The following is a 72,089-nucleotide window of genomic DNA, read 5'->3' as shown; positions in this document are numbered from 1 at the left end:
GTTACTAAAGACAGAAGACAGCTCTGTGTAAGAGATGGCACTTCGACTACATGTAACGTTGTAAACGATCTCAAAATGATGTCTTCATGTAGGAGGGTATGTTGTTATGTCACTCCATGGAGTGAATTTCATTCACCAGGAAATACATTGTGATGCTTTTTAGAAAGCTTTACCATCCTGCTTTCGACTGAAACAGAATTGTGCCTACCACAAAGGGTGTGGACTGTCGCATCTCAAGAATATTTCACTCATACCTTCCCACGTACGGCCCAAGAGGGCTGAGGAATTGATAGGTTTTATTAAGTCATCGCACATAATGTCTTATAACCATTAACTCATACCTTTGTGGACGGGAAAGACAGAAGATGAACATATTTAGTCTTCTTTTCATCATGTAAAATGGAAGATAAATGAGCTGTAATGCTGAAGTAAAAGCATGCAGGAGATAAATGTATCTAAGAACTATTGAATATGAGCACCGTGTACACGAGCTATATTGCTCTATATAAACATGGAATGTAGAAGCATAAAAATCGGTTATCTGCTATGGCATGATACAGTAATGTTACAAATATCCAGTGAAACAGAAGTTCTCGTCTACCCTTTAGGCTGTTTGGCTCAGACGCAGCCTGTAATATTGGTCAGATCTTCGCACTGCATAGGAAGACATACCGTGCTACATGTAATCTTGTAAATAGTGCAAAGTTTTTTCCACACATGCAGTGCATAGGAGAGAGCGTAAACATCTGGGCTAACGGTAAAGGGTTAACATAAACTTGAAGGTGTTGCATGTATATAGACATGTGTCACAAAGTGATGCTTTCCATGGAAAAATTAATTTGTAGTGTTCTATTTGTAACATGTGGTCTTCAGGTAGCACATTGACAAAATCACTGTCAATGACTTCAGGTTAAATGTAATAACAACACAGCATTTTAGAGTAAGATAAATGATGTTTCATAAATTGCAATTAGCATCACTGCATTTCGTTTACGTAATTCTGCTTAATGCTAGGGGGCGTGTAAATTGCTACTATTGATGTATTTTCATGAACAGTTAGAATAAAACCCTAACTGAGGTAAACTGAGAAGAGGCTGTATGCCACCAGTCAAGTGTGACCATTTGCCAACTATCACACTGTTGTCGCTGCTCTGGTTTTACTTTCTATGCTGTACGTCTTTAATTGTATTAAAACTCACTTGTCTGGTAAATGCATACTTTACATTTAGTTTGTTTGGTCGCTGCTCTTTTATTTCTTAAGTTCCATTCTTAGCGGCACAGTACATGTATACGAGTATTAAAAGCTAGAAACATCTGGAGTTAACATCTGGTCTGTTAATCCATTGCAAGAATCTGCCGAGAACCACACCTTATACGAGCCAGACAACAAAAGTAAACGTGGCACCTTGACACCCTCGTTTTTTCCAGAATGCTTTCACAGGAGTAAATAAACGTAATTAGGGCCAGGTTACGATTCGGTGAATCGAACCAAAGTCTGCATGTTTTACCTGCATAACTCACTCTGCACGTATGACCGTATGTATCCATGCGTCGAAAAAGACACACGAAGGACGTTCCAGTTCAATAATTGGAAGACCAGTTCCTAGAAAGACTTTTAACTTTAACTACCAAAGAACTAAGAAAGTATGTCAAGTACGAAAATGGGACGGAATCATACAAGGAGAAGCAGTCAACGAGTTTCAGTGATGGTGGAAAGACGCAAGGTATGTTCTAGGCAACTGAGTGAGATCAGTATTCGTATCGCGCACAATGCTAGAATATCAGTTGTCGATAATAAAATATGTATCTTAGTTGCGCTTTGATAGCAACTGTTCATATATCCAAAGTGACGATGTAAGTCAACACGATGAATATACAGCCCCTAGCCCCGGGTTAAACGGAATAAGACACAACCATGGAGCACAGTGCCCGAGAATCTGTACGCTCTGTTCATATTTACTCACAAGAGAATAATACTTAACTTGAGAAACATAGGGTAGATCCGTTTGATGGAATAATCTTGACACCCATACTTTTGCAGTAATAAATGGTGACGTTAACTGAAATCGTCACAACACACAGGAGCCGTCGAATGCTACAAGGCGAGATATGTACACGGCATATGCAGGACCCTTCGGTATACTACTAAATATATTTCCGTCATACTGTCAAACGAAAGCTTCCGTTACAATCAGAAACACTTCATGTACTTCAGAACAATAGTATACATCTGTGAGGTTTATAAATTAATAAATATCTGGATTGCAGAAAATGGATTATTTTTAACCCATTAAGCTCGAATAACAGTTCTTAATGTAAACATTGTTTCCATACAAAGGCAACAGATTTGTTCTTATAATATGCATTTGCTTTCTGAAGCAGTTGGCACGGAAAACATGCATACATGATACAGACAGGAAAACATGTATATTGCATGAAGGCTTGCGTACACTGTACAAAAAACGCGTTGTGCCACAAAACGTAAATAGATTATTGGCAGCTGAAAAGCCGGGAGCAGACAAACTCAATTCCGCTGCCGAGGAAATCACTTCCTGTTGATGTGTATTTGATGAATTGTCCCACTAACTGACCCGGGTTGTGCTTGATAACTATATGTTAGGCAGCGCGGTGGCTTTGCACCAATGACACAGACACAGCCTGAGGCGATGCGAGAACACCGAGCTGCCACCTGACCACATCTACAAAGCCTGTAATGCTACAAAACCAAACAAACAAGTCCATGAATTTGGATTCGCTCCATGAAGTAATGTAACGTGAAGGGATCGTTCTCAAAATGCCATGACATTTTAAGAACGATTGTGATCGATCATAATTATTTACGTAATACGGTGACCATTTCAGATATAATGTATTTCAGAAACCACAAGAATGTAACAATAAATCGTAGTTCACCGCAAATTCATGCATATTGCTTGATATGTACAAACCGTGTGGACTGTCCGTCAGTCCACTTGTGCAATGAAATATACATTTTTGTTAATGTTGTCCCTTTTTTTTAACATCAAAAATTTTTTAACTTACAAAACACTCTAGAACGACATCTATAGAGAAAACGTGCCCTGCTATACCCGATAGCTACTTATACAATGGGAACAATATAAATGTATGTAAGCTACCAAGGCTGGATCATGACTGCAGACTCACCGCACGTGTAAGGTTGTGGCATATTTAGGCCCAAAAACATCGGGCCTGCCAATCAGTGTGTGATATCTTGTACCAGGATTTAAGCTGAAGTATCTCGAATCAGTCCCGATTCTGTTTTTCCTGCAGCATTTGGATTCTTAGACATGTTCAACTTATACACAGTAATATGAACCTGATGTTACAATGGAATACTTTATCTCGCGAACTAGCATTTTCGTGTATATATATATATATATATATATATATATATATATATATATATATATATATATATATATATATATATAAAGCTAATGGTATATTCATGGTAATGGTAATGATAAAATACACACCTTAAGTCTGACGTAAAGTAAATTGTGGTCGTATTTTACCAGCAATGTATTACCAGATGCCAATCACTGTCGTCGGTGCTCAAGTATAATTGATTAAACGTTGCAACTGTCTTTGCGGCATTTAAACGATCAGACCTTCACTGGGTGTTCAATAATACATAGACCTCTTGGATTCAGCCCAGCAAAGGATGTATGATACAAGGCTGTTCAATGCTGAATGAAATCGATATACAGATGCCGCTCACACACCAGTTGAACACAAAGGCGTAGAGCTATAGAGCATTTCGTTAGGCATTAGTTTACAACTCCGGAGACTTTATACACATTTTTACGGTTGATGGGGGCATCAGGCGGAAATAATCTGTCTGTAAGAGCCCCTTTTGAAAATAAAAGCTAATTTGCTCTGTGACAGGAAACCTTTGATGTGAAAATTCATGGCCAGCCCATATTTCTTTCAAACAACATTACACATAGCGACTCTTCTCCAAGCGAAAACCCCACCTAGCGAAATAAGCTTTGCTCAGTCGTCTCTCACGGGATTTCGTACTGTGCCACAGTCCTTCACCGATAACTTGGCCCTTGACGTTCAAATGGCACACTAAATCTTGATTTAGAAAGGCTGGTCATCCACATGGGAACTGGTCGTTCTGAAGTTTACATCTCCTGAGACAAAACAGCTGACAACAATACCAGTTTTGACTCCCCTTTACACGACCTAGAAACGTTTTGCGGGCAGTTAATATCGTTCATGTCGCCAGGTTCAATTGTCATTGTATCAATGATGTGTACAGAGCCAACACCACAGTGTTAAGTCAGATGTTTTCATCCATCAACGGCCAGCCGAATGCTTAGGACAGCATATTTGCATTCTGACTACGGATCCTTTAATCAAGTTAGCCTAAAAAAAGACACATACTTTCTTGGGTAGTTTGTGTTATACGTCGTTTTGATCGCCTTGTGATCATTTGTCGGCAACATCCTTATTGATTGACGGTTGGTATATGAATGTCCGGTTCGATGCATAGATTCAGAGAATCCAAGGAAGGTTGTGATGGTGAACTACAGTAATACAGAACATTTTTGCCACAAATCTTTATTGGTCTCCTGTCATCTAGATATTTCTTATCAAATATCAGAAATTTGTTACCTTGTGCCCTGTGCAAGAAGCAGACAATGCTCAGGCTTTTGTTTCTTTGACAACCATCTTAGCCAAAGGACATGCAGTGCTAAGGCCGAAAGTCACCTGCAGAGAAATTGCCACATTACAAAAATTCCAGAAGAATTTTGTAAATTCCAGAATCCAAGTATAAAACTTTACTGAGCAACTTTATTGCCAACAACAGTTTTTTGGCCAAAAAAAGATATGGTTGCCATGGTTTAACAAGGTGCGTGTGTGTTTGAATCGTAGTGGAGCTTCCTTTCTCTTAAAATGAAACATTCTTCTACATGAGTGATGACACAGGCTTACTAGTATTTAATATGGATTGGAATCGATAATTGTTCTGTTGTTCAGCTGTAGAGAATTCATATGTGAATTCTGCTTGACAGCAAATGTTGTCATCTGTCACTATCTTGTCCTGCCATATGTAATATGTAGAGGAAGTACAAATGTAAAAGTTACGTCTGTGTTTTCCTACTCTACTATGTTTAATAGTAATACATAGTCTGTATTTCATTGTGGTCATGTTTCATTTTCATAAGTAATGTGAATAGTGCATGTTTGAGGCTTTTATTAGCACCATTTTCATACAACAGGAATACAGCACATTTGAAAGCTGAAGTGAAAAATTAAGTGGCCCCCCAAGCTGTCAGTCACAGATACTGTATAGTCAGGTATAGTCAGAGATTTACTTGCACTGGGGCTGATTCTATGTTTCATCATATCAGGATCTTTACGGCATATTTTGTGTTGTATTGAGCTCTTACACGCTAGGTTAGTACATGTATGTACGAAATGAACAAGACGTAAATTCCAGCCCACAACACTGTCTTACAAGATAACAGCAATGTATCGGAAGGGTTAAGTGTTGAAACAAAAATATAGTGAAGTCAAGCGCAAAGGACCTGGTATGTTAAGGCGGGGAATCGGCCCCAGTGTGAGAAACTGTGCACCTCCAGAAGCGAACCTAACTAGCTGTGATTAATACTTTCGTCATGCCATTTGTGTTTTCACTGCACAGCAAATGTAACTTCCTGAACATTCATGAGCACGCCGTTAAAAACCATCCAAATACAGAAGTAGACAACCATATATGCCCTCTAGCAAGATTAGCGCATGTGTTTGGTATAGATGCACATTTATCGAATCTTACTCATGATTATCGATTCTTACTCATGATATCATTATTTTATGCAATTTGACCTATACGTGTATCTTTGCTTCGAAAAAAAAAAGAGAACCAATTACCTGTTCTCCACCCACAGTAATTTTGTCAGTTCAGTACTATGCTGGATGCCTTCTAGAATCCGAAAGAAATAAAGGTTTTAAACTTGCCACAATATGACCAAACTGGTAATATTATAAAGTTTATTGTCTACATATATACTATTTATTTATTTGATTAGTGTTTTACACTGTACTCAAGAATATTTCACTTATTTGCGGCGGTCAGTGTTATGGTGGTTGTAAACCGGATGGAGACCTGGGAGAAACCCACGACCATCCCCAGGTTGTTGGCAGATCTTCCCACGTATGGCTGGAGATGAAGCCAGCATGAGTTGGACTTGAACTCACAGCGACTGCAGTGGTGAGAGGCTCCTGGGTCATTGCGCCGCGCTGGAGTGCTAAATATAAGCGTCATGTTCGACATTCATATACCATACGTAGTCCGTAACGGGCGTTCCAAGTCAACACCCGCGGCCAAGGAGGCCTCCTCTACATATGAAGACAACCATAACCAAAATGGAACTTTGACAGCACGCAGAAATACGTACGTGAAAGTTTCACTAAAATATTTTTCTGGATGACGTCGATCTTCATAATCTAAATTTAAACTACACTGCCTTATCGGTACAAGAAATTGGTTTTTTTGATTGAGTGCCCATTTTTTGGTGTGTCATTTCTCAATAACCATCTCTTCTATTGCAATATAGCTATTATGGGCACTTCGATCAAGTTTTATACTTCTCATTCAAAAATTTACATAATTGTGCTGCGATTTTGCTTTTTCTTATCGTATTTCTTTGGGACTTACCGTCAAGGGCCTTTCTTCCGCTCAAAAAGACATAGATGTCCCAAAGCTGTATAGTGCATGTTGATGGTGAACGGTCCGATAAAGTCTGTGTATATTTAGTGTTACATCAATATCTAAACTAATCTAAGAGTCCCTAATCTGTTCAATTACCAGGTGTTGATGTCAGCCACTTTTCTTAATTATGTGCCAAAATAGTGTCACTTTCAGAGAATACATTTTTGCCACACTGCAAACACCTTATTTAATCTCATTTAATGCACATCAATTTCATTTACACGTCGTAAATGTTTTTTTTTTCTCCACAATCCCTTTAGTTTGGTCTCCAAAATATATTGCTATCTAAAACCGGTCTGGATAATGCACTGCACATTTAAGTTAATATATTCTCACAGGTGTCATTAAATGCTGCAAAAAGTATTGATTTAAATTCGTACCTTATGAAGACAGATGCCTGAAGGCTTCCCGTATAAAAGATTGGGTCATCAATAGGTGCTACGTACAGGAGACACATATCTCCAAGTGGATCTACCGATGAAGAGAAATTGTCGTCCCTATATTCATCACTAAGACCTTGGAAATTCCGTTATGTCTTTTCTCTTTCTTTTTAATTTCATTTTGTTATCATTAGCGATTTGGTGTCAGTTTCCACTTTCTTTGATTGTTACTATATGTTTAATTAAACATCATTATCACCAGCTAAATGAAAGAATCAGTGTCTGCCGCTGTGTTCATCAAAATAACATAAATGGTTTGACTACTATTTGGATCTGTTCGTATACACCACACTATTTAATATACCGCGCTGTTGCCAGTATGTAATAACTAAGATTTATGATACATTTAATATGTTAGTTACGTATGTATAGCTTACTTGATTGGTTGCAACCGTCCGAACAAGCGAAGAGACATGAAGGGTGCTTGATGATGACCGATGAAGGGAGGTTAATGTGAAATGAAAAGACGTAAAGGGGCGCCATTATACCAACACACTAACACCATTATTCGTTTAATATAAGACTGGCAGATAATCAACAGTGTATTCCGATAATACATTCTCACAAAGCTAACAACTTTAGGAATCTACATTTGTTAGAGCTTTCGCCTCTTTTTACTCCCCAGTTGACTTCTACTGAAAGAAGAAAATATAACATAGATTAAAGTAAAGCCAATGATCTTGAGTGGATTTTCAGGTTTGATCTGGCCGTCATGATGTTTGCCTTCTTACATGGTTACATATGACGCTATCAGTTTTCTTGCAGACAGTGAGACAACGTCGTTTCCATTTTCGAATAGAGACACAAAGAGAAAAAAAGAAAGAGGAACAAGAAATAATATATTTACGACAAACAGTTTTGAGAGCGTTTTATGCCACGAAGTTTGTTACTTGTAAGTACGTAGACAAGGGTGTTTGTTTCTCCGGTATTATATACTCATGAACATGAAGGTCTGGAACGCTGGGCACAATAATAAAGCTGATATCGTCTTGACTCAAAACAATGAACACAATAATAAAGTTGATGTTCTCGACTCAGAACAATGCCCAAAACAATAAATCTTATCTCGTTACGATTCAGAACAATGAACATAACAATTTAGCTAATATGCTCTGAATACAAAACAGTGAACACAATAATAATGCTGATGTGATCTGAACTCAGAACAAAGAACATAATATTATAGCTGATCTGGACTGATCTCAGGACACTGAATACAATAATAAAGCTGATGTCGTCTCCGGTTGAGAACAATCAGCACAATAATAAAACTGATGAGAACATTGAGCAAAATAACAAAGCTGATCAGGTCTGGAATTATGAAGCTGATATGGTCTGGGCTGTTTGAAGACGTTGAGCTATAAACAAGCATTATTTACATCGCGGATTATTGCGAGATCGTCAGAAAGAGGTGCGCATTCCACTAGACATCATCCACAATAAACGATTTCCCAATTATACCACATTTTGAATAGTGGGTTCTGTGACCGCTACAAGAGTTCGGTCTTTAATAAATATTATTGAATTCTATGTAACCAGAAACTGGACATGCCGTCACTGTTTACAGCATACAGCTGTATTAACTCTCTCCAGGGTATGGTTCTGTAGCTACTATTTCACATTTGTCTGTTAAATGTGTATAACCTATTTGACTGGTTGTTGACTGGATCCGATATCATGGCGAATGGAGTTGATTTAAGGCTGATTAATGGCATGTGTTGAAGTGAGGTTAATGCAAAATGAAAGGTACGGAAACGCCATTATACCAGAACATTAAAGTCATTATTCATGTAGCGTAAGACTGCTAGTTAATCAACAATACATTGCGATAATACATTTAATCAGATCCCTAAGTCACAATGTCAACCACTTTCAGAACTTCCTTTGGTTAAAAGGTTCAGCTTGCGTTAATACCCTACTGGCTTATATCAGAAAATTTTAAATGGAATATACGTTAAGACAAAATAAATGCACTGGAGTGAGATGCTAGGTCTGATGACGCTTTCGCGATCTATTTATTATTCTGCATGGTTTTAAATGACGATGTTAGAACAGATTGGAGACAAGAAGACGCATTAAGAGGGAAATCAGGAAACTAAACAATCTCAGTAAAAATTGTTCTTTACGGCAGGGAGAATTTGGCCTGCTTCTGGAAAAGAAAACACTTCTCTTTTACACGCATCCAACTATATGGTTCTCTATACCTGTGAGGTCGTTTGGTGGAAACCATTCTCCGCTTTTTATAGAGCAGGTTACGTCAGGAAGGTTTGTCACAGATCAAAATCGACTAGTACCTAGACAAGAGTGGTGGTTTTCCTTCCATAAACCTGAAAGATATCGTGCCAGTAAAATATCTTGTATACTTTGTGTGTCCTAAGCCTTTCGGAGACGTAGAGAACGCTTAAACCCGAGAATTAGTCAGTTTGATGTTGTACTGTTACTGCAGGGGATATAAACCGTTATCGGAACCGTTATGGGAACCGTAAAGCTTTATGGTGTTCTGTTTGTGCCATTAAAGATCAGGCCCCAAAACTAAACGGAATCATATCTCTAGTTTATAAACGGGGCGTATACCTGTTAAAATTTGACGTTGAAAGTCGACCTAGAACTTTGAAACTCAACGTCTTGTTTCGGATCGTATAAGCGCTTTTTTCATGGCACAAACAAAACACCATAAGGTATGTCTTTCCTAACGCTCTTATCGTGACAGATGTCTCTATCTAGGTCAAGACACAGATTACACCCAGTAACTAAAGGCTTGGTCAGTCACACTGGTCAGTCACTGTAAGTCAACAATGTTAACACCACCTGTATTTTCCCTGTGCTTGGTTGGAGTAGTATCCGCTCAGGTATTTATGTACCGCTACACTCGTTTTTGTTCTAGGTACCGCTATATTCATGCTTTCCGTGTACCGCTACACTCATGTTTTTTCCATGTATTGCTATTTTCATGTTTTTTCATGTTCCGGCTTATATCCATGGTTTTTCACATACCGCTGTATTCATGTTTTTCATGTACCGCTTATATTCGTGTCCTTTTTATGTACCGCTTAAATTCATGTCTCTCGAGACCAATAATTGTAACCTTACGTTACAGCTCACTTTAGGAAGTACACAAGCATTACAGTTATTTATGGTTGTAGAATTCAAATTGGTTGTCTGCAAAAGTAAATGTACACCGTATGTTACATATATAGCGGATGAATACTAACAACAGCATATAGATGTACGTTAGTCAATGCCTCGAAACAGATTGTCTGCAAAAAGTAAATGTATACCGTATGTTGATGTATACCGGATTCATTTTCTGTATTATTATTCTCGAAGCATTGATCCGTTATCTTTTAATACGGCTCGCCAACACACTTAACCTTTAACATCCAGTCTGCGCAATGCCATACAAGCAGCGCGCCACAAGCAAACCTCTAGCAGGTAACTAACACAAATCTGATCTGTTATTGTCTGCGAATACGACAAACCAGCACACTAACCCTTTTTACATCCAGTTTTATCAGTGCCAAAGACAACTGACACAAAGCTGTTCCGTCATGGTCTGCGCATATGACAAAGCAGCACACTAAACCTTCTACGTCCAGTCAGTTCAATGCCAAACTGGGGGAGCACGACAAGCAATCCTCTAGCAGGCAATTGACACAAAGCTGTTCCGTCATGGTCTGCGCATATGACAAAGCAGCACACTAAACCTTTTACGTCCAATCAGTTCAATGGCAAACAGGAGGCGCGCCACAAGCATTCCCCCAGCAGGTAATTGACACAAAGCTGATCCGTCATGGTCTGCGCATATGACAAAACAGCACACTAAACCCTTTACGTCCAGTCAGTTCAATGCCATAAATGAGACGCGCCACAAGCAATCCTCTAACAGACATATGACAAAGCAGCACACTAATCCGTTTACGTCCAGTCAGTTAAATGCCAAACTGGAGGAGCGCCACAACCATTCACCTAGCATGCAATCGACAAAAAGCTGTTCCGTCATGGTCTGCGCATATGACAAAGGAGCACACTAAACCTTTTACGACCAGTCTGTCCAATGCCAAACTGGGGGAGCACCACAAGTAATCCTCTAGCAGGCAATTGACACAAAGCTGTTCCGTCATGGTCTGCGCATATGACAATGCAGCACACTAAACCTTTTACGTCCAGTGAGTTCAACGCCAAACAGGAGGCGCTGATTCGTCATGGTTTGCACATGTGACAAAGCAGCACACTAAACTTTTTACGTTTAGTCAGTTCAATGCCAAACAGGAAGCGCGCCACAAGCATTCACTTAGCAGGCGATTGACACAAAGCTGATCCGTCATGGTGTGCACATGTGACAAAGCAGCACACTAATCCGTTTACGTCCAGTGAGTTCAATGCCAAACAGCAGGCGCGCCACAAGCATTCACCTAGCAGGCAATTGACACAAAGCTGTTCTGTCATGGTCTGTACGTATGACAAAGCACCACACCAAACCTTTTACGTCCAGTGAGTTCAATGCCAAACCGGGGGAGACCCACAAGCATTCCTCTACCAGGCAATTGACACAAAGCTGATCTGACATGGTCTGCGCATATGACAAAACAGCCCACTAAACCTTTTACGTCCAGTGAGTTCAATGCCAAACAGGACGCGCGCCACAAGCAATCTCCTAGCAGACATATGCCAAAGCAGCACACTAAACCTTTTACGTCCAGTCAGTTCAATGGCAAACAGGAGGCGCGCCACAAGCATTCACCTAGCAGGCAACTGACACAAAGCTGATCCGTCATGGTCTGCGCATATGACAAAACAGCACACTAAACCGTTTACATCCAGTCAGTTCAATGCCAAACAGGAAGCGCGCCACAAGCATTCACCTAACAGGCAATGGACACAAAGCTGTTCCGTCATGGTCTGCGCATATGACGAAGCAGCACACTAAACCTTTTACGTCCAGTCAGTTCAATGCCAAACTGAGGGGGAGCACCACAAGCAATCCTCTAGCAGGCAACTGACACAAAGCTGATTCGTCATGGTCTACGCATATGACAAACAGCACACTAAACCCTTTACTTCCAGTCAGTTAAATGCCAAACAGGAGGCGCGCCACAAGCAATCTCCAAACAGACATATGACAATGGAGTACACTAAACGGTTTATGTCCAGTCAGTTCAATGCCAAACAGGAGGCGGGCCACAAACAATCTCCAAGCAGACATATGACAATGCAGCACACTAAACCGTTTACATCCAGTCAGTTCAATGCCAAACAGGCGACGCGCCAGAAGCAATCCTCTAGCAGGCATTTATAATCTTAACGTGCGTAAGCTCATTGCCTCTGGTGACATCATAATTATCTAAAACAGTGGCATGCTGGATATTGGGCGGAGTTTGATATGTTCTGATGGAGGGCGACATCATTTACCTAAACTGCCATCGACTTTAATCCAAACCCATATTTGACATTATCCGCACGAGGGATTTAGTTTTTAGATGTACCTGATTCCGTTCAAAAACAATAATTTATCTTCTTAATTTTTTTATTTTTCAACAGCTAAAGTAGGGAACAGGTTTTAAGTGGCTTTTTATGTGCCAAAAATAAACAGATGATGATGATCCAGTTATACTGGTTTACAGTATTCACACGATTCATATCTGTCACTATGGCATCTCCATCGCTCTCTGTTTAAATAAGCCGTTCAAGGGAACATTCACACTTGGGGCGAGCCCGGCGCGTTGGGCGACAGTTTTAATCCTGCATTATGCTTATCATACGTTGAAACTTGAGGTATGCCCCATTCAGCGTACTGCGGTGCACCGACCGCGATATTCTCCCCTGGCGAACTCTTCTGCAGTTTTTTTTACCTCGTCGAATCGCTCGCCGTCTGAGGATTTCGGCGGTTGAAATCCCTTGGTGACGTCATTTTGTTTGACCCCATTTGTCTTTTTCCAACAGGTACAAAGATCAGTACTGTACATGAAAATCAATCGTTATAATGAAACATTTTGACATTAAGTGGTTTAGGCAGCCGTGGCATTCATACAGAAAATGCCAAATGACAAGTAGCCGTGGGTTAACTATTTTTTATGTCTTTAATTTTGTCTATATTGTTGCTTAATATCGTACTCAAAGATGTATCATTTATAAGATGAGGGAGATTTCAATCGGTGGAAGAAATTAAACCACTGACATTTGGTAAGATACTGATAAACTTTCCATTTGATCACACCCGGAAATACATACATATTCCCCTGTGGTAGAACACAAATGGCCATTAACAAATGTTAGTTAATAATGTCACCTGGGGCAACGCACGTGATAGCCATGCAGGGAAAGGGCAAAGTCCCTGATCAATATATTTCAAGACGTACAGCATAGAGAGTAAAACCTTAGCAGCAATGACAATGCAGGCTGGCAAATGGTCACACGTAGCCGGTGAAATACGGCCCGTTGTCAATTTACCTTAGTCAAGTTTTTTTTTCTACCTGTTCATGTAAATGCAAAAATAGTAGCAAGTTACACGCTCTACGGCACAATGGCTTAAGCAGAATTATGTACAAAAAATGCAGTAATTGCAATTCATTAGACGTCACTGGTCTAGAATTACACGAGTCTTTGAGCTCACGCCTCATGTTATATCCCAAAACGAACCACGTCATTCGACGGTGCGCCGCCCAAGTTTGAACAGAACATCGTACAAGAAACCGCTTGGCGACACGCCGTAAGTGTGAACATATTCTTAGTGATGAGCCAAAAGTCTTATCCACTGAAACCATCTTCTACGGATAACATATACATGTATAGGATTATTGCTATATATTGCCTGATTAGAACCAACTGACATGTACGTGGGTATGATGGTAAAACGTGTTATAAATACGCAGTTAATGCTAACTGAAGGGACGTGTTATGAATTCTTAGTGATTTAGTACAATAACCGCTCTTTATTGTGTTCAGTTTTCAAAACCAAATGAAGACAATACAATTTGTGTTACGTTGTGATCTTGTAACCGCGAAACAAACTCCTGCCGACACTTCTTGTGATTTCAAGCACAGCTCATGCAGGTTTCGTATCCAGGCGTAGGTGGAAAGATTTGTCGGCAACCTACGGATGACTGTTTGGTAACCCTGGGCTCTCTAGGGTTTTCTCCCACCATAATGAAGACTCAAGCACCAAATATCAATAAATAAATAGACGAATAAATAGGTAAACTGCTGTCCATGCAATTTGTCAAATAATTGCCAGCAATTTTTTGTCGCAAGTCACATGCGCATATGAATTTTTAAAAAAAACTGTGTTCTCCTAAACAAAATAATGAATACACACTAAAGCAACTTGAGTCTGAAACACAGGCACTGTCACTGTACCCTGTACAAAAAGGCGAGAAACGTCTATATTTCCGTTGCTGTGCGCATGTACGCTGTCTGTGAGCAATGTCATTTTTTAATTTACAGGACAAGAGTTCTTAAGCTAAATGAAGGTGTTTTTTATCACAGTGAAATTTGAGCGGATTTTTCACATGCAAAAATATTGGTTGCTTGGAAGAGGAAGAACGTTTTTGTATCTTGACAAATAATCTTCAGCACACACATAAAGAGATGTTTCACATGCGGTTGTAATCCATGTGACCTTCTTAACACCGTGTGGAGTTCCGGTAGTGTAATAAGGCTGTCCATCTCTCTGACTGTCAGCTGTCGGTGGAGTCAGAACATTGTGAGCCACCATAAGACTCTTACATGTCGTCTTTGTCGAAAGTTCCATTCTGAAGGGATTTTTGTTTTTAAATGCGAATATACCACACAAGTCAGGTTATTTTTTTTCCGAGAAGCAAAAATTAAAATAAAGAAAATTGCAAGAATTATACACAGCACTATGTTTGGCAACTCGCTATTTTTGCTCTGTTCTAATCGTCTTTGACAATGAAAGCCATGGCCAACTAATCCTGTTCTTGAAACGCTGGGTTCAGATGACCTCAAACCGGATTCATCCCCCTGCTGGGAAAGTCTGATATCTAAGCTGTATTCACAACACATCTTTGAAATGTCTCTGACAACAGAGCTTTCAAATAAAACCAAAACTAATTTTTACTTAATTCGTCCATCAGCAGTAGCCTTTCGCTAAGTGCTAAATACAACCCAAGCGGTATATAAACAGTGCAACAAAAGTAAGTTCCCCCCCCACCAAAAGCGTTTGATATCTCCCTTGATATGTACCAGATCGCATTGAAATTTTGCACACACCATCCCAGTACTCCGGCGGACGTGGTATATCAAGGATTAAACGAGCAGGTGCAGTTGTGCGCTAATGGGCATACGCAATCTGAAAAATCGGTTGATTTTGAAAATTTCACAAAAGGAGTCAACCAGATTTTTTCACCGCCCAAATTTTGATTTCATCAGAGAGTCGTGTTACCAGTGTTGAAATATTCGTGCGGTGGGCATTAAGGAAATGACACACGCCACAAAAAATTCATGCGGTTAAACATGACCAGCATCAGGTGTGAGACGCCAAGTGCGGTTAGCCATCGTCCGGAGCGCCCGCCTCATCAACACAATGCGAGCGCATTGTCGAAATGTGATACGATCTCGTGGCAGCTACACACGATATTGATAATTACTGGTCATCGAGTGATAAAATAAAGAATTGCCGTTGAAAAATCTGGTTGACTCCTTTTATGAAATTTTCAAAATCGACGATTTTCAGTTTACGCATGCTCGTTAGCGCACAACTGCACCTGCACCTTAATCCTTGATACACCGCGTCCGCCGGATTACTGGGATAGTGTGTGCAGAATTCCATTGCGTTCTGATACACATCAAGGGAGATATCAAACAACGTTTTGGGGGGAACTTACTTTTGTTGCACTGTATACATGCCTGACGTGAATCTAGTGGTTAAGGTGCAAACATATTAACACACACAAGGTGAGTCTCAGCTATTGCGGAAACATGTTTCTTTAGGCAAAAGGACAGTCAAGCGATGTCAAGAAATGTTATAATTATGACATAATACTAATTGATGAAATAATATTACAGATGAAGAATTGAGTGCGTTTTTAAGCTCTTGCATTCTATTAAACCACGAGGCAGCGCCCCCAACTCTTCCACATTTGAATCGTTTACGGGATAATGTATCTACACTATTCTAACCTGTAACCTCTTAATTAATACTTAACCTGTGAAGTAATACTGCCTGTGTCAGTCACATGGACATTGTCTGTATTCTACTCCGTACGAAGACAAGGTACAAGTATATTGAGACTGAAGGCTTGCTTACATAGCTCAATCATATGCGGATCTGATCGTACGGACTCTTAAAGCACAAAACCGTAAAATCGTGAAACAAGAGTATCATCATGACGCCTACATTACAAACTGTCAACGTTCAGACTCACTGTTTTATACTTGAGATTTTTTTTTTGATTGGTGTTTTACGCCGTATTCAAGAATATTTCACTATACATATTTCACCTACACTATGGCAGAGCCCGGGGGACACCCACGACCATCCGCAGGTTGCTGAAGACCTTCCCACGTACGGCTGGAGAGGAAGCCAGCATGAGCTGGTCTTGAACTCACAGCGACCTCATGAGATGTAATGTTTTGTAATATGTCCATACAAAAGGAACTTTGCTAAAAAAGTCATGCTTTATACACGAATCTTTCCACACAGAGGTGAAAACCCCAGAGTAATTCTAAATTATAAATATCTATTTGGCTACCACCCTCTCTCTCCCCATTGTTCACCTACGTTCACCAGTGAACAATGTTTTCAATGACAATGATGGAAAGACACGATGAATGTTCTATACGGATGAATTACATCAGTACCCAAATCGAACCGTGTGCCATGCTAGTTTACAGAGTGCCACGTTAACATCTCGTACTATGTTATAGTATACATGTGACAGAATATGTACATGTACAATGACTTGAAAACTTTCAACCCCGTACCTAATATCCCAGTTGACCACTAAGTGTGACATACTGGATCTATCTTTTCCTGTAATATTAGCCCTATGTGGTACTTTTTTATCTTAGCCTACACTACTGAACATTTAGGTGAAATGCTTACACTGCATTTGGGTGTAGGTCAGCACTACTTTTCGGTGCGGGTATACATTATTTACATTTTTTACATTTTTTTACACCACATCGGTGTATACTACTATACTGTGTGAAGGTCTGTACCATAAGTAGCGAGGACAAACGCTACCTTTTTGACTTTGTAAAAGACAAAAATTACCAAAGCACACATGTCATCTTAAAACGCAATAACACGGAGTGTGAAGAAAAGAGAGCCAATAACAACAAATTGTGGGACAAGATGTTTTCATAAAACCGTAAAGGCTGAACCGGTATGAAATTTCTCGTTACCAAACATTTATTTATGAACTGTTGAAAAAGTATATAACTATGAACTATTTGATGCCTGAATTCTTGGACACAGATGTTTTGTGTTTTGTTCACTGTAGTATTAAAAAAAATATCGTTCTGATAGTAACTTGTCATTATTTTATCTCTAGTGGACTACTATCGGAACTGGCGTACACTACCGAAAGTATGGCCGTGGCTGTGAGTATACGCGTTGATGGTTAAAGGGAGACTACTCCATGAGAACGTTCATTCTCAGTTAATCAGCATGGTTGCCTCCCGGTTGTGAAATGTTTTTAAAGCGTCCCCCCCTCACCCTTAAGCTATTTCTTCTGTTTTTGGTTAGTAAAGTCCCCTTGATGATCAGTGATATATATATATATATGATACTTTAAATTTTAATAAAAACTTTGGCTGAAGGCTTGCTTACATAGCTCAATCATATCTCCCAAAACTAAACAAACTAGCACATTACCCAAGTATAATAATGGAGAACAAAAACAGAACAAAACTAACCGCTACTTGGCTTTGCGTCACACCCCAGGATAATAATTAGTTATGAACATTTCTGATCATGTTCATGAGAATGTTGAAAATACGCAAAGTATTTCTCTTTTTGTTCGTCGCTCTCACTACTTGAGAGGCCTTGGTGACAATACACAATCGACGACGCTCACGTGACCGTTTTGCAGTCAACGTTTGTTGAAAGACGATTTGTCTTCCACCAGTGTTGTGTGCATATCTGTGCGTAGCGTGCGAGGGGCATTTGTCAGTTAATTGCCAAAGGCCGGTGGTTTTCTACGAGCAGTGCGCTTTCCTCCAGTCATAATACTGACCAACATTGTGCAAGTGAAAAGTGCTTGAGTATAGCATTAAGCAATAATCAGTCAATCCAGCAATCAGTTTTTTGGACCACTTTAGTGGCCTAGTGGTTAGAGCGTCCGCCTCAAAGTCAGGAGATCCGGGCTCAAACCTTGGTTGGGTAATACCAAAGACTTTGCAAATGGCACTTGCTGCTGCATCGCTTGACTTTCAGCAATGAAAGGCTAGAGCAAGGAAACAGGACCGGTTTGCTAAGTGTCAGTATCATCTGACTGGGTGGGATATCATGTCGGGTGTCTTCGGCAGGATACTTCAGTGGCAGTAGGACTTTGGCGGGATGAACTCGCTCTGCCACAAGAAGACACAGTATATGTATAATAAGTACCTAATGACACTATGTCGTTATATTTATGCAAAATTCTTAGGTACGACGTAAAACCCAAGCATTCCTTCAATCAGCCTTTCTATTCGTTATCAGCTGACGTCCTGGTTACGTACGCTGGCTGGAGTGTTAGTGATATCCTTTCACAGCACTGGACTGACCGACTCATGCAACAATCATCCCATGTGACGTTACTTAACAAAGTGGGCCACGTGTACGCCGTGAAGGGACCACGTGACGTCTCCTACGCTTCAGCAGAAATATCAAACAGTAAACTCATCAGGTAATCGATATTATCATAGATACAGAGTTGTGTCACGATTTTTTAGTGTGTGAGTACATACGCTGCACATGAAGTATACAGGTATAGATGATATTATCACATAAACGCGGCATAAAGTTATGTCATTTTCTTTTTAATATAAACTATGTGATGTGTACACTGGTAAAAAGTATTACCCTCTAACGAGATTCAACTCCTGCTATGTCGGATTCGATCATGCTGATTACTCTCTAACGAGATCCAACACGTGCTATGCCGGCTTCGGTCATGCTGAATATCACTCTCTAACGAGATCCAACACCTCCTATGTCGGTTTCGATCATGCTGATTACTCTCTAACGAGATCCAACACGTGCTATGCCGGCTTCGGTCATGCTGAATATCACTCTCTAACGAGATCCAACACGTGCTATGCCGGCTTCGGTCATGCTGAATATCACTCTCTAACGAGACCCAACTCCTGCTATACCGGCTTCGGTCATGCTGAATATCACTCTCTAACGAGATCCAACACCTGCTATGCCGGCTTCGGTCATACTGAATATCACTCTCTAACGAGATCCAACACCTGCAATGTCTGTTTCGATCATGCTGAATATCACTCTCTAACGAGATCCAACTCCTGCTATGCCGGCTTCAGTCATGCTGAATATCACTCTCTAACGGGATCCAACTCCTGCTATGTCGGTTTCGATCATGCTGAATATCACTCTCTAACGAGATCCAACTCCTGCTATGTCGGTTTCGATCATGCTGAATATCACTCTCTAACGAGATCCAACACCTCCTATGTCGGTTTCGATCATGCTGATTACTCTCTAACGAGATCCAACACGTGCTATGCCGGCTTCAGTCATGCTGAATATCACTCTCTAACGAGATCCAACACCCGCTATGTCGGTTTCGATCATGCTGAATATTACTCCCTAACGAGATCCAACTCCTGCTATGTCGGTTTCGATCAAGCTAAATATTGCTCTCTAACGAGACCCAACTCCTGCTATGCCGGCTTCGGTCATGCTGAATATCACTCTCTAACGAGATCCAACTCCTGCTATGCCGGCTTCGGTCATGCTGAATATTACTCTTTAACGAGATCCAACTCCTGCTATGTCGGGTTCAATCATGCTGATCACCCTCTAATGAAATCCAACACGTGCTGTGTCGGCTTCGATCATGCTGAATACCACTCTCTAACGAGATCCAACACGTGCTGTGTCGGCTTCGGTCATGCTGAATATCACTCTTTAACGGGATCCAACTCCTGCTATGTCGGCTTCGATTGTGATGAATATGTAGACTGTGATTCAGTGTGCTATTCGTGCACACTACTCTACTCGACTGAGCAGCCATTTAGGTTACCCCTTATGATGCTGTAAATGTTTGGAAGATATTTTAAACTTAAATGCTTATTGTATAAAGGTTACATTTTGCTATATCTTAAATTCAGCTATTTAAGAAGCGTCTGTTTTTTATGTTGTTCACATCATCAATCTGGTTTAGTTCAATGGAGAACAATTCATTTATAATACGTTATTTTCAGGCATGTTGCAAAATACAACAGTCGTAAATCATTAAAATAAGCCACAGACGTTCATTCAACGACGACCCCAGGTCACAAGTGTTTGACGTTTACCTAAGTATCTGTTTTTTATCATAATGTGCTACCTGTGTGTTTCTTGATGGGGAGAGTATATAGGAGTCTTTATGGGCTCCATTTAATTGCATATTCTTTCTGCGACACAGGCACTTACTCGCTTTACCCATATCACAACCAGGTCACGTCCTTGTTGCTGCGCACTCAAGTGGTGCTTACGTAGCCAATGAGTTCTTTGCTCAGTTTCACGGATCAGGCGGAGATACAGCCGGCAAATTTAACAACAGACTGGTATACATAAACCTGGACGGAGGAGGTGAGGCGTTACATTTTTTTTTATTTGACTGATGTTTTACGTAGTGCTAAATAATATTTCACTATTTCGACGGCGCACAGCATTGTGGTGGGAGGAAACCGGGTAGGGCACCCAGTGAAACCCACGACCATCCGCAGGTCGCTTTATTGTCGCTGGCAATAAAGGCAAAACTAGAGACACGAAAACATGAAGTACAACTAAAGCTAGCAACTTGTATCCAAGCATGAACAATGATGGCAGCAGTAACAAGAAACCTGAACAAAACTCTGAACTCTATGTCAGTGAACAGCCACATCTATTCACTGAAGTACCCCCTCCCGCTGCTGAAGTCATTGTTATGATTGCATGTAGATATCTAGCCTTACTTGTTTTTCATGTTTTAAGCATCTTGTTTTTGCTTTTATTGTTAACACAGTTCACTTGTCTGTAAGACTGCTTCGTTTCAAGTCAGGATAATCGTTTCGAATTAAACCGAAATGTCGATATAAATGGCATCATTATTCGGTTTTTTACAGGTATAGGGTGAATCTAAATAATGTAAGTAAAAATAATAATGTATGTCTACCAAATATGTTTGAAGCCGACCTAGAGATTCCACGAAATCAACAGAAACCGGAAGTTGCTTTATTGTCAAAGCATCGCTTCCCTACAACGTTGTATTTTGTTGGCTGTCAAACTTCCCTCTGTGTATTTTGCTTCTTTTTCAGCTTTATGTAACTAACAGCTCTAAGTCCCCTCACCCCATTTATTACCATGACAACTACAGTGCAAAAATTCTCCAGAGATCAGAAAGAAGCGGCTAATTGGAAAACGTTTGTGTTTTGCAATACGTGTACTTCTTTTACCCGGCTTCTGAGATGAACAACTGATGATAGAGGAGTTCGTTTGAGTTCGCATGCTTCGAAGCAAACTTCTCTATATTTTCACAATACCTCTACTATATTGTTATGACTAATTGAGGCTTTAATATGTATAAATATATATGTATAAATTGGCTACACAAAATTAAAGAGAAAATCAAATGAATAACGAAGAATGAGTTTAAACCATAACTATACTTTACATTAAGCAATGGGTGAATGATTATGGCTTTACGCTACATTAGCAGTATTTCAACCACATCTTGCCATATCTAGGAAAGCCAGAAGCAGTGCTATACTGTATTGTGCGCTCATGCTGGCTTCCTCTCCGGCCGTACGTGGGTAGGTCTGATAGTAACCTGCGGATAGTCGTGGGTTTCCCGACGCCCGGTTTCCTCCAACCATAAGTGAAATATTCTTAAGTACGGCGTAAAACACCAATCAAATCAATAAATAAATACTGCATTATAACACAAGATTTTTTGTCCTTTTCAGGTGGCCTTGATGCTGTTTCTAGATCGAAAGTGAAACAGTATTTTGTGTATGCGAAATCTGGAGCTCTCCATTCGATGAATGCAAGTAAGTTCCACGTGGATAATAATATTTTATTTATTTATTTGATTGGTGTTTTACGCCGTGCTCAAGAATATTTAACTTATACGACGGCGGCCAGCATTATGAGAAATCCACGACCATCCGCAGGTTGCTTTCCAACATACGGCCGGAGAGGAAGCCAGCATGAACTGGACTTGAACTCACATCGACCGCATTTGTGAGAGCCTCCTGGGTCATTACGGATAATACTATAGTATCAATATATTTTTGTACACATGCGTATTTGAACGACAAATATTAATTACCTGGTGAAATCTAATATCTACATGCGTGGCATTTAATATCATTGCGAAGTCCATTGTTTCTTACTTCGTCCATCTACATAAACCAGTACTCTGTATGAAAACGACAAGATCGGTTTTGAATGAAGGTACACTATCTAACTTCAGTTTACTGATGTAACTTCGATATTCAACCTTCACATAGCAAGGCGCTGGTGTAAAAGTATGTGTATGTATATAAAAACAGTAAGGCCTGTGAGATTTAAATGGCGGACTTTAGTTATATTATTAGAGTAATGTGATTAAAGGAAAAAAAAACCATGATCATCCTTAGAAAAACAGCCGCAGACTATATCTAAAACAATATTTACTTACTTTATTTTACGAATGTGGGAATGTATCCCAGCAACCTGCGGATAGTCGTGGGTCCTCATCTCGGGATATATTATCACATAGCAAATTAAAGACCACGGCGCCATGGCTTAAGCTGAATTAGGCAAAAAAAATGCGGTGAAATTAGTTGCAATTCATTAGACCGCACTGGTCTAGATTTACTCTAAACGTTTTGTTAGGGTCACATTTAATACACAATCACCATTACCCGTCTGTTTCTTTGTCAAGAATGTTGTGAATTGAAGGAAACTAATTCCATTCACTTGGTCTTGTATTAAATTTTCAAAAGCACTGAGTCATTTTCACCGACTGGCTTGTAAACACATTCTTTCTTACATTTATGAGCACCTAATTCCTATATAAACCTATTCATGTAGTAGTTCCTTATTGTTTTTCATTGGACTTGAAAAATAGTTTCATTTATATACTTTCTTACGTCTTTGGTGGTTTGTGTGATATGTCGTTTTGAGAATTGGCCTTGCGATTATTGAAATGGAAAGTCTTGTTTGGTTGACTGTCGGTATACGAACGTCTGTATCGACGAATGGGTTGATCCATTGATTTTTTTTCAATATCCTTTGGCCTTTTGCCTCCTTTAAATCTCTTGTAACTGTGAAATTATAGTCGAAGTGTAATGCAAAACAGTTTTTATAATTTCTTCCAGTCTAAGGTAGTTCTGTGGTCATTGCGGGATCGTTTTTCCCGCAAGTCACGCAGCGTTGAGCTAGTGTTTGTTTCTCCCCGACAGATACCATGATGTCTCTAGGAAACGGTCACAATATAATAGAGATAGACGGCTCTCACTCCGGATGTTACAGCTCCAAGTGTCTTCACGATTTCATGGTCAACCAGCATCCCTGGAACCCGTACGGCTTCGACCTGGAGAAAGACTACGGTCTGTTTTCTATAGGCACACATGAGGTTCAATATTACTACTTTACCTGGCTGTCTGCCCGGTTATCCTGAATAAAAAAATATGAAACATTGTAATGTCGTCTTTCGTAATTGTAACTGGGGCAAATATTGTGGGTGGACTGGAGTTTGTTCAGTTCACCCATGAGTTTAAATATTTATTTCGTCGAGTATAGCAGTGGAATGGAAGTCAGTGGACTCAATATACTGTTATGACCCAAACTGTCTGGATTGTAAAGAGATGGCTTGCTCAAAATACACGACAGTTTAGCCGCACAAAAAAGTAACCAACACCAGCAGATTTTATTTTTCAACAATTTATTGGGTTTAAGAAGAACAGATAACAAGACTTATACAAATACTAAAGTATTTAAGTTTAACAAGAAAGGATAGCAGTATCTATACAAATACTAATATAGTTACATGTACAACGGTGTCAAGTCCAAACGGACGCATATATTCCTCAGTGCTGAAAACCATACAGGCATAAATGCACAAATAAGAGGGAAAACCCACAGTATAACTGAGTGTATGACGAAATATACACAAAATTCCACAGACAGGGCCCGTGTACTAATAAGCACTGTGTACACAAGAACACAAATTAAATATACAAGTTCAGACTGAACAAGTGCTCGGTGGAGATAGGATATAACAAAGCCAGAGGCAGCAAAATTCAGCACAAATGGCCTACTAAAGTAACACACAGCGAAAGCATCCACAACTCTCAATGATTCACCTTTCTCCTTTCTCCTCTTTTGACCTGCGTTCATCTGCTCATTATATATCCAATATATATGTAATTCCAGCAGGAATGTCGAGTTTCTTTTTTATCTCTTGATACATACTCATATCTTCACTTTTCCAAAAGGCTGGTAAAGGAATGTAATATTCTACTTTTAACGCTGCTAATATATGTCCCAAATTTTAGAAGAATTAGGGTAGGTTCCAAACAGTCTGGTTTTGTACCATAATGTTAGTCGCCGTCTTATAAATGAAATAATCTTGACTACGGTGTATAACACTAACCAAATAAAAAAAGTAAATACTTAAATAATTTTGCTAAGGCATTATTTATTGAGGTTAAATGTTTTATTTGTATGTATGTATGTATGTATGTATGTATGTATGTATGTATGTATGTATGTATGTATGTATGTATGTATGTATGTATGTATGTGTGTATGTATAATAGAGATTTAACGTCGTGTTAACAATTTTTCAGTCATACGACGTCCTGCTGTTATTTTGGTTTAAAATGTTATTTATTTTACAAGTTTTTGGTAAAAAACACGCCGGCATCCAATGTCTTCCTGCCTCACAGACATTACAAGAGGGATACCTTGTAAATTATACTTACTTAGTCAGCAATATATCGAAGGGTCCTGCATGTGGCGTGTACATATCCTGTCTTGTAGCGCTTGTCACCAGGCCCGATCTTTGTCACTCACTAAACGTTATATTGGTGATCAGCTAGCGTTTATGGCAAAGATTGTGAAAGGTACGTGTACACCTCCGCTGGATTTAAAAGAAATCACAGACTCTGCACATGGTACATTTTATCTGGACTTATATTTGTACAAATACCAAAACGGTTTCCTCTTTCGCAGATTTTACAACAATAGAGAGAGTTTCAATTCTGACATTGTAAATTACCCTTACTTGGACAGCAATATACCGAGGGATACTGCATATGACGTGTGGGTATCTCGTCCTGCAGCATTTGTTACCTTGTGCCAGTCGTCAACCACAATGGACATACATGGTCAATAATATTTATTTATTTATTTGATTGTTTTACCACGTACTCAAGAATATTCCAGTTATACGACGGCGAACAGCAGTATGGTGGGAGGAAACCGGGCAAAGCCCTCGAGAAACCTACGACCATCCATAGGTCGCTGATAAACCTTCCCAAGTACGGCCGGAGAGGAAGACTGCAAGAACTGGACTTGAACTCATAGCGACCGCATTGGAGACAAGCTCCTGGGCCATTACGCCGAGCTGGCGTGATAATCCCTCGGCCACGGGGCCCCAGGTCAATAATAGCAAGGCCAGTTCCAAAAAATACGTTTAACAGGGTCTACTGAAGAACTGAGAAACTATTTAATGTACGAAATTACAGAGACGGGCAAAGAGAAAGTCAACAGTTTTTAATGATGCTGGAAAAACGCATGGTTTTTTCCAGGCGAATGAGTGAAATCAATATTCAAATCGCATACCATGCTAGAATATCAGTTGTCGATCATAAAATATGTATCTCCATTGCGCTTTGATAGCAACTGTTTATATATCCAACGTGGGGTTCTAAAATTCAGCGCGATGGTTATACAGCCCCGGGTTAACCGGACTTACACACAATAATGAAGCACAGCGCATCGTCACGCACCTGTCGTTGTCGATATATTTTATCCTTGCGTACACGCTGTGTGCACGCAGTTGTCTGATTTTCAAATGGCCCGTGAATGTCTTTCATTCCGATATAGGCCTGTTTATAATTGAAAACGTGCTCAAGATATTTAGATGTCAGAATTGGTGTGTATTGCTTTCATGTTTAGCTGCCACACCACGGTCAGAATTTCGGAATCGCGCACGGCCATTGACTGGTAACACGCTTGTCATTGAAAGGTTTGATGGAGTTTTTAAAGTGATGAAGAGAAAACTTCCACAACCGTCTGCCACTGACTCGACTCTTGACATTACCAAACAGTTCAGCCTACAGTTATACCATTAGCATCAGGCCTAGACTAATCTACTCACTTTGATGTCACAATATCTAGGTATGCTTAGTCACGAATATTTATACAGTGCTTTATATTTCATGGAATTAGCACCCCTCCCCCCCCCCCCCCACCATTAGCTATACAAACTATTTGGCTACAAATGTGAACGACTCCATTGTGTAATGAGATTGGAAGCGTACCCATAAACACTCATGATTTCCCTGCATGCAAATTGCGCATTAATTCTGCTCTGATTTATTAAAAATTGCACCAATTTCTAAAACAAACCTGTAACACATTTATATCATTAAGTATTTTTTGGCGATAGAATTACAAAAAAAATAGCGAAAACAGTTGTGAAAAAACACGATTGTTTTGTTCATTGATCTGTCTTCCTTCTGACGATGAGAAGGTTTTAATCTTGTGTAAAATGCATTTGAAACTTGGAAACTGGATTCTACTTTTTCCGATCATACAGGGTTCTGTGACGTCACAACAGGTCTTTGCCACTAAACACAAATACACTGGTAGATTTATCATTCAAAGCGCAAATGCATTAGGCTTTTAAGCCTTGAAACGAACTATTTAAAGCCAAAAATATTCATATAAAGATACATATAAAGACATAAGAAAAGATACATGTGACGTCCCCACTACTCTCTGGGTCAATGTCGAACACCTTTGGATCTAATATTGTTAAAACCATTAAATTACAGCATTCCGTCGTAAAAAGTTCTTATAAAATCGAACTATTTTCTGCTATATACTTTAACATTGATTTTTTTTGCAATTCGACAGAGAATGAATAAATGAGGGAGACTTTTGTGTTTTGTTTTATGACCGTTGTCAGGTGCAGATGTAGTATAGCCAAGTGTCACTCTTGAATTGCGTGTTAACCCATATACGTACTCTTTCCCAATGATAGCTACACAACCTGATTGGTTATTAACGTTGTGTGGGCAATAAACACGGGGACGGAATGGTTTGTAGGATAATCCTTTGAGAGATAAATGATACAGATGAGATGGCCAGTTGACCGTGTTGGTGCTCGAAAGGTTACTGGCTCAACTTCCCCGGCTCACGCCTTGGCTATATTTCCATATCCTGCAGTGGTAACCAAGGAAGTGTGCTTCATTCCCAGAGTACAAGTCATCTGAATTGATGAGTCAGGCGCATCTGTATTTGGACAAAGATTTTAAAGGGATCCCCGCTGTGGTAACACGGGAATGTTTGCGAGATAGTCTGCATTAAGGTCAAAATAGAACGTCACATGCCTGCTATGCTTGGCAGCAAAATCCGTGCAAAATGTGTTTAGTACTTGAATTGAACAGGTTTGTTGAACATAACGGCTCTCGTGAATTGCAACGTTGTACTGTACCTGTTTTCTGTCGAACAACAGTGCTACAGTGCCTCCACCATTAGAGGGCGAATACATTTCCCCGATGACATTTTACTTGCTTTTATCGATATATTTCAGATACGTTCTATGCATTCCCTTTAACAGCAGAGAGCAAAACGGTGTTTTAAGTTAGTACTACAAATAGAGCTAAGAGTGCCAATGAAAGTGTTCTAATCAATGACAGCTAGCAAAACGCATTAAATATGAAAATATCGAGTTACGCTGACCTTTGTAGGCAGCACTCGACATATACGTGTACAGTGACACATTTCTTACCCTCTTTTGATAAGAGATCGTCTGAGTATTGAATTTTGTCAGCGAAAGAAACGTCTTGTTTTATAAATAGACGAATCCATTCTTGTTGCGCTATTTGACTGAACTGTTTTGCTCACACAACGGCCGTCTAAAATAAGATTAATATTGTTTGATCGCCAACTCTTTATGTAATTCCAAAACGGTTGAGGTTCAGAGGCCCTACTTATAGAGAGTAGCCGTCCAGATTACAGATACTGTGTTCATTGAAGATACCAGTCATCACAGCAAACAACATGTATAAATATATATGAAAGTATACTTGGGTTTTATGTCGTAATTTTTCACTTATAAGAGGACGAGGAGTCATTCGGTGTGTCAATCTGACGCAATCACATGAGTCTGAGACCGGGTTCCTTGCATTAATCTCATAGTGCTGAACTACAAGTGAGGCAGCAACAATTGACATATTCAAAGTATTTAATAAGGCTCGACCCAGCAGAGAAGATATAGTCTGTAACAGTGGCCAAGGTGATTAGCACGCCAGCGCGGCGCTGTGACCCTCTCACATATGTGGTCACTGTGAGTTAAAGTCCAGCTCATGCTTCCTTCCTCTCCGGCCGTACGTGGGAAGGTCTGGCAACAACCTGCAGATGGTCGAGGGTATGCTTCCGACTCTGCCCGGTTTCTTCTCACGATAATGCTGGCCGACGTCGGATAAGTGAAATGTTCTCATCCTGTCTGATTGGATTAAAGGAGGAAAGACATCGATGGCAGAACAAAGTGAAATTAAAGGAATTAGTAACGACTACAAGATGCTACATGGCAAAACAATAGATCGGTTAAACATATTTAGAGTGTGAACCAGTGAGGACTTCAAAGTAACCACTGACGCGCGGATCCGTCCATGTTTACCCTGTATCTTCCGATGATGAATGAATATTAGGAGTTCCTGAAGCTTCTGTTCCTTTAGTCTCTTTGTCTACTAGCATCAAAAGTGACTCTTTCTGCAGAGCCATTTCACTAAGCTGTCTTCGAAGATTAATTTCAGATGCTTTCCAGAGTACCAACAGATCACTTTTCGATAGAGAATCTAATGTGAATGAATCAATGAGATCAACAGAGAACGCCCTACACAGATATTCTAAGGTATTGCGCCTGATACGGGATTTGTTCCGGTTATCTTTCATGTCCCATGGTTTTTTATATACATTTCCCACAGAGGCAGTCTGTGGCTTCCCGGAATGACGAGTTCTCCGGTGATCTTCTGAAAGACTGGCAAGATATTTAGAGGGTCTCCATGAGTAGCTTTTAACAAAATTTCCTCGATTAGTTTTAGGATTTCTCACCCGTTCAGTTTCTTTTAGAGAAATATTGCGCTTCATGACTGAACTGTTCTGTTGCCTTTCATTATTCATCACAAATCCCAAGTTGTTGTGCCCCACATGCACCACTGTGTCGTCACTTTCGGGGACGATGTCGTCATCAGGATCCTTGCTTAACCACTCCTCTTCCCAGTTGCTCGGCCAATCACTGACTGGTATCCCAGGTGACGCGTGACGCGATACTGCTGATGAACAGGTCGAAACCACTTCGAAATCAAGGGGATGAAGTTCATTGTCACCTACCACAGATTCTCCATCATCTACGACAAACGTGGATCCAGACTGACCCAAATTTGAACTTATTCCGTCACTGGAATAAGAATCGTCTAGCACAGATGGCGTAAATTCTCTGTCACTGGTTTTCACTTGTGTTCTACGAAGAAATGATAAACTCTGATGTCAGCAACAATTCAGTCAGGCAAATCATTATCACATAAATAAAGGCAGAAAATCAACGATGAAGACGTGGACCACCGACTTACCACCCCGCCCCACCTCCCACCCTCTAACAACGTAAAATACTTAAATACAATATCAGTATTAGGTTTGGCAGCATGGGGATCTTTTCCCATAAAGAACAATGTGTTTCTCCCACATATCCGTCATTATAAAGACAAGCACGGCAGATTATATATGTACCATCGGCAAACTGCTAACTCGCTCTCCTTTCCAATTCAGAGAAAATGACAGTGATTAAAAAACCGTTAGTAGACATTTAACCAACGGAGGATGAAGCAGTGGATACTAACCTACGCTGCGATACAATATTAGAAATTCAACTTCTCGGTGTGTGTGGAGTTGAAGTCGAGTTCATGTTGGCTTCCTCTTCAACCGTACGTGGTTGATGTTCTACGAGCAACCTGCGGCTGGTCGTGGGTTTCCTCCCACAATCGTCGGCGTTTAAGTTAAATATTCTTAAGAAAAGGTCTATAACATCAAGCAAGCACACTTTCCAGATCAACAGGCAGCGGAGACATGGAACGACTACTTTGCACAACAGCTGAGTATTGATAGTAAAACAACAAAATTAGCTATCTAACTTACGGTTTTAATGAGGTAGCCAGTGAGGAAAGTTGTCTTGTTGTCGGTGAGGAGGGAAAAGTTTTACCTTGGTTAACCACAACCTGTTGGCAAATATGTAACGTTATTAAAGGAGAAGAAAACATGACACTATAGGCTGAAAAGAGCACATTTTGTTTATATGGTGGTGCCTGCTGCATAATTGTGCGATTTTTCCTCGCCATACACGTAAACCCTGAAAACTGCAAAGCTGGCATGAATCGCGTCCTCCATCTTTAACACCCTGTAATTTATGCCGGGGGGTGTTTTGCTTCTCAGCCAATAAAAGTCGTTAAAACTGCCGCCTTGTTCGTGTAAACTCGGAACCTACGTCCAACATCCCGGCGTCCCAATCGTGAAGCGGAAAACGAACTATACTCTTCGCTACCTTCTGGGAAGAAGAGTTTTACCCGAAATGTACGAACTGCACTTCGGCGGTTTCCGACGGCAATTTTCCTCTTAACACAGAAGACGTGTGTTTCTCAGATACTGGCTTATGTTCCTCCACCTATGAATCTGAATGTTGCTACATGCATGTAAATTACAAAATATTTTCTTCTATAGTATAAACCAACATCTAAATAAGCAATTAAAAAAAATGAATGAACAGATAGATAATTTTTTTCTAAGTCAGCATTTTAAAATAAAAAGTCGCGCTATGCAGATCGTGCAAGCTGAGGGACGAGCAATTTTCAAGAAATGCAGAAGGATCACTTCTCGAGAACGTCGACTGTTGCATCGCGAAGAGAGAAATGACTCTGGAAGCGTGACATTGTATTTTTGAGCGCATTAGAAACCATGAAGCACTCTAGGAAGTGTAATAAAATGAACAACTAAACTGTAAACCTTAAATTCTACTAAGGTCACAACGTTCGGTTTGTCCTCTTGACGACATACCTTGCGCTGTTCCTTCAGGAAAAGGTCTATGAATTGTTTGTTCTTGACTTGGGTCAGTATTTCCTTCGCTCCGTGTGAAGGCGGGACAATTTCTTCACATGTTGTAGAACGATGAACCCTCTGCAAAAGTAACAACGACACTTGTGTTTATTTGTTTACGTTTTTCACGTCACTCTCACAAAAAAGCAACGTCTATCATTCACCACATCGTGTTAGGACCAAGCAGATATACATTCTCACTACTTGTTTGCAAAACTGTACAAAAACTGTAATTATCTCTTTGACTCTCTTTTGCTTAGCCCTACAATTAAAACTGTTATTAACGTGTTATCATATCTGCATGTATAGAATCTGTGTGAATCTTACTTTGTACTATTGTTATATGGGGGAAATACGACAGTTTATACATCTAACACCTACAAAAAAATTGAAACTAAAGCAAATGAGCATGTATATCCAATCTAGTTCAGGGAAATCTTTGGTTTACCCTATACCACTGGAATTATTTTGAAGCTCAGCCGGTTTGCATCATGAATGTGGTTTTAAACAGCATTTTAACGATACATGACTTTGCGCACCTGACTGAAAAACATCATATGTGTGTTCTTAAAGACACTATTGTCGTCTTTGGCACGCAGACTCGGGAGACAGTGTCTGTAGAAGAAGTGTTCCAACAGCAGAAGGATCACGCTGACACCAATGGCCACCATCAGCATGATGAACAAACCGGCGGTATGCTGTAAGCCATACTGAATGTCCCGCTGTTTGATGCCGTTTGAAGTACAAACCAACTCGGAGAAATGAGTGTTTTCCAGCCGCTCAAGGAATCCACTTGTGCCATAGGAGAGTATTAGGTCGGACATTGATGCCTTTATGTGAAAAAAAAATACGTGCATATTTCACATTTTCGCCAAACTAACATGTCACATTTCCAAGCTTACGAAATCCAGGTCACAGATTCAAATATCAGATATTTGCCTAAAATCACTGTGAAAAAACACACAATATGGATCGAGCACGCTATGAAAATGTCCACAAGTACCATGTGGCTCGTTGTTAGAGTTTGTCTTCATAACTGTTAATGTAAATGCATAAATAGTAGAAACCGCCAAGAAACATGGTAAGGGAAGGCAAAATTAAGTATAACCGATGCAATGACGCTTGACATCAACAGTTTAAAGATAATAAAATGTGACTCAGAATGCAGTGTTGTCATGACATTTTATGAACAAAGCATAAAGAAAAACTGTAGAAAACAAATCTCCCCTTATTGGCTTCGGTGTTGTATTGACCAGGTATAGTCTCCCTCAAAGTAACAAAGAGCTCTAAAATAAGACAGGTGGTTGTACAAAAAGGGCATGAATGGACGACCCGATGAATATTCTATGGCATGATTGAAACACACTATTTTAAGTTTCCTTTAGATTATTAAAAATAATATTGGAAGTAGGGAGAGTATAACAGGTAATAGGCAATAAAGTTGTCAATCAGAATTTGTTACAGTTCCAAATGCTAGTGTGTAAACATCGTCCATACCTTCCAAGGTGAGTGTTTGGGTAAGCCAATACCATACCCATCATCGGCAAATGTACCGCCAACCACACGTAACGTGCAGTCTCCATCCAGCCTTGCCCTAGCATACTCCAATATTGGCAAATCGTGTATGAAAATATCAAAATGCTTCTTCCTGCAATGAATTACTCAGAGGTCTCATATCAACCAACAAAACTGTGTTACGAGCAGTTTAACATTTTTTTATTACCGGTCGCACTTTTTTTGACAATTGTTTATTTAAGTCAAGAGTTTAAGGGTGATGTTAGAAAAAGGCAGACAAAGATCAAAACAAACAACCGGAGTTTCATGTCCGATACATAACAAACTGTCAGATATAATTCTGCAACCGGACCAGCACGAGAATCATGTGAATACGCTACCTTTGTGAATACGGATGAAGTCATTATTTTCTTAGTTTTTACCTTACAAGAGTAAGTGCGAAAACACGGAATTACGAAAGCGCGGGATCGAAAACATTAAAACTCGAAATGCAGTTTCGTGTTAACGTGGTTTAACAGACTCATGGCCTGATTAACAGCCTGTTCTCTATCGGTCACTTGTACGATTATAAACTTAAAAGACCACACACGTTTTTCTGTTGTATTTATACCGAAGACATCTACATGTACTAAAAAGTTTATTGTAATATTTATTAAAACAGAGCCGAACTGTTGTTCTTCATTGAACGTCTAAACGGCATGGCATGTTTTCTCAGCTTAGTAACGAACAGTAGTCTAAAAAGGACCGAGTAGTATGCCTTTTGTTTTTGGCTGGAACTTTTAGAGGAGCCTTCATTGGTTATGCATATACGTATAATAGTTGACTGTTTTGTACGTTTTTAAAGTTTGGTCGAATACTCTTGATACTGATTGCGTATAGGCGAAAACCTAAAAGTCAAAGGCGATACCAACTTTCTGGTTGTGCCTCGTATTTTCGGGATTTGGCCTTTCTCGGTCAGGTTTTAAGCCATCGACCTTTCGCTTTTTCAACCTTCACTCTTTCGCGTTTTTCTTAATTTTTACCTTTGATTTTTAAGGTCGAAACAAGTAAAATACGTGTGGCCCAATCCAGCTTCCACACCACATTCTTAGGGCATAGTAACATTTATCTTAATGACTGTAATGATTGCAGCATGAATTTCTATTTAAGGAAATAGTATATGAGGATTTGTGTACACAGATTTTTTTCTTTGGTATTGGTTTGTATAGTTTTCAACGCCACACAGAAGAGTTTGGCTTTTACGGTGGCTTCAAGTATACATGGATTGAGGAAGCCGGAGCAAACCACTGATCTTTTGGTATGTTGTTGTAACATTTTTCCACGTGTATCATATAATATATTGGCCAAAGTGAAATGGTTTCCAGCGGACTTCTTGTAAGAGTAGATAGGAGAGAATCGGTGACCAGCTATGGCCACCAAGGCGTCGGTAACAAAGTCGGGATTCAGAGGTGAATCTAGAACATCCCAATGCAAGCAGGTAAATCTAGAACATCGCAATACAAGGCGGAGAATCTACAACATCCCAATGCAAGCAGGTAAATCTAGAACATCCCAATACAAGGAGGTGAATCTGGGACATTCCAATGCAAAGAGGTAAATCTAGGAGAATTCATTGCATGCAGGTGAAAATAGAACATTCCAGTGCAAGTAGGTGAATTTAGAACATTCCAATGCAAAGAGGTAAATCTAGGAGAATTCATTGCATGCAGGTGAAAATAGAACATTTCAATGCAAGGAGGTGAAACTAGACCATTACACTGCAAACAGGTAAATCCACAAATAAACTCACGTCCATGGTGACCTATCATAAATACCATTATAAATTACATGCATACATGCAGCTATTTTTATAACTATCCGTGCTAAACGTACATGCGCACCTAGTGTATCCATGGATACTTACTTCATCTCAGTGATCATGCCAATGGAAGTTTTAAGACTAGTTTTGTTCAGTGTTGAAGCAAGTCCAGGGTACATATTCTCAATGTAACTCGCAACACTTGTTTCTCCAATAACTGCAACTTTCTTAGAGGCTAACTGAAAGGAATTTAAATCATCACTAGGTTGGATTCTACCACACTATTATCATAACAAAAGGACGGTATCGTTAAACGATAGACCTACAAATCTTTTTCTCTTCTCTGTGCATGCTAGGCTACTGTTAGCACATCCAGGTGTTTATTGTAAACATAAGAAGAAGTTTTAACGTAGACAAATGTCGAAAACACGCAATGTACATAGCCTCAACTGAATTCCGATCGTTCCATAATCAACCTCTGCTCCAGATGTAGGGCCTACTCGAACGTTACAAGAACAGTATGGTAAAGTTGCATTCGGATAGATACTCCTTGATCAAACGCTTTTCCACACGATTTTTTCGAACAGCGTTATACTAATTAGTTTGACTTAGAATTGAATTTTTCATTGGTTGGGGAGAATTAAAACATAGATGAACTCATGGAGGACATTTTAAAATTTATAGTAAGCGACAACGTTAATGTAATTACTGTGTGGGCTGTAACGTTTCAGGTTAGAAAAAACATAGAATGCTACCCCAATCTACCCATTTGCGCCGGTTCACTTCATGGCGATTAATTTGAGGCAAAACAAAGCACATGACTTATAAAAAAAATTACGCTCAACTCACTCGGGGGTCCGCTGGGCTTTTGTAAAACTCGACGTTTTCCTTACCCGCCATAAAGGCGGCGAGATTGGCGGTATAGCTGGCAATCATAAAGATTGAACACAAAGCCCAAACGTTGAGGATAAAGCGGCTGGGCCAGCTTTTGGGTGATTTTGTTGCAAACGTATGACCAAAAGCCACGGAATAGACAGCGACGAGAGAAGAACCCAGGGTGTAATTCCTGTTGCGCTTTCTCCCCCAAGGATTCAAGCCGTAGGGACTCCTCCACTCCAGATACGATGATATGACTGCGGTTAACGTTGCTGCGAGCAGTATACACAGCCACACCGCCGTTGAGAACGGCTTCAGAAAGGCATCAATTGATGGTTGCTGGTCCTGTGCCACTGACAGCATAGTGAAACCAGACTGGTAAAACGGCACAGTAAAATCAATCCAGGCTGACCGTACAGCAGTAATACTGAGGGCTCCTATCATAATGTCAGCAGTGCCGTAATAAACCTGCCCGATAGCACCATCCCATGTGTCATTTACCAGTTTTCCAATGCGATTGACATTATCCGGAAAAAAGTACAGTATAAACTCAAAGTCCAAGTCCTGAGAGATCCGGTTTAGAAGGTCGACGGATAGTCCTGAGCAGCAGAGAAAGGTGAACTGCTGGTCCTCGGGTGACCCCCCTTTCACGAATGCGTCCAGGTAGTCCATCACCCGATCCGTTTTCTTGAGCTCTAAACACGGTGTATCGGTGTAGCACTTGTGTTCGTCATTATCCGGATCCCGGAAATGAACAAACGGAGGTGCCGGAACCGTGACAACTCTTAGGAACTTCTTACGGACGGCAATAGGCCCATAGATAAACCCTCCTGGCCAAATAATCGTGTTCACTGAGATTAAATTACGCTGGACTTTTCCGACAACCCGCCAGCTAGAGCTGTTACCTTCACGCACCAGATTTTTCAGATTGTAAATCACTTTTGGTTTCTTCCAGCTTGTTTCCATTGACCTGTAGCCAACGAGGAAACATTCTTAATATATACATAACATAAACAAAAGAATATTCATAACGGAAAGAGATGTTCCCAGGTAACTCTAGCGAAAAGCATATTCATAACGGAAAGAGATGTTCGCAGGAAACTCTAACGAAAAGCATATTCATAATAGAAAGAGATGTTCGCAAATAACTCAAACGAAAACCATACTCATAACGGAAAGAGATGTTCGCAGGTAATTCAAACGAAAAGCATATTCATAACGGAAAGAGATGTTCGCAGGTAACTCTAACGAAAAGCATATTCATAATGGAAAGAGATGTTCGCAGGTAACTCTAGCGAAAAGCATATTCATAATGGAAAGAGATGTTCGCAGGTAACTCAAACAAAAAGCATATTCATAATGGAAAGAGATGTTCGCAGGTAACTCAAACGAAAAGCATATTCATAATGGAAAGAGATGTTCGCAGGCAACTCAAACGAAAAGCATATTCATAACGGAAAGAGATGTTCGCAGGTAATTCAAACGAAAAGCATATTCATAACGGAAAGAGATGTTCGCAGGTAACTCAAACGAAAACCATATTCATAATGGAAAGAGATGTTCGCAGGTAACTCTAGCGAAAAGCATATTCATAATGGAAAGAGATGTTCGCAGGTAACTCAAACGAAAAGCATATTTATAATAGAAAGAGATGTTCGCAGGTAACTCAAACGAAAAGCATATTCATAACGGAAAGAAATGTTCGCAGGTAACTCAAACGAAAAACATATTCATAACGGAAAGAGATGTTCGCAGGTAACTCTAACGAAAAGCATATTCATAATGGAAAGAGATGTTCGCAGGTAACTCAAACGGAAAGCATATTCATAATGGAAAGAGATGTTCGCAGGTAACTCAAACGGAAAGCATATTCATAATGGAAAGAGATGTTCGCAGGTAACTCTAACGAAAAGCATATTCATAAAGGAAAGAGATGTTCGCAGGTAACTCAAACGAAAACCATATTCATAATGGAAAGAGATGTTCGCAGGTAACTCTAGCGAAAAGCATATTCATAATGGAAAGAGATGTTCGCAGGTAACTCAAACGAAAACCATACTCATAACGGAAAGAGATGTTCGCAGGTAACTCAAACAAAAAAAAATATTCATAACGGAAAGAGATGTTCGCAGGTAACTCTAACGAAAAGCATATTCATAATGGAAAGAGATGTTCGCAGGTAACTCTAGCGAAAGGCATATTCATAACGGAAAGAGATGTTCGCAGGTAACTCAAACAAAAAGCATATTCATAATGGAAAGAGATGTTCGCAGGAAACTTAAACGAAAAGCATATTCATAACGGAAAGAGATGTTCGCAGGCAACTCAAACGAAAAGCATATTCATAACGGAAAGAGATGTTCGCAGGTAACTCAAACGAAAACCATATTCATAATGGAAAGAGATGTTCGCAGGTAACTCAAACGAAAAGCATATTCATAACGGAAAGAGATGTTCGCAGGTAACTTTAACGAAAAGCATATTCATAATGGAAAGAGATGTTCGCAGGTAACTCTAGCGAAAACCATACTCATAACGGAAAGAGATGTTCGCAGGTAATTCAAACGAAAAGCATATTCATAACGGAAAGAGATGTTCGCAGGTAACTCTAACGAAAAGCATATTCATAATGGAAAGAGATGTTCGCAGGTAACTCTAGCGAAAAGCATATTCATAACGGAAAGAGATGTTCGCAGGTAACTCAAACGAAAAGCATATTCATAATGGAAAGAGATGTTGGCAGGTAACTCAAACGGAAAGCATATTCATAATGGAAAGAGATGTTCGCAGGTAACTCAAACGAAAAGCATATTCATAATGGAAAGAGATGTTCCCAGGTAACTCAAAGGAAAAGCATATTCATAATGGAAAGAGATGTTCGCAGGTAACTCTAGCGAAAAGCATATTCATAACGAAAAGAGATGTTCGCAGGTAACTCTAGCGAAAAGCATATTCATAACGGAAAGAGATGTTCGCAGGTAACTCAAACGAAAAGCATATTCATAACGGAAAGAGATGTTTGCAGGTAACTCAAACGAAAAGCATATTCATAATGGAAAGAGATGTTCGCAGGTAACTCTAGCGAAAAGCATATTCATAACGGAAAGAGATGTTCGCAGGTAACTCTAGCGAAAAGCATATTTATAACGGAAAGAGATGTTCGCAGGTAACTCAAACGAACAGCATATTCATAACGGAAAGAAATGTTCGCAGGTAACTCAAACGAAAAGCATATTCATAACGGAAAGAGATGTTCGCAGGTAGCTCAAACGAAAAGCATATTCATAATGGAAAGAGATGTTCGCAGGTAACTCTAGCGAAAAGCATATTTATAACGGAAAGAGATGTTCGCAGGTAACTCAAAAGAAAACCATATTCATAATGGAAAGAGATGTTCGCAGGTAACTCTAGCGAAAAGCATATTTATAATGGAAAGAGATGTTCGCAGGTAACTCTACCGAAAAGCATATTCATAATGGAAAGAGATGTTCGCAGGTAACTCTAGCGAAAAGCATATTCATAATGGAAAGAGATGTTCGCAGGTAACTCAAACGAAAAGCATATTCATAACGGAAAGAGATGTTCGCAGGTAACTCAAACGAAAAACATATTCATAACGGAAAGAGATGTTAGCAGGTAACTCTAGCGAAAAAACATATTCATAACGGAAAGAGATGTTCGCAGGTAACTCAAACGAAAAGCCTATTCATAACGGAAAGAGATGTTCGCAGGTAACTCTAGCGAAAAGCATATTCATAACGGAAAGAGATGTTCGCAGGTAACTCAAACGAAAAGCTTATTTATAACGGAAAGAGATGTTCGCAGGTAACTCAAACGAAAAGCATATTCATAACGGAAAGAGATGTTCGCAGGTAACTCTAGCGAAAAGCATATTCATAACGGAGAGAGATGTTCGCAGGTAACTCAAACGGAAAGCATATTCATAACGGAAAGAGATGTTCGCAGGCAACTCAAACGAAAAGCATATCCATAACGGAAAGAGATGTTCGCAGGTAACTCTAGGGAAAAACATATTCATAACGAAAAGAGATGTTCGCAGGTAACTCTAGCGAAAAGCATATTCATAACGGAAAGAGATGTTCGCAGGTAACTCAAACGAAAAGCATTTTCATAACGGAAAGAGATGTTCGCAGGTAACTCTAGCGAAAAACATATTCATAATAGAAAGAGATGTTCGCAGGTAACTCAAACGAAAAGCATATTCATAATGGAAAGAGATGTTCGCAGGTAACTCTAGCGAAAAGCATATTCATAACGGAAAGAGATGTTCGCAGGTAACTTTAACGAAAAGCATATTCATAATAGAAAGAGATGTTCGCAGGTAACTCTAGCGAAAAGCATATTCATAAGGGAGAGAGATGTTCGCAGGTAACTCAAACGAAAACCATACTCATAACGGAAAGAGATGTTCGCAGGTAATTCAAACGAAAAGCATATTCATAACGGAAAGAGATGTTCGCAGGTAACTCTAACGAAAAGCATATTCATAATGGAAAGAGATGTTCGCAGGTAACTCTAGCGAAAAGCATATTCATAACGGAAAGAGATGTTCGCAGGTAACTCAAACGAAAAGCATATTCATAATGGAAAGAGATGTTGGCAGGTAACTCAAACGGAAAGCATATTCATAATGGAAAGAGATGTTCCCAGGTAACTCAAACGAAAAGCATATTCATAATGGAAAGAGATGTTCCCAGGTAACTCAAAGGAAAAGCATATTCATAATGGAAAGAGATGTTCGCAGGTAACTCTAGCGAAAAGCATATTCATAACGAAAAGAGATGTTCGCAGGTAACTCTAGCGAAAAGCATATTCATAACGGAAAGAGATGTTCGCAGGTAACTCAAACGAAAAGCATATTCATAATGGAAAGAGATGTTCGCAGGTAACTCTAGCGAAAAGCATATTTATAACGGAAAGAGATGTTCGCAGGTAACTCAAAAGAAAACCATATTCATAATGGAAAGAGATGTTCGCAGGTAACTCTAGCGAAAAGCATATTTATAATGGAAAGAGATGTTCCCAGGTAACTCAAAAGAAAACCATATTCATAATGGAAAGAGATGTTCGCAGGTAACTCTAGCGAAAAGCATATTCATAATGGAAAGAGATGTTCGCAGGTAACTCAAACGAAAAGCATATTCATAACGGAAAGAGATGTTCGCAGGTAACTCAAACGAAAAACATATTCATAACGGAAAGAGATGTTCGCAGGTAACTCTAGCGAAAAACATATTCATAACGGAAAGAGATGTTCGCAGGTAACTCAAACGAAAAGCATATTCATAACGGAAAGAGATGTTCGCAGGTAACTCTAGCGAAAATCATATTCATAACGGAAAGAGATGTTCGCAGGTAACTCAAACGAAAAGCATATTTATAACGGAAAGAGATGTTCGCAGGTAACTCAAACGAAAAGCATATTCATAACGGAAAGAGATGTTCGCAGGTAACTCTAGCGAAAAGCATATTCATAACGGAGAGAGATGTTCGCAGGTAACTCAAACGGAAAGCATATTCATAACGGAAAGAGATGTTCGCAGGCAACTCAAACGAAAAGCATATCCATAACGGAAAGAGATGTTCGCAGGTAACTCTAGGGAAAAACATATTCATAACGAAAAGAGATGTTCGCAGGTAACTCTAGCGAAAAGCATATTCATAACGGAAAGAGATGTTCGCAGGTAACTCAAACGAAAAGCATTTTCATAACGGAAAGAGATGTTCGCAGGTAACTCTAGCGAAAAACATATTCATAATAGAAAGAGATGTTCGCAGGTAACTCAAACGAAAAGCATATTCATAATGGAAAGACATGTTCGCAGGTAACTCTAGCGAAAAGCATATTCATAACGGAAAGAGATGTTCGCAGGTAACTCTAGCGAAAAGCATATTTATAACGGAAAGAGATGTTCGCAGGTAACTCAAACGAACAGCATATTCATAACGGAAAGAAATGTTCGCAGGTAACTCAAATGAAAAGCATATTCATAACGGAAAGAGATGTTCGCAGGTAACTCAAACGAAAAGCATTTTCATAACGGAAAGAGATGTTCGCAGGTAACTCTAGCGAAAAACATATTCATAATAGAAAGAGATGTTCGCAGGTAACTCAAACGAAAAGCATTTTCATAACGGAAAGAGATGTTCGCAGGTAACTCTAGCGAAAAACATATTCATAATAGAAAGAGATGTTCGCAGGTAACTCAAACGAAAAGCATATTCATAATGGAAAGAGATGTTCGCAGGTAACTCTAGCGAAAAGCATATTCATAACGGAAAGAGATGTTCGCAGGTAAGTCAAAAGAAAAGCATATTCATAATGGAAAGAGATGTTCGCAGGTAACTCTAGCGAAAAGCATATTTATAATGGAAAGAGATGTTCGCAGGTAACTCAAACGAAAAGCATATTCATAACGGAAAGAGATGTTCGCAGGTAACTCAAACGAAAAGCATATTCATAATGGAAAGAGATGTTCGCAGGTAACTCAAACAAAAAGCATATTTATAACGGAAAGAGATGTTCGCAGGTAACTCAAACGAAAAGCATATTCATAACGGAAAGAGATGTTCGCAGGTAACTCAAACGAAAACCATATATATAACTGAAAGAGATGTTCGCAGGTAACTCTAGCGAAAAGCATATTCATAATGGAAAGAGATGTTCGCAGGTAACTCAAACGAAAAGCATATTCATAATAGAAAGAGATGTTCGCAGGTAACTCAAACGAAAAACATATTCATAACGGAGAGAGATGTTCGCAGGTAACTCAAACGGAAAGCATATTCATAACAGAAAGAGATGTTCGCAGGTAACTCAAACGAAAAGCATATCCATAACGGAAAGAGATGTTCGCAGGTAACTCTAGGGAAAAACATATTCATAACGGAAAGAGATGTTCGCAGGTAACTCGAAAGAAAACCATATTCATAATGGAAAGAGATGTTCGCAGGTAACTCTAGCGAAAAGCATATTCATAATGGAAAGAGATGTTCGCAGGTAACTCAAACGAAAAGCATATTCATAACGGAAAGAGATGTTCGCAGGTAACTCAAACGAAAAGCATATTCATAACGGAAAGAGATGTTCGCAGGTAACTCTAGCGAAAAGCATATTCATAATGGAAAGAGATGTTCGCAGGTAACTCAAACGAAAAGCATATTCATAACGGAGAGAGATGTTCGCAGGTAACTCAAACGAAAACCATATTCATAATGAAAAGCGATGTTCGCAGGTAACTCAGAAGAAAACCATATTTCTAGGTATGTAAGTGGACAAAATTGTCGGAAAAACCCTGCGAGTCGCTAAAAGCTGACGTAAAGCAGGGGTCAAACCTACTGTTATTGAAAACATTTTTTTCTCAGATGTTTAAAAGTTATTAATAATTTGTTTCAGACGTAAATTTTGTGTATTTGGATGATAAGGTAGCCATGATAGATTTTCGTTCTTTAATACACTTTTGAATTGTCAATGCATTTACCAATTCCTGGTTGTATAAACTCAATTATCAATTCGAATACCATTCATTTCCAATATTCCTAAGTAAATCGTTGAATATTATGGTTTAACAGTATTATGTGCAAAATAAACAACTATTTCTTCAGTAAACATGTTAGAAAGAACTGATCCAAACGTCATTAGACGCATAGCTTTCCTTACCTAACAAACCGATGGGCTGCCCCCAAGTCATCTCCGGAACCGTTGCAGTCAGTTGTTTCGTTCTCCAGGTACAGCAGCCTCCATGTTGAAACAATGGCGGACAGTCCATCGCGAATTTCCGTTTTAAAGCCTGTGCTAGGTAAGTACTCAAGAGCTAAAAAACCAGCAGGTAAACATGTGACGTCACTGCCGTTCCGAAAATCTCCTTTTGTCGATATCCACACATGACCAGGCTGGAAAAGTTCATATTTGACTGCACATCGTAATATATGTTTTGTTGTTTCCGATCCGGCATGCAATACGATAAGCTGAGACCCGTTGTCCCTTAATTCTATAATTTTCCTCAGAAACCGTTGATCTTGGCAACCCTTTTTAGAACTTCCAAAGATTTTGAAGCGTTTAAGCCGAGGGCGTTTTAACGCAAGATGTCTCATGTGAAACGCAAATTCATCATAAGCATGCTCTCTTTGGTAAATGACACTAATATCAGAGGTATTTTGCGTATCGATGAGATGAAAAAATGCCTCTGCCATATCCAACTCACTTGGTCCAAATCGCACCACCGTGTCGGAGTATAACTGTCGAAGAGAAAAGTTAACATCGTTTAAGGCGTGTTATATACTTTTATAAATAAAAAAGAATACTGCATAAAAGTCCTGGGTGAATTTTTTTCTAACACATAGTCTCCAAACTATAAGAATATCACTTATAAAAAGCTAATGTCCAAAGTTCAACTTGTAAAATCCTAGTTCCATTAACAAAGGACCGCAAGCTTTGAAGATATAAACCTGTCATGCAGGTCATTGTTTATGTAAAAGTTCCAAAATCATTCCTCCATATTCATAACTGCAGGTTGTAAGAGTATATTATTTCGTAAATATTCCGGTGATGCTTTTATTACGATATATCTTAAGCAATGAAAAAGGATACATAACAACTGTTTTTTTAATTACTGAATACGGAGTATATGAAGTGGCCTAACTTGTAAAAGTACAAGCTTTCTTCTTGGGGTGCAAAAATGCCTTTAAACAGCGGCCAGAGGGGTCAGTCGAAAAATTAAGGAGCTTGCTGTTTTGACATGAGCGGTGATAGCTGTCAAAACAACTTTGTAGGGTGGAAAGAACTCGGATTAGGGACGCTCAGCTCGTCCCGCGATCTTAGCATGTTCAGTGTGTCACTTCCGAATATTTCATACCATCGAACATTTATCAGAAATATATACTATGCTTTAAAAACTAAAAAAAATGGCATATCTTCCTTCATTACCCATATAATAATGTTCTCCGTTTTACTGTAACTTTTCATATTTAAATCTACTGCGTTGTCCATATATAATAGTATATATAATTTAAACTAATACAAACATTCCAAGGCTTACTTTCCCTGTTCATTATTCAGTCCTGTAATCTTACTCACTTTTAGACATTGAAAAAAAAATTCATAAAATCGCAGCATGGCGAGGTTAACTTGGATGTGATATACACATGTCAATGTAATTACTAAATACAGCACCAAGTCAGTTGTCCACTGTTACAATATATTGCACTAATTGTCGAATTCAAACAGCTTTGTTTACTCAACCAGATATGACATCTTAACTTTTAGTAACAGCGTTTTATGGCGTAGAATTAAATCGTCAATTTGTATAAAAATCGTACAGCAGCCCTTCATCTAATATGGACGTTCCAGACCAATAATCGCAAGGCCAATTCCCAAAACTACTTTTAACACAAATCTCCAAACGACTAAGAAAGTATATAAAGAATGAAAATAGACCGGAATCATGGGAAGAGAAGCGGTCAACAGTTTTCAATGATGTTGGAAACGCGCAAGGTATGTTCTAGGCTTACAAGCAGACAAGGGTAATATGCTCATTGTATAAAATTTACAGGAATTTTAGACTGAAGGAGTTTGATGGAATAACCTTGACACACTAGTTTTTGCAGTAATAACTTGTGACGTTCATTGAAATCGTCAAACAACACACAGGTTCGAACAAATGCTACATGGCGAGATATATGCACGTCATATGCAAGACCCTTGGATATATTGCTGTCCAAGTAAGGATAATTTTCAGTATCAAAATAGAAACCATCGCTCTTGTCGTAAAGCCTGCGAGAGAGCAAACCGTTTTAGTTTTTGTACAAATAAAGGTATATATAAGATGTGCCGTCTTAAGAGTGTGGTTTCCTTTAAATTCAACAAAGGTGGATATATATCTTTCATAACCTTTAGTATGTGTGGATTGTTTAAATCAAGCAGATCATTAATATACCGCTTAGTGCTTGAGAAAGCGAGACGTGTACGCCACAGGCAGGAGCATCGGATGTATTCATTGTTATAGATGAGATACATAAACTGTCCATCCGAAGTACTTGTTCTTTCAATCCCAATAAACCAGACTGCAATTCCTTCGTTCGCTCGTTTATACAACCAAATGCAGCCTCGTTGTATCTATAAACTGTGCCACACAGCACGCACGCATGTACAGTGTTTGATCTCCAGTCAACTCTGTGGCACAACTGGCAACAATGCTCAACAGAAATATATCCTCCATATAATAAATGAAATATAATTCAGTATAGATCAATACTTGTGTACGCTGGACTATGCTCACTAAATGTTATTCCATTCAATTTGATCTGCTTGCTTGTCTAAAAACGTGTGCAATAACATCGTTTGGCGAACACAATTGTAATGTAAAAGAATTTGGTATGGGGAGTAAAATCCAGAGCAACGACGACAGCGTGATGGTTGGCAAATGGCAACTCGTAACCCGTGAAAGCCAGCCTCTTGTCAGTTGATGGAGTTTTATTATACCTGTTCATGTTAATGCAGAAATAAATGCAACTGTAATGGACTATTTTTAACACCTTGGCTTAAGACATCACTGGTCTAGAATGACGCGCCGTTAAAAATAACACTGAAAATAGAGCAGGTCCCTGGAACCAGTGATCGCCATACAAGTAGACAACAGCTTACAAGAAAAAGCACGTTTTAAATGCTCAAGTGTTAGCGAAGTTTACTCAGGATTGAAGGCACCTTACCGGATAGGTCATGGAATCCATAGTTAGTGAAACCTGAGGAATAGCCAGAAACTCGGCAAACATAGACGCCGCATTCGCCGTGTAGATACTTCCGATAGTAAATATCACATCTGGAACATCTGAGATGACAGAGGCTTGAATATCAGTCACAGCTGACGTCAGATCTTTACCCATCTTCAGCGTCAGTGCGCGGAACGAGACGTTAACACCGATGTCTTGGGCGCTAGGCAGGTCAGACAGTGCTTCCTGGCAGGTTTCTGTGATGTCAGTGTCAAACAAGCAGAGAATAGTCACTTTGGAGGAGCTGGCGATTCGGATAGCCCACAATATCAGGCAAATGGAGGACCGAATCACTAGTATGGTCCACATGTCTGTAAACTATGACATAGTCATCAAGTATCAAATGATTCTCATAGCTGAACATCCGGATAACAGAGTCTGTTGTTGTAACATACAAACCTATGATTTTCGTCTACTTGGGCTTGCCATGTAACATAAACAAGAAAACATCTGGACTCCATGCGTGCGCCTCTGGCTAAATGAATTGGACGTTGATAGCTCTTCTTTTTTCCATATGTTTGAATTAGGCAGGGCTACCCCGTACTGTCCCGTATCGCCCTGTATTTCCGGTATTGTCACGCATTTCCGGTATTTATTCGATTTCATGGCTTCTGTCCCTGAAACAAAACACCACATGCATAAGTAAACCATCACCCCAGGCGTAAATACTCCAACCTTTAATAGATGGCTTGAAAAATATATACATGTATTTCCGAGTGGTTGATATCTTGAATGTCTATCAATGACGCTTGTTTTCTTTTCACATTGTACTCCCCATCAAATAATTCATAGACGCAGCCTTGTTTTTTGTGCAGTGATACTGTCAATAAAAAATGAAAGCAGTAAATACAACTTCGGCATCGGTGCAGCTATGTGGGTTCCAGATGTAGGCTAGTAAATTCACTATGAATTAGAAGAAGCTCTGTCAACCCTGACAAGTTCCGGGTGATGAATAATGACTCACTGGAAGCAATGTTACAGAGGCAATGCTACTTCCGTTAATTAAGTTTTTGCATTCAGATTACAAACCAGTCCGTAATGCTTGGTATTTCCTTCTCATTAACAGTTGGGGTTATTTATTTACAATATCATGCTGCCTTCCTCTCCGGCCGTAAGTGGAAAGGTCTTCCAGCAACCTGCTGGATGGTCTTGGGTTTCCCCCGGGCTCTGCCCGGCTTCTTCCCACCATAATGCTGGCCGCCGTCGTATAAGTGAAATATTTTTGAGTACGGCGTAAAACACCAATCAAACAAATAAATAAATAAATATTTACAGTGTGTCCCCTCAAGATGACTGTAGCACGTCTGAAATGACCAACTCCTAATTATGACTGTTTCCCACTGTGCAAATATATTAGCTATTGCCGTCTGCTCGTCTGTGATATAATCTATGTTTTATATCATGTACGGATTTTATTTTACGGTGTGTTGTTTGCATGACATGGAAGTATGGGCAATTGTTGTAATTATTCGGTCAAATTCACTCGGTTTGTGCCAAACAACATAAAGCAGCCATTGTCTTGCTGCTTATTTAGGCGGGCATTGTTGATCGGGCGGAGAATTTGGTATTCAACGTTGTCCAATTTAAAACGGTAACTTGGGGTAAGGTATTTGTATAGCAGCTGTCAACCAAACTTGGCGTTCCCGGTCAATACCTTGGTGCATTAAAGAGTTGGGGGTAGATATGGTCGTATCACACCGGCGTAGGAAACTTAATCTTGCGTGACTGATATATTGGTCGTCACGTGATTCTAACCATCTAACCATAACACTTAAAACCATAAAAAGTCGTTCGGAGTCTATTCAAAACGAAGTATTCAATATAATAAAAGACAGACAGCATAGAGAGTAAAATCAGAGCAGCCACGACGGTGTAATAACTGCCAGTGTTCACGCCCAAACGATTAAATACGGCTGAAGATTTTATTCTAACTGTTCATGTAAATGCTTAAATGATAGTAAATTATACGCCCCTTATAGCACTATGGCTTAAACAGAATTAATGATAAAAATGCCGTGATGTTAATCGCAATTTATTATTTACGTGACTGGTCAAGAATTACTCAAGACCAAGAAATAATGTATGAACCGTAAATAAAACTGATGTATATGTAACAGATAAGCTGTTAGTTTCCGATGATACACGGAAGTCAAAGTTAAGGACATGGCGTCAAACTCAAATTTTAAACCCGTATAGTACTTTAATAACTAGCAGGTCAACTGCAAATGTACTACTTTAGTCGCGCTATGGCTGCAACTGTTCACAAAACCATAACGTTGGTGTAATAAACATGAATACATAGACGGTCCCTCGTCCCTGGTTAAACGGACGTAAAATGGACTATCGCAAATAAAAGCAAATAAAGAGAGTGATTCCAGGCATGGAAACAAGCTGCCATCAGGCAATATGAAGGTTCCGGGACGGTAATCGCAAGGCCAATTTCCAAAACACAAAACAACAAAGTAATTTACGAAATTTGGGCCCATCCATGCGAGGAAAAGCCGTGAACAGTTCTCAGTGATGGATAGAACCAACTTTGTATACATTTGTTTACTTATTTATTTTATTTATTTCATAGAAGTTTTATGCTGTACTCAAGTCAGAATAGTTCACTTATACGACTGCGACCAGCATGGTGGGAAGTAAACCAGCAGGGCCTGAGGGAAATCCATGACCATCAGCAGGCTGCTGCAGACCTTCCCACGCAAGACTGGGGAGGGCGTCAGCATAAGCTGCCTTGATCTCACAGCGATCACACTGATGAGAGGCTCTTGGGTAATTGTGCTGCGATAGAGCCCAAATCACCAGGTCATGGATGTCCCCACTCATATCCATAGACTCACTCTGAAATCATCACTATTACATCTGCAGGTGCACCTTTGTATCTCAAAAGAAAAGTAAGCACTAGTATGTATTGGTATACAAAAGGTAACTCTAAGGAAGGCAATAGGACAAATAACCTATCCAGAATACTTCAAAACATAACTGAAATTATATCTAAATAGTTGTGAAACAGCTGACATATGAATATCCCCTGAACATTACAACACCTTAATTATCATCAGATCGTTCATACACGGATTGTAGTTACTTGTGAAGACTTTACATGCTGCTGGCTCACTTCGTAGCTCAGGTGTGCATACTCAGTGTTGGGATTGTGAATGTATTAACCAACACATGATTTGACTTTGAGTTTCAAACTAAGACTGTCCCAGTAAATGTCAGTGGTAAGTATTGTCAGCTGTCGATGGAAAACCAGATGTCTACCATGGCCAATATGTGTGTTACTCTGATTTCCATGGACTGGTTGTTCATTGCTGTAACTATATGTAGCTCTCAGATAATATACATAGTCCAGTCTGTTTTATGAAGCTATGAGACAGGAGGGTTTTTTTCTATTCTTAATTCAGAAATTATCAATAAATTCTTCTGTTGTACAGACATCACTGTTAAAAAATTTGTCTTAAAAATAACTAAACATACCTACGCAGGCTCTAAAAAAGAAGTATGGAAGATGAAAATAGGGACAATTATGCAATATATGCTTGCACACGTATATATAAAACCAATTTTCAGCGAGATATATAAGGGTTTTCTTCGGAGGACTATGCCGATTAAGAGACCTGGCAACAAAAGCTTTGTCATTTATTATGGTTTTAATGTATAAGCAATAGGGAATCTGTAACCACAAGCTCCCCAAGGTGCTTGTGAAAAAAATAGGAAAACGTAATTATAACCTTTGCAGGACATGCTATTTAAAATGTTATTTACAGCTATTAAAAGACCACGCTGATAACCCACACAAAATGATACTAATTAACCCGGGTCCAGATGTGTTTTTTTTTTAAGGAATATAAATGGATTTTCCCTTTGCTCAAGACCGATACCGTTAGAACTGGAACGGCAGCAGGACTAACTAGCGGCGGTGAACAAAAAAAAAGAGTTTACTAACGTACGTAGTAAGGCCTGCAGAGCTAGTGAATGAAGAAAAGTCTGCAGGACAGGACTGGAATATTCATCATTCAACCCGTCCGTGGACATAAAAATATGTGATTGAAACTCAGTATGCAGTATGCACAGAGTAAAGGTTATATTAACAGTTGCAAAAAGAATAAAGGTACAAAACCGAACATACTATACTCCACAACTGTGATTAAAATGTCAGCCAACACCAAACACCAGCTGCCAGGTATAAACTGTGCGGCGTACAATTATTTATTTATCGCGCGTGTTTTATGCACTCGCTGGCAAAATTGTTTTATTGTCTTTGTCATTTCAAACACTTAGCCGATTATTTTCAGAGTTTAAGCCCCAATCGGAAAGGAAATTTGTGTTTCGTAATGGACAATTACTTTAATGTACATTAAGTTTTTTGACCGCAAGTATATGCGTCGTCATTACCAACCTGACATTGTCACTCACTTTTCTCCAGTAAAGTTAATATTTTTAGAGTTGCTAAAAGCATCGGCGGATGAATGATGCTCACTGCATCTCCTCAGCTTCTGTTAAAAGATAGAGTTGACCCTGAGTTCAAATACATGTAGTTTCTAACGTAACACCAGGCGATACCTCAGGGCTCTTCCATTTAAGAACTCATCACGTACCGGTGCATGATTCGTGCAATCTACTAATCCCGATGCGTTCTGTTGTGACGATGATTTCTTCATACAATATTTAGCAGAACATAATTATAGTCATGCACGAGAAGAATTGATAGTGTAGATTTTGGTAGATACTCGATTCCATCAGAAACCAAGCAGAGCGTGTCCATAGCTGATTACTGCTTGACACCTGGGGGATTGTCTAATACAGATACAAATGAGGCTTTTACACATGCCCAAATGATACGGGCTTAAGTTTCTTCCTGTATGCCTATATGCAGTATTGACTTGCTCAGGTTTACTTTAGATAAACTGTTGGCAGATGGCACATAAACATTAACACAAGCCTTACAATTTTTTTTCTTATAACGAAATTTTCCACCTGTAATCTACAGATATGCATACCATATTGATTCAGATCACATAGTGTTTAAAGAACGTTAGACAGCACAGTTGTCATCACCTGCTGTTTGGCAAGGTCCGAAATACACTGATGGGGTTGGGGTGGGGGATGGGGCGAAGAAACAAATTCCATGTCGAAGGCAGAGTGTGAATAATCTGATGAGTTAATATCCAAGAGTAAGGTGTAAAACATACATGAAATAAATAAATAAATGAACATATTTGAGTCTGGTATATGTACGCGCCATCATGCTTTTTGAATGAGAAAAGTAGACAATGCCAGGTCGATACGACCCTCCTTAGGGAAGTACCTATCAAACTTCTTGATTTTACGCTGAAAAAAAGAACAGGAGACAAGAGGCACCGAATTCGTTAGCTGATTCGTCACGGTCAGGGAAATAATCAGACTCTTTGTTAGCGCAATTAATGTGCTTGAATCTATGCGTCGAATATATTGATGTACCAGCTGCCAAGCAAAATGGACGTTCCAGATCAATAATCGCAAGGCCAATTCCAAAAACCACGTTTAACACAAACCACCAACAAACTAAACAATTATATATGAATTACATAACTAGGGCGGAAACAGTCAAGAGTTTTCAGAGATGTTGGACACACCCAAAGAATGTTTTAAGCAAATGAGTGAAATCAGTACTCATGTCGTGAACAATGCTAGTTTATAGCGTGTCGATAATCAGGTATGCATCTCAGTTGGGCTTTGATTGCAAATGTTCATATATCCAGTGTGGTGATCTAATTCAACATGACCAATATACATCCCCTGGCCTGGGGTTTCGTGGAATTGGGCACAGTTGTGAAGCAGTTTTTCAGGGGTCCTGAACGCTCTGTCCGTGGTTACTGACAAGAGAAATGCACTCATTGTAACACTTAAGAAACTTCGAGAGACGTTTGATGGAATAACCTTCACATACCAGTTTTGGTTGTAATAGCGACGTTAATTGAAATCATCATATAACACACATGGTCTAACAAGTACTACTAAACCAATGTACAAGGCCAGATGTGTGCACGCCATATACTGGACCCTTACGTATACTGCAGGTCAAGTATGTAAGAATAAATCACCGTGTAAAAACTGAAACTGTCCCTATCGACTGTATCTCTTTGTATGATTCCATCCGATTCTCGTACTTAATATACTTTCTTAGATCTTTGGTAGTTAAAACGCCATTTTGCGAACTGGCGATTATTGACATGGAACGTCCATCTTGGTTAACGGCTGGTACGAATGTGTGTTCCGACACATAAATTGTATACGAATATAGGTCTAGATAAGATGTACCATCCGGCAAATCTGTAGTTTTCTTTAAATCTAGGGGAAGTGGATATAAATCTTTCACAATCTATATAAAGATTGTTTAAAGGCAGAAGGTCATCAATATTCTATTTAGTGAATGAGAAAGATTGATTACGCCTGGAAGAGATTACACTTTAATAGCATATAATCTGCATAGTGGTATTCATACGGAACAGAGGAGACTTTCACAAAACTTTGGAAGCCATACATGTATTTCTCGTACATTTGCTTGCAAAAGACCTGCTACACTTGACCTGCGGATGGTCGTGGCTTTCTCCTGGGTACCTCTCATCATAACACTGGCCGTCGTCGTATAAGTGAATTATTTTTGAGTACGCCGCAAAACACCAATCAAATAAATAAAAAACATAATGTATAGACTTACATTCCTTTACATACATTAGCCATATGTACCATGTTTAGGAGTTAGTAAGTCACTTCAAAAATGTACGCCAATAGCGTTTGTAAAGTACACCTACCTGTCTGATACACTTGTATATTTGATCAGTGCGAAGCCTCCTTATATAACACCATAGCCAAAATCAACGTTATGACAGCATTTAACCACAGCTCTATTGAGTTTGCCTTCGTATATTTAGTTGTCCAGACAATTGCCATCTTTCTCCTCGGCAATGACAGTGTAATTGTCTCGTTCCATTAATGTATAGTAGCCTGTGGGTAGAGGCGAATGTCGATAGCTAACAGAGCTTCAGGAGAAAGGCAGTTTCATAAGTCTATTGACACACGGTAAATCTATTCGCCAGCAATCACCCAACTGTCTCCCTTCATCGTTTCACCAGCCCAGTTACTATCCCAGCACTCTAATACTCCGTTATTGATCCTGATCGATCGCACTACTCGCAGAGGCAGGTATTTACCTGTCGTTCGGAAATAGGTATGAAGGTGGTCAATAGCTAATTTCCGTCTTTGACCAATCAAGTGGAAATACACAAATGTTGGTTTCTTAATGCTAATAGCCCATTGCAAAATTACTCATTTGTGATCTGGCTTTTGACTTTTCACTGACCCCATAAATGCAACATATATCACTGTAGACATTTCTGAAATACTAGTAAATGAAGTCTCTTGCCACAAAAACTAAGGTCTTTGCTTTCCATATTTGCGCAACACAAGCAACAAATATCGACGTAAAGCAAAACCTGTTCTGTTTACGAAACAGACATTCGTACACCAGCCGTCAACCAATGAAGACGTTCCAGATAAATAATCGCTATGCCATATATCACAAGCATTCGTCTTAGGAGTAAAAAGCACACCAACGCCTATTTAGACTTTCAATGATCCAAAATCGTATAGTAGTAATGCAAACTTTTAAATGCCAGCCTTCATTCGGAGACACCAATGCGGTCGCTGTGAGTTCAAGTACAGCTCATGCTGGCTTTCTCTCCGGCTGTACGTGGGAAGGTCCCCCAGCAACCTGCGGGTTTCCCCCGGAGTCTGCCTGGTTTCCCCCTACCATAATGCTGGCCGCCGTCGTATACGTGAAATATTCTTGAGTACGGCGTAAAACACCAATCAGATGAATAAATACATAAATCATTCGGAGAGAGAATTATCCAAAACAACAATCTTGACTTTTAACGGTTTCTTTCTGCTATAACAGAAAAATGAAAATTTCAATTACCTACTGTTAGGATAGTTCAAACGGTGTTTCCAGCCACTATAAACAGGTGCTTGTAAATCCTTGGCTTCAGTCTCAGAAACAGACCTTTTGTTCACTACAAAGTTCCCGCAAACGTTGTAAATTGATGCATACGTAAAACAGGTCAGGGCCTCCGTGACGCAGTTTGTTAGCGCGCTAGCGTAGCATAATGACACAAGAGCCTCTCACCAATGCGATCGCTGTGAGTTCAAGTCCAGCTCATGCTGGCTTTCTCTCCGGCTACACGTGGGAAGGTCTGTCAACAACCTGTGAATGATCAAGGGCTTGCCCCGGGCTCTGCTCGGATTCCTCTCACCATGGCCTCCGTCGTATAAGTGAAATATTCTTGAGTACGGCGTAAAACACCAACCAAATAAATGAATCATTTTATTAGCGACAGGACACTAAGCTATATTACCGGTTTCCGCATACGAATGGCAAACTGTGAGTACGGCGTAAAACACCAATCGAATAAATAAATAAATAAAAATAAAACAGGTATTAGGGCTTCAGAAGGATTCATGTAATACGTACAGGACACTGTATAATTAAAGACGTACACCATAGAGAGTGTGAACAGCGACGACAGTGTGATAACTAGCAAATGGTCACAGGGTCAGTTTACGTCTGTCAGGATTTTATTCTAACTGTTCATGTAAATGCATAAGTAGTACCATGATAACAAACACCATGACTGAAGCCCAGTTTAGTAAAAAAGCAATAATTTTAAATGCTGTCATTACATTTAATATACAATCACATTAAAACAATGCAAAGCGACTTGGACTCGGGGATGCTTAATCCATCAGCAGAATCCTGGTATATGTACGATACACTATAAGTCTACCAACCATCACCACACAACCGTTGTTCTTTCGGGTATCAACCGTTTCCATCAAGTTACAATTCTCTTCAAAAGTTTTCTGTGCTAATTCTCTTTAGTAACGCGAATCTGTATATGGTACTTTGTCGCGTAGGCTTATGGCAGTTTCATTCCGGATCTGACATGAATATGTCTTTCAGATTTATAACCAGATTTAGTATCAACACTTAGAAACTACCTAACGTGTCATCACGGAAGGATGGGAGGTGCTGGGAATATTGGTAGGAAAGCAGCTGTTTACGTTCTTTAATTGCTCTGTGTTTTTTTTTTCTTTTCAGATGCTCAGACAAGTTTTATGGTGGATGTGAACCACAGCTGATTACTCGTCGATATATCGAACTGGTGTACACACGAAAGTCTGTTCAACACACAGCCCACCACAAACCATTCAAAAACCCTTATGAATGGGTAAACCCATGGCTTGGGCCAAATCAACAGTAGCACACCGAAAGGCTTCTGATCACAGATTTATTAACTTACATGACAACCAAAATACAAAAAAAAAATTACTTTATCAAAGTGAATCTTTAATGACTTCAGAAATAGGTTTCTGGAATCGCCTTGATTATTACATTATATTCTAGGAATCCATTTCAAAGATATAGCATAATAATCACTTGTTAAAGCGTACTTCTAAAACACTATCTGTTATTATTATTATTATTACAAATTTCTATTCCTAAAATTGGGAACAGATAACGTTACAAAGCCAAGCAATACGCCTGGTAATTTTAACAAAAGTATGACATATTCCATTAAAATGAACTATTAATACTCAATATCATGAGGTAATCCTCAACCTAAACACTGACATTGGACAAAGAAAACAACAGTACACGTTTCAATCTTGATCTAATCAGTACAATGTATGAAAACTGATTCGCAAGTTTTGGTACAAATATTTAAATTTACCTCAAAAAGATTGACGCACATGTAAATCGGCTCCACGATAGTGGTGTACTTTTTCATTGTTTTAATGTGCAACTCATATTAAAGAACACTTGTGTAACCTAATTTTTGCTCAAGACGTGGTGCTATGGGGTGTGTAATTTGCTAGTATTTAAGCATTTACATGAAGAGTTAGAATATGAAGCAGAAACTGATGTAAATAGAAAAGAGGCTGTATTTCCCCGGTTAAGTGTGTAACCATTTGCCATCACACTGTAGTCACTGGTCTAGTTTTAATGTCTATGCTGTAGTCTTTCACATTACGACAGCTATCATGACATATCGTAACGGTATTCTTTATTTATTTACATATATGCAATCGTAATTTCCAGAATTATCATCACAAACTTGCTTTCTTTATACTTTCTTGAATAGCATTTATATAGGAACAATATTAGTCATGATTATCACAATCCATAAATTTTGAGAAGAACTGGAATGGGGTGGAGGTGTCCTGGCGTGATGCAGTGGTTTGCTCTGGCGATTAAGTTGTCTGTGCCATCTGCAGGCTCATCTTTTCAAAAAATGTTTTTGCTTAAATGTTGCCCAAAAGAAGGTGACACAAACATGAGAAGTTGAAAGGTTTTGGCATCTAACTTTGTTACTAACACTGGACTAGTATTTTGATAAGATGCGAAACATATATCTTAGGCAATAAGAAATTCGAGCTTAACACACGAATTTACTGGATTATAACACACGTTGTCACCTGGCCAGGACCGCGCACAAGTCATGCATACGTAGTTGGCAGCTTAAGATTTTGACATTATTAAATAGTACTGCGTGTTAACAGACACCTATTAGAGAACCCGGTAACACGGCATGGTTGTAGCATGAAGCGATTGGTTGATGCATCATTTTACAGCGAATGAAAACCAGCTGTGTGTCGATTACATAAATAGATTTTTTGGTTTACAGATATTATTCATATTATTCATTTCAAGTGCAAAACATGTTTCCTTCCGCGAATTTATCTCGTCAGTGATTTGTATGACACAGCAAAACAGGCATGTGTTTGAAGCCACGAGCCCTTTCCCGTTAACTTTTCTCTTCAATCCTCTCGTGTTGATTCAATGATATTTACCCAAGAATGGCTCAATAAATCGAACAGACAGAAGAAACGCAAATTTGGCTCAGTAAACAAACCTTGTACAGATTTCGCTGGTTGACTTCACGAGAATAGGTTTTGTTCCGTCCCAGTTCTGCGGTACGTGACAAGTCAACCTGCCTAGAGGGATGCCGCAAAAAAAAGAAACTACCGTTGATGGCCATAGAGTTTAAGTCAGCTCAGTGGCGCGTGTCTCGGTGGAATTGTAGTCACCAACCACATTGTGATACAAGGTGAGCCATCAGTAACTGCCGGAGCAATGACAGTATTCGCGTGGCATTAAATGACAATCAAATAAATGAATTATTTAATTCCATACATCACAGACACAGAACAAGTTATTCTTTTCATTTCGCATTCAGGATAAGGTTGATTGCATTTAGATAGCTATCGTATTGGTTTTGGACATCGTATGGGCACGTAGATCGTAAAACTGTTATATTTTTACACAAGATTAATATATGATTCATTTATCTCGCCATAGGTAACCCTGCTTATTGCCTAAGGTCTTGAAATTCGATATTGTTCAAGACTGAATGCAGAGAGTAGGAACCGGTTTTATAGCTATTCTATGTTGTTTTCATAAAAATGTGAGTAGGCACTTAGGGTTTAACGTCATACTTAATAAGTTTTCAGTCAGATAACGACGATAATAAAATGTGACTCGAGACAATATGGTTGCAAAATTGCCGAAGTGGCGATTAGTCATGACAAATCATTGATGTTCAATCATAACATGTGACTCAGATGTAAGTACACATACTTTGTGTCTTCTTGTGACAGGGCGAATCCGTGCCGTCGAAGAGCTGCCGCCACTGTAAGTATAATGCGCAAAACAAGACACCCCACTCAGTCACATATAATTGACAGTGTCACTTGCCATGCCAACAGTCATGTTTCTTTGCTGAAAACTCTCAATGCTGAGGAGAAAGAAATTTAATTTGATACGACCCCGGTCTGATTCATTTAATTCCCTTGTCAATGCTAGGACATATTTTATTCTTAAAATATAATAAAATTCAAATTCTTTAATATGGTCAAAAAAGTTACACTGGTGTTTGCTGTAATATCAATTAAATTGTCATGTAAAATTTAATTTAACGGGTTATTCTTTTATTTCAAAAGAGTTTAAACGATTTGGAATAAACGAAAGTATTCTGTTAGAAAATAAGTCATTCAAAGGAATGAATACGCTTGTGGGAGCGTCAGCTTTGCTAAATTTCAACTGAACGTCATTGTCGTTTGCAAGTTCTGAATTCTAGTCCCCATAGTCCTATACACTACATTGGCACTTCTCACTGACCTGATTCTGAGTACATTGATCCTGATCATAACCCATCTAAACTTCTCTACATGCTGATCAATTTATACGCAAGCGTCAAATCCAGTAAACAAATATGAAAAGCTTCAAGTTGGTTCTAGACGTGATATCATTATTATTCCAGCCTACAGCAAACTGAAATAATGTATGAACTGCACGCATTTACTCCAAGGTTTTAGAGCTCTCCTTGAATAGAAGTCTTATTTAATGATACGGTTTTTATCGTCTCTGATATTTTGCACATGTCTCCAAATACGATAAATCGTGATGGATACCGGATGAGCAGATACGCGAAAAGTAGAGTGGTTTTCCCTTTCTTGACAGATCAAGCACTTTATAGGACGTAACGAAGTGATTTTATTACTTATTTGATTAGTATCTTGCGCCATGCCAAGAACATTTCACGTATACGAAGGTGGCCAGTATTATGGTGAAGGAAACCGGGCAGAACAGGGGAAAGCCACGACCATCCCCAAGCTGATGGCAGACCCACGTACGGCTGTAGAGGAAGCCAGTATGAGCTGGACTTGAACTCACACCGACCACATTGGTAAGAAGCTCCTGGGTCATTGCGCCGCATTGCCACACCACCCACCTCGGCCACGACGTGAATGCCTCGTCATCTTTGTATATGGTGACACAGAGGGGATGTTTATAAATGCACATTCACTATGCAACAATGAGGATTGTTTGAATTGCCATGTACCTGAGAATAGTAACGTACCACAGAGTACTGGACCGCTGTATATCTGCTCTGTTACTGTTTCGTGAAGGAGAGTTGGTCATATGTTATCGGATAATCTGAAGCTTGATACCGGAGTCCACCCAGAGCTGACAGTCAAAGCTGGTAAAAGTGTATATATAAGCAAAAGCAGAGTGAACAACCTTCGGCTTGCATACTCAGTAGCCACGGTGGTATGGTTCTGAAAACATTTTATTTAGCTAGGTGCTCTACACTGTACTTAAGAACACTTCAGCTAATCCATATAAATGTATGTAAGTACATGCTTAGGAAGTCAAACAGAGCATGGGTGGAGACCACAGAATTATTCCCGGTATACATGTAATTCCCTCATGGCTGAAACCCATATCCAAAACAGTGGCAATTGGATTTATACATACTCGCGGTTTGTGAATTGCTCGTGGCATTTAACATGTTTGTGGTGTCTGGAGTGCACGTGGAGTTTAAAATGCTTGTAGCATCAAAAGTGCTTGCGACGTCTGAAAAGCGCAATGTGCGTGAAGTGCCGTGTATGAAGAGCTTGTGATGTTTTAAATGCTTGTGGTGTCTGAAGAGCGTAATGTGCCTGAAGTGTCGTTTATGAAGTGCTTGTGGTGTCTGAAGTGTACATTATGTCTTAAGTCTTTATTATGTCTTAAGCGTTTGTGGAGTGTGGAGGTCATAATGTGCTTACAGTGCCTTGTATGAAGTACAGTGTACACAAGCAATTGTGGTGGCGGAGCGCTTATGATGTCTCAAGTACGTTTGGAACACTCATCCTGAGACTTTCCTTTTTTACCGAAACAAAATACATTAATGCAAGCCAAAGTGGAGTGCCATATAATTATTTAACTTATTTTGCGAAAAGCAAACGTACGTTTTACAGCCGATAAAGCAACAGATAGAAAAATGCAAGAGATTACTTTAATTATATCCTATTTAATATCAGTGTATACAACATGTCTAACCAATTTCCATTCATACTGAAATTAACTGCAATCTTACTCAACTTGAGTATTACAAAAGATATACGCTATTCAAGGTAGAGACTGTAAGCTAGGTGTTAGCTAGAAACTGCCATTGGTAATTAAGCTAATGTAATACAAAGCAGTTTTACTTTTGTAAACAAACCCATGTGTTTCGCTATCTCACTGATCTAAAAAGCACCCCGTTACTAAAATCTGTGTCATTTGAACACAGCATTGCCAAACGTGTGGGAAAAAACAGAAGTCCAGAATCATGGCTAAGGACTCTGATATGATGTGTAATTCCAAGTAAATAACCTAACTTTGAAGCTGTGTCACCTGCAAAAAAATTTAGTTTAAGAGGTTGTTCAACGTTTTCGCACGTGTAAACAGAGCAATTAGGCTGATGCCCTTCAAATCATAGATTTCCTTTACAACGGGACAAACGGCAACCAGCTCGGGTGCTTACGAAATAACAATTTAATTTAAAGAGATAAAAAAAAACACAGTCAGCACTTCGTGCTACAGACATGCGTCACGCCATATGGAATGACATGATCCACTCAGTTATAAAGAACATGGTAGGTAGTTTGGGTTACACATAACAGAACAAAAAATATGTACATGTATATTCAAACAGGATAGGATAATAAAAGTATACAGCATGGAAAGTAGACCCAGATCAGCGACCACGGTGAAAATAGTCACGCGCATCCGAAATCCGATGTCTTCTTAATTGCCCTAAGACACCGACCTCCCCTCTACTACCACTATATGCTACCGTAGTTAACATGAAAGTAGGCCAATGAGGACCACGTGGACATCAGCATGAAAGCGAAAATTAACAATAGTAAGCCGTTACCGCGTTTCAAGCAGCGAATTAAGGCTTAAACATAGCCACGAAGGCTTATAACGGAGCCATCAAGGCAAATCCCAAAATGTCGCCTAAATGTAGGAACGAACAAATAAACACATCTGGCATTGATAATCATCGAAAGAAGTCGAAAAAAGAGGGCGCCACTATAAAACCTGGTAATAGCCATGGCTTGGCAAAAGAGGGCGCCACTGTAAAACCCTGGTAATAGCCATGCCTTGGCAAAGGAGGGCGCCACTGTAAAACCCTGGTGATAGACATGCCTTAGCAAAAGACGGCACCACTGTAAAACCCTGGTAATAGCCATGCCTTGGTAAAAGAGGGCGTCACGGTAAAACCCTGGTAATAGCCATGTCTGAGCAAAGGGGGTTGCTGAAAACCAAATTGTTATTTTTACGATGCCATGCCGTTTCACTCCCCTTTCCGTGATTCTGAACGTTTCAAGCTGAAGTCTTTACTTTTAAAACATTAAAACACGAACTGAATTAAAATTAACGTATTTAAATCAAACTAAACTGTAGCTGTGTTCTAAGATCTCATTTCTGAGACTTCGTCTCGTAAAAACTGCAAGTGAAACTTGTCTTAGAATATTACGTCACGGAAGCGTTTATACAGACACAAAATACATCGTTAATGTTTCATTTTTTTCGGCAAAGATGCTGTGTAAATATGCCAGTTATTGGTTTGGGATGTTATTATGGTTTTTTCTCCAACTTTAACGTGTCACATTAATAAAGTTTCCTGACGGACATTTTATGTGCATTTCGTTCGTGAAGCATTAATCATAAGTGGCGCATTACCATATATGAGGGTGAAAGCCTACAGACAGCATGCTATATACTATGGGTAAAATACCAAATTAGTTGTTTGCGGGTGGTAGGAACAAAATTGCTGCAGTAATGTTTTACACAGAATATTTTTTTTAATAAGTTTGCATAATAACAATTTTCACGTACTTGGGTTACAAAGGAAGGCGTGTACATGAATTAGAGAAAATGGAAATATCCAATTAAAGTCATGCAGATTATTTTATCTAACGAAACAGAATCAAGTGTAAGCAAATACGATAATAATGCTGTGGTAGTTTGACACGTACAAGTAACACGTTGGGTGTTAGCATGAAGACCTAGCAAGAACATAATGATATTGTATTTTTTATGCTAGTCGAGAATAAGAGTTCATTAAGTGAGATAGAGCTTAGTATAATTTTTTGACGTTTGTAGACATACTGATACGTATTAAGTGATGAACAAATTTTGAATTCTTCACATACGTGAATAGAGCCCGTCCATGGATAACATCAGTGTTTTTTGCCATCAGATGGTCGTGGAGCTTCTCTATAGAACATGGCAAAAGGTGTGGAATGGCCAAACATAATATACACGACAGGGCTATTTAGAGAGAGGATAGTATTTAAGAGCTGTTAACAGTCTGTAAATGATTCATAAGTCTGGGTATGTATTCAGCAACCTGTAGCTAATGGATGATTAAGAATTAATAAAACCGAAATGGCACAGTAACAGTTTCACGGAGGATCCCACCGAACATGCATGATACGTTCAATCTAAAGTTAGACACTTGTCTCGAGTACACGTACGTGAAAGGCGTCCATGTAATGTTGCATTTTCAGGTAAAAAGAGACAGTAGGTAGGTGTACATATACCTCAAAGCGCTCATCGATCCAGCCATCGTCTACTTGTTTGCTTTACATACATCCTGACGTCAGAGAGCACACGAACCTAAACCACAGCAGTAGAATAAACGCGCGAGATGAGATCGTTTGTTATTAGTGAAATATCATTGGCTATTGCTGGGTATTACTTTGCGAGCTTGACGTTGCTTTCCTTGATCACGTTATCGTTGTACATCATGTTTTATTGCGGAATATCATGTGACAGTGTATTGGCCAATGGACACCAATAACCAATCTATAAAACATAATAATTAATAATATAACAACAGAAAACACTCTCGAAGAGTAACACACTCTCATGTATACAATGCGCATGTAATACGAAATCCGTGTAGTACACTCATTACCTCTGTTCGAATTGATGAACGAAATTGAAAATGGACAAATAGTTTCATGTTACATTTGCAAAAGCTCTAAGGTAAACCGGAAACTATTGGTTTATGAAGCCAATGTTAAGCACTGTACGCACTGATGACTGAACCGATTGCGTTCCTAATAGACGCTAATAGAGCTTTCAAATTATCAAAGCACAGTAAATAAGCAATAAAAATACATTTAGTAAGTGAAATACAATGGATACTCTGATCGAACTATACAAAGTATGACCACACAAAACAACAGCAACAACAAAATACATCCAGCAGAAGTTTGGCACTGCAATGTACACACTTAAACTGGATACTGTGCTGCACCCGACGGTTAACAGAATAAGATAAAAAAAATGCAGTGGTGACACAAAAATCAGAGATAAGATAACTGGCGAATGATCACAAGTCACCGGTGAAATACGGCTTCTGTTACTATTTTACCTCAGTAAGAGTTTCATTTCCCTGTTCATGTAAATGCTTAAATAAGAACAAATTGCACGTCCCCTAGTACCATGACTCGAGGATGCTTGGTGAACCAGCAGAATCCTGGTTTATGCAGGAATACAGTATAAAAGTCCACATCATAGAGACTAAAATCAGAGCAGCCACGACAGTGTTATACATCCAGCTGGCGACTGGTCACTCGTAAATGGTGAAATATGGCATATGTTGTTAATTTACATCACTTAGAGTTTTATTCTCCCTGTCCATGTAAATGCTTAAATAGTAACAAATCACACGCCCCCAGCAAAATAGCTTAAGCATAATTATGTAAAAAAATTATGCAATGCACGTTGTTGACTGCATTATATTTGGCGTCGCTGATCTAAAATTACTCTAAATGCTGTATAGCTTGACTATTTAATATAAAAACCCATTAAAATAATGCAAAGGATTTCTCGAGGATGCTTAGTTCATCAGCTGATTCCTAATTTGTGCAGGGATAAAATCAACATCATAGAATGTAAAATCAGAGCAGCAACTGCAGTGAGATAGTTGGCAAATGGTTACATTTAGCAGCTGAATTACGGCCTCTCGCCCGTTAATCTGAGTTAGGGATTTATTCCAAATGTTCCTGTAACTGCTTAACTGGTAGCGAATTATACGCTCCCTATAGTACCGTGGCTTAAGCAGGATTTGGCAAAGATAATAATGCAATAATGTTAATTGCAAATTATTATTCTCCCTGTCCATGTAAATGCTTAAATAGTAGCAAATCACACTCCCCGCAGCACAATAGCTTAAGCATAATTATGTAAAAAATTATGCAATGCACGTTGTTGACTGCATTATATTTAACGTCACTGGTCTAAAATTACTCAAAATGCTGTGATCTTGTCATCACATTTAGTATACAAACATATTAACGCAATGCAAATGGACCAATCCTCGGGCTTAGTCCACCAGGGTTATCCTGGTTTATGCCAGGGCTATACAGATGACGATTAATTAATGAATACCGTCCTGAATCTACTCAAATCTAACCTGCGGATGGTCGTTGGTTTCCCCCGGGCTCTACCCTTCCTCCATAACGCTTGTTACGACCCAAACTGCCTGTATTATAAAGAGATGGCTTGTTCGAAATACACGACAGTTTAGCCGCACAAAAACAAATAACCAAAACCAGCAGATTTTATTTTACAACAATTTATTAGGTTTAACAAGAACAGATAACAAGACTTTTACAAATACTAAAGTATTTAAGTTTAACAAGAAAGGATAGCAGTGTCTATACAAATACTAAAGTACTTACACGTAGAACGGTGTCAAGCTCAAACGGACGCATATATTCCACAATATATACCACACAGGCATAAATGCTCAGAGGCAAATTCACAAGAGGGAAAATCCACAGTATAACTGAGTGTATGACGAAATATACACAAAATTCCACAGACACGGTCCGTGTACTAATAAGCACTGTGTATACAAGAGCACAATTTAAATATACATGTTCAGACTGAACAAGTGCTCGGTGGAGATAGGGTATAACAAAGCCAGAGGCTATAGAGACACCAAACTTCAACACAAAAGGCCTACTAAAGTAACACACAGCGAAAGCATCCAAACTCTCAATAATTCTCCTTCTCCTCCTTTGACCTGCTTTCATAGGTCTTATATAGCCTGGTGGAATTTTCTAGAATAAGAAAATTCTTGAACACTTGTAAACAAACAGGCCCCGAACTGAGCGTATTCTGGAACATTCTAAGGTAGAGGCAGACAGCAGGCCCTGAACTCAGCACATGTAAACAGTGACAAGCTAAATTTAGAAGCTGACGGCAGTTGTGCACATAACACGCTGGCCGCCGTCGTATAAGTGAAATAATCTTGAGTACGACATAAAACACCAATCGAATAAAAAAATGAAATCAATATCAGTTCCACTCATGGTAGTTTGTACTGGAATCAGCGCTATATTTCAATATTTTGCGGAAAAGTTGTGTGTTTAGCTGAGAAACTTATTATTCAAACATCGATTTGAAGGTCAGAAAAGAGTACTGTGCTTGGAGTTTGTGGAGCGTATGATATTAACCAATAATGGAAAATAGGGTTATTAAACACTTTTAGTCTGGGAAGGGCGCTAGAGAGGGCAGGCAGTGATAGGAATAACAAAAGTAGCACCCAGTCTATTACGTAATATGTGTGTTTTACTTTCTTAAGGTAGATTCATGGCCGGAGACATGATAAAGAATAAGACTTTTTTAAGACCTGGAAGGTTTACTGTTGCTGACAACCGCCATTTTGATGTAAAGGAAGCGACTAGCATACTAACTTTGACAACAAGTTCCTATATAACTGGCCGTACGGAGTGGATTCCCTAGGCAGTCCCCGGATGTTCTGTCACACTTGAACTTATTAAAGCATTCACCACACTTTTGCTCACAGACGGCTCCCCAAAACTCAGCATCACACGCTGCAAAGATAAAGGCAAAAGTTTAATCAATACTCAGTGGCAAAATGATTAGTGTGTGTAAGCTAGTGCCGAGGGGCTAATTTTGTATTTGTTTAAAAACAAATTTTTGTTGATTTTTTAAAGGGAGATAACTCGTGTCAACAGTCTAGGAGACTGTGTATGGCGCAGCGCTGTTACCGTGTCCGCCATTTTGAAGAGTAGGCCTACATGTGAAAACCAGCTCCATGATGTTTCTTTGTTTTTTACTCTCCCACAGGTGTGTAAAAAGATCAAGTGGTGAATTGTCTAGTTATTATGATGCCAGTAATGGCGATGTTCAGAACGCATGCTGTACGTGATTCGGACTTAGATGAGCGATGAGCGTAGTATATGTTTAGCCTGTATGTTCAGAACCTTTGCAACAACAGACTTGATTTGCCAAGTATAACATGTTAAATAAAGTTTGATTCTGGTTTCATTATTTTTGAATATTTTTAGGTCAACATGTTAGCACGTTTAGCCATTAATTGTTAGTGGTATATTATGTTAGGTACATTAGATGTACGTAAAGACGGCATATGCTGCACTTGGTAACTGCTATGCAGTTCTAGTAAACGTTGCATTCAAGGGACACTACTCACACTGGCACGTACTGTAACTGGAATAGCGTACCAGAGTTGTATTGTCACTTAAGGCCGTAGTGGATAGCACTGCTTAGCCTAAATAGCCATAACGTAAAATCTTGTATGACCTAATCGTTAAGGAGTGATTTTTGTTCATTGCATTAAATTACTGCATTGGTTTCATTGTTCAGATTGTACAAGTTTAACTTCTCTTTTTCTTACGGTTACAGTGATTCCTTATTGAGTTGCACATAAAACAAACTGACAATACATACATGTAACTGCATACAAACCATGAAAACATGTTGTTTTCCAGTGTTAAGTATATGCACCCAAATAAGATTATAACAACTGGCAATACCCTAGACACCAGGCCAAAGTTACTTCTGCACTAGGAAATACTATATGCAGGTTATTACAAACTGGCAGTTGTTATTTGTATCATGTTACATAGGTCGGTGAACATTGCATAACGTGTATAGCAGCGCTGTTGCCGCGTCCGCCATTTTGAGCAGCAAATGTGAAAACCATTTCCATTATGTTTCTTTGTTTTTCACTGCTCCACAGTATGGACCATATCACAGGACCATAGCTAACACAGCACAATGGCCCAGGACCCTCTCCTTCCAACTAATTTGCATGCCACGTTCATGAATATTTCGCTGGATGCACCCTCGATCCGTTACAGTGTGCATTAACGCTCGATGGCATATGAATAAGCATGTAGGTTTGTTAATATTTGGAAATTTTTTTTCCTTGATCAATTGATTAAATCACAGGCGGACATTCCCACTTGTACACGAACTCAAAAAAAGCTGGATTCGAACCGTCACTTAACGTGACTTAGATTTGAAGATTTGCATGAATCAAACGGGGTATAATGAAGGTTATAAAATTTTATTCCCGATGTTTTCCACGTTGCTGCTGTTCTCAAGCCAGTCAAGAGCTGGTTTAATGTCTATAAAGGCACTTCAAGCTACAAAGAGCTTAGGCCAGATCCCACCAGTTCAGCAATATAGCTCATTGTTATTACATAACACGTATATTTCTATTACACAACTCGCTTGAAAAATAATAAATAGGTAACACGGCATTTTTATTACACAATTTGGTTTATTATATCACACGGTAAATTTTGTTACGTTACACGGTGTAACAGGGACGGGGTTCAGTCTTCCGTTAATATATTCACGCCCAGCGTGATAAACGTTAACAATCAACACACAGGTTGACTTGCTAATATTGTTATGTATGACTATTTAACGTTTTCATGTACTGTTAGCCTGCGGACCTTTGTGTTATATGTTATAAGCATAACAGGCCCTGTTATATATGTACAGCGCGGACCTGGCGGAAAGCACCTTGTTCAATGCTCTGTTTATTTAACTGGCTGTTCACTGGCTGTTAATTCTGTGTCTAAGAATAGTTGAATCCACCTGGAGCGTATATAAGCCGTGTTTTTTGTGCAGAGTGGAGGTATTTTTGCTGCATCCACTGGAAGCCAGGAGAGTGTGCGACGCTCTCGTATCGAGTCCATTATATTTATATGAGCTGGTGATGCCAGTTTCGTTTGGGAGGACAGATTTTTATGCCGGCACCGTTTGTGTACCACAGTAGTACTGATGTCTGGTTTATGTGAATTTCTGCGGAAGTCACGTTTATTGGTGTTCGGATCTTTATTATGATTATACAGTGTTGACTGTGTAATTTGTTTAACACGCTGACCTCACCTGACCGACAAGGTCGTCAAGGACTCTAAACTGAAGTTTTCAGTTTTGCAAAGGACATTCGTTCTGCCACAAGGTGACATTACTCTACGTCTCTGAACGGCTCGTTTGTGAGTTTCTGCGGGAGCTGACTGTTGTAAAGTGGATTATACCTCCATGCCTGTATTTAGCCTGTGTTGTGCTCTGCGGGTGTGACGTCATTCAAAGGCTTGACTGTTCCAGTTCTGTGTAACCTGTGTACTGTGTTCGTGTTCGCTAACCTGGCGAAGTACCTGTCTAGGACAATTTATGACTTGTGTGAATTGTGTGTTTATCCCATGGTCTTTACGTTGGATTTCCTGGAATACATTCCTTGGGATGCAAAGGTGAACTGGAAACTTGTAAAGACCGGTAATACTGATGTGTATGTTGTTGTTAGTGTTGTTGTTGAACTGTCTGTAAAACTGTACGTCTCATTTTATATATAAAGCATTGTTTACATTGTAATATTGAGTCACTGAGTCTGTTTTCTGTTGCCGTTTTCAATACCGTAACAATATGCACTCTGATATTATATATAATCAGACATTTTCATGCTCACAAAGCTTGCCTTTGCTATTCACATTTAATGCGCGAATCTCACATCAGTAGTTCTTCGACCATTTACTATCATAGCAATGTGGCCAATATTGGCCCGTGTGAGTTCGGAGCACTGATTGGACTTCACGAACTGGCTGATTCTTGTACGCGTTACGTTGTTGTTGTCATTTTTATTGCTAACTAGTGGGTTCGGTCGGAGACTGTTTATTCGCTCTTCTTCGTATTTTTCCCCAGTTGCTTGCAAGAATTGCCAACCCAAAAGATGCCTGAAAATGAATTCTAAAACTTTTTAGCCAGTTACAGGTAAAAATAAAAATACCTTGGTTAAAATACCCTGTCTTAGTGAAGTTTATCTCCAGAAAAGAGGATTGGATCGAAGGAGTCCACAATTGTAAATGACAATGAAGCGAAGATTGGAAAACAAATATCAAGAAGGCTTCGTCAAATTATTTTGTTGTACTTTTCACAAACAAATTTCTGAATGCATAATCAGTTTATCTACCTTACATTCCAACTGTTTTCTTCTGCCGTATCCAGTAAGCTATCTTTGTTTGCAGATAAATTTAATTAATAGTTAACGAAGATAGTAAAGAACACATTATGTGTGTATTAGGCACTTTGCAATGTTCTTTTTCAGTTGCAAATTAGCTTCTTTCAAAGGGCAAATGTCAAAGATATGTCATTTTATAAGAAGCTAATAGATCAAACCCCAATTTTTTTTTTATTTATTTGATTGGTGTTTTACGTCGTATTCAAGAATATTTCACTTATACTACGGTGGCCTGCACAAACCAAAATTAGTTCAAATTCGTACATGTATGTGGCGGAATCACTGGACGTGTTCTCAGCTGTTCAATTCAATTAAAATCGTTAGGATAACAAGCTATCCACAAAAACTATTACAATTTCCAAATATATTATTATGCTGATAAAATTTGTGTGTACTTGTTAAAACTAACAGTTATTTTGTTTCATGTTCAACAATAGAGCTTTGAACCTTAATGGTATTACCGTGTCTTTCATGCCTTATATATATATATATATATATATATATATATATATATATATATATATATATTGTTACGGTATTGAAAACAGCAACAGAAAACAGACTCAGTGACTCAATATTACAATGTAAACAATGCTTTATATATATAAAATGAGACGTACAGTTTTACAGACAGTTCAACAACAACAACAACAACAGCAACATACACATCAGTATTACCGGTCATTACAAGTTTCCAGTTCACCTTTGCATCCCAAGGAATGTATTCCAGGAAATCCAACGTAAAGACCATGGGATAAACACACAAGTCACAAATTGTCCTAGTCAGGTACTTCGCCAGGTTAGCGAACGCGAACACAGTACACAGGTTACACAGAACTGGAACAGTCAAGCCTTTGAATGACGTCACACCCGCAGAGCACAACACAGGCTAAATACAGGCATGGAGGTATAATCCACTTTAAAACAGTCAGCTCCCGCAGAAACTCACAAACGAGCCGTTCAGAGACGTAGAGTAATGCCACCTTGTGGAAGAACGAACGTCCTTTGCAAAACTGAAAACTTCAGTTTAGAGTCCTTGACGACCTTGTCGGTCAGGTGAGGTCAGAGTGTTAAACAAATTACACAGTCAACACTGTATAATCATAATAAAGATCCGAACACCAATAAACGTGACTTCCGCAGAAATTCACATAAACCAGACATCAGTACTACTGTGGTACACAAACGGTGCCGGCATAAAAATCTGTCCTCCCAATTGAAACTGGCATCACCAGCTCATATAAATATAATGGACTCGATACGAGAGCGTCGCACACTCTCCTGGCTCCCAGTGGATGCAGCAAAAATACCTCCACTCTGCACAGAAAACACGGCTTATATACGCTCCAGGTGGATTCAACTATTTTTAGAGACAGAATTAACAGCCAATGTACAGCCAGTTAAATAAACAGAGCATTGAACAAGGTGCTTTCGGCCAGGTCCGCGCTGTACATATGTAACAGGGCCTGTTATGCTTATAACATATAACACAAAGGTCCGCAGGCTAACAGTACATGAAGACGTTAAATAGTCATACATAACACCCCCACCCTTCAGGGAAAGAAAGTTTTGCATAAAACTTTCTTTAACATATTCATAATTATGAATAATAATAACGTATACCACAGTCTTTAAAAACAAAGCTGCAGAAAACCAACTAGACACGTGACAAACAATCAGCAATCACATTATCTTTCCCTTTTATGTGTCTAATCTCCAGATTAAATTCTTGCAAAAGCAAACTCCACCGTAACAATCTTCGGTTTTTACCTTTTAGTTTGTGCAAGAAGGTTAAGGGATTGTGATCTGTATACACAACAATGGGGTAACTTGACGAGGTCACGTATACTTCAAAATGCTGTAATGCTAGAATCAAGGACAGACACTCCTTTTCTATTGTCGAATAATTTCTCTGGCACTTGTCAAATTTGCGAGAGAAAAAACATACAGGGTGATCAACGTGATCTGTTTCATTTTCTTGTAACAAAACTGCCCCAGCAGATATATGACTAGCATCAACAGCTAGCTTAAATGGTAAATTAAAATCAGGTGCTACAAGTATGGGGCCGCTGCTTAGCATGGCCTTTAATCTATCAAAAGATCTCTGACACTCAATGGACCACAAGAATTTAGCACCTTTCTTTAACAGCTGAGTTAATGGCTCACTAACAAATGA

General features: G+C 39.3%; 2 protein-coding genes across 2 annotated transcripts; both read right to left on the bottom strand.

The window, feature by feature from the left end:
• Positions 1-29,064: 29,064 nt before the first annotated feature.
• LOC135471873 (uncharacterized) lies at positions 29,065-32,324 on the bottom strand. Its single transcript, XM_064751283.1, has 4 exons — positions 32,239-32,324; positions 31,661-31,780; positions 30,749-30,828; positions 29,065-30,077 (listed from the first exon to the last, which is right to left on the bottom strand). Exons 1-4 carry the CDS (start codon positions 32,254-32,256, stop codon positions 29,231-29,233), a joined length of 1,065 nt encoding a protein of 354 aa, XP_064607353.1. The 5' UTR covers positions 32,257-32,324; the 3' UTR covers positions 29,065-29,230.
• On the bottom strand, positions 32,276-46,985 carry LOC135470670 (glutamate receptor ionotropic, NMDA 3A-like). The gene is made up of 7 exons (XM_064749705.1): positions 46,617-46,985; positions 43,570-44,147; positions 35,862-36,858; positions 35,118-35,251; positions 33,197-33,347; positions 32,350-32,529; positions 32,276-32,314 (listed from the first exon to the last, which is right to left on the bottom strand). The coding sequence occupies exons 1-7, from the start codon at positions 46,983-46,985 to the stop codon at positions 32,276-32,278; spliced, it is 2,448 nt and encodes an 815-aa protein (XP_064605775.1).
• Between the last annotated feature and the right edge of the window lie 25,104 nt (positions 46,986-72,089).

This window comes from Liolophura sinensis, chromosome 7, assembly GCF_032854445.1.
Source record: "Liolophura sinensis isolate JHLJ2023 chromosome 7, CUHK_Ljap_v2, whole genome shotgun sequence".
In the NCBI taxonomy this organism is placed as follows: Eukaryota; Metazoa; Mollusca; class Polyplacophora; order Chitonida; family Chitonidae; genus Liolophura; species Liolophura sinensis.
The sequence above is the reverse complement of the archived record's forward strand: the minus strand, read 5'-3'. Positions and strand labels throughout refer to the sequence as shown.

Coding starts and splice junctions, on each gene's coding strand:
- LOC135471873 (XM_064751283.1), bottom strand. Junction 30,829..31,660: donor TCCTGAAGGAACAGCGCAAG/GTATGTCGTCAA, acceptor ATTTGCCAACAG/GTTGTGGTTAACCAAGGTAA. Junction 30,078..30,748: donor CTGGCTACCTCATTAAAACC/GTAAGTTAGATA, acceptor ATTTCTTCGTAG/AACACAAGTGAAAACCAGTG.
- LOC135470670 (XM_064749705.1), bottom strand. CDS start 46,985: ATGTGGACCATACTAGTGATTCGGTCCTCCATTTGCCTGATATTGTGG. Junction 33,348..35,117: donor GGCATGATCACTGAGATGAA/GTAAGTATCCAT, acceptor AATTCATTGCAG/GAAGAAGCATTTTGATATTT. Junction 32,315..32,349: donor TGGTGGCCATTGGTGTCAGC/GTGATCCTTCTG, acceptor CTTCTTCTACAG/ACACTGTCTCCCGAGTCTGC.